This window comes from Lepisosteus platostomus, chromosome 8 (genome assembly GCF_059453375.1).
Source record: "Lepisosteus platostomus isolate fLepPlt1 chromosome 8, fLepPlt1.hap1, whole genome shotgun sequence".
Classification (NCBI taxonomy): domain Eukaryota; kingdom Metazoa; phylum Chordata; class Actinopteri; order Semionotiformes; family Lepisosteidae; genus Lepisosteus; species Lepisosteus platostomus.
This window is the reverse complement of record NC_142618.1, coordinates 13,010,199-13,082,287: the sequence shown is the minus strand read 5'-3', so window position 1 is coordinate 13,082,287 and position 72,089 is coordinate 13,010,199. Positions and strand designations below refer to the sequence as shown.

At 36.6% G+C, this 72,089-nt stretch overlaps 2 long non-coding RNA genes across 3 annotated transcripts; both read left to right on the top strand.

Annotated features, from left to right (window-relative positions):
- Window positions 1-23,247: 23,247 nt before the first annotated feature.
- LOC148655685 (uncharacterized) lies at window positions 23,248-27,958 on the top strand. The gene is made up of 2 exons (XR_015941082.1): window positions 23,248-23,764; window positions 25,148-27,958. It is a non-coding gene; the product is annotated as an uncharacterized LOC148655685 (long non-coding RNA).
- Window positions 27,959-29,532: 1,574 nt separating this feature from the next.
- On the top strand, window positions 29,533-66,812 carry LOC148655684 (uncharacterized). 2 transcript variants are annotated; one of them, XR_015941081.1, is made up of 5 exons: window positions 29,533-29,669; window positions 45,286-45,476; window positions 46,211-46,265; window positions 65,971-66,071; window positions 66,709-66,812. It is a non-coding gene; the product is annotated as an uncharacterized LOC148655684 (long non-coding RNA). The 2 variants fall into 2 exon arrangements; XR_015941080.1 differs by lacking the exon at window positions 29,533-29,669 and adding an exon at window positions 36,326-36,393.
- Window positions 66,813-72,089: the final 5,277 nt, after the last annotated feature.

Below are 72,089 nucleotides of genomic sequence, written 5' to 3'. Positions count from 1 at the left end.
CCCACTACTTCATGTCAGGCTTCCATTGGGTGTTTGAAAGAAGCCTCTGGCAGAAACAAAGTCATTAGAAAGTACCGGGTTTCTAATTTGTATTTGGCAGCTGGGTTGCAGTTTTGATTAATTTGGGCTCTTGTTGTAATTTATGGCAGAATATGTATAAGCAGCGGTCAGAGGTGTCCTGGTTTGGGGGCTGTGCGTCGAAAATCCCAGGTGGATGCTGCTGTTGCACCCTTGAAGAAGTTACCCTCCTCCAATGTCTCCAGCAAATGCCTTGTGGTGCTGTTAATGAAAATTTGTCAACTGACTGAACAAGTTAAACAAAGGATCAACTTGAAAATACAATCACAGTGTTGTAGAAGTGACTTCAGAGACGATTGTTAAACATGTAATAAATGACCATTATCTCCAGTAAACTGATTTTATCCTCATCTTTCTTGTATGCAGAATTGCCTCGGACCATAGCAAATGAATCAAGTCAGCACATTGCCAGCAGGGAAAGGCAGGCTATTCATTTTGAGACAAAAACTTTGCTTATTTCATATTAGAAAAAAGAAAGATCATTGAGACGTTGTTTCAAGAAAGCAGATCTGACGTTTTGTAAAGCTTTAAACCAAGAGAAAGCTAATAACTGAATAAATAGTTGCCATCCAAGTGCATGTTACCAGCATGACAATCATATCCTTATTCCTTAACTTCATTGTATTCTGTTCTCAGCTCTACATCTAATCAGAGCTTTCTTCTCCAGAGCACAGTGCTCGCTAGCTGTAAAAATTCATAGCCTGCGGATACTCGTTCACACTCCCTATTACTTGGTTGTCCTGTTTGGTAAGCTTTCAGCTGCCAACTTTTACCAGTAAATATTTGACAATGTTACAGCAACTACAGTTCTGTTCTTGTGTCACTTTTTCTACATATGAAATAAGAACAAAGAAAATAATGTTTTTTTTTTCGTTCATTTCATTCATTGAAAAAATTAATTAATTCCCCTAATGAGTTTATCATTTTTATACAAACTACAGCTCATTTAGCAAGGAAAAAAGTATATAACATATATGTATGTATAGTTAATGAGTTTAGGGCTGGTCCCTGGTAATGCTTCATGATGCAGAGACCAAACTGTCTTGTACACACTGTCTTGTACACACTCTGGAGAGTAAAAGTCTAAAACACCAAATATACATATAAAATATTAATCTGCTATAGAATGTTTTGAAAACGCGTTTCAACCAACAAAGTTTAAAAAAAAACACAACCATGTCAGCAACGTTAATGTTAATATTAAATACAGTATGTTGACCCTGGGCTTCAGTCAGAGCTTGGCAGCAGTTTGACATAGTGTCTATTTAATCGATCTTCAATGTAACTTGATTCCATTTTCTGAAGTTTTAATTCAGCATCTTGTATGTCTAAGATGTACCATGGATTTTATCATTTGTGACAAATGATAACATCCATGGTATTCTTAATTTATTTCTTTTGGATGGTTCTTGGAAAACTTTAACAATGGATAATTAGCCTGTTTCACAAACTTTTTAAAAACAATGGTTTAAACTCTTGTTCAATAAGACAAAACTATAATTGTACATTTATACATATTCTTTATGCGTTTTCTTTATACTGTAGAGTTGCTGTTCTAATTACTACTAATGATAGTATTAAGAGAGGAAGATAAATAAAGTTTATGTTCCTCACACTTCATAGTTTTATGCAGTCTCATAAGAAATCATCTGAAATCAGTAAAATGAAACTCAACATATGTTTCTTAGATCATATTTCCACTTATCTTCCTATGTTTAAATTTTGCTATTCTCTCTCCTATTGCTATGCATAACATGAATATACAGTATAATTAAGATGTGGAATGATTCTCTAGGCCCTTAAACACGCAGTAATTATCCCTCTGTTAAAGGAAAACATAACTTAAGACTCCAGCCTGTTCAGTAGCTCACCATTTTTGGCAAATGTTCTAGAACAGGCTGTTGCCTTATGCTTACAAGCTCACTTTTCTGTAAATATGTTGTATGAGCCATTTCATTTTGGGTTCAGATTGACACATACTGTAGTGTTGGAACAGCTGGTGTTAAAAGTTGCTAACGATTTACGGATGACGACTGATTTTGATACATACGGATGATACCGTTTTTTTTGTCCAATCTTGTCATACTGGATCTCAGTGCTGCCTTTGATACTGTCAATTGTGCCATCTTGAAGAATATTTGAGAGGGTTGCTGGTATTACTGGAACTTCTTGATGATTATTTTAATTATCTAACAGATGAGATGCAGTTCGTGCAAATTAGGTGTTTTTTCTCCTTGACAATATTGGTCACATCTGGTGTCCTGCAGGGCTTTGATCTTGGTATCATGAACATATGAACATCGGTCACACTATTTGAAGGTATGGCATCAATTTTAATTTCCCAAATAAAGCTTTGCTTAAACCCTGATGTTAATCAAGCACTCTTTACCTTGTCACATTATTTAGATCATGTCAAAATGAAAGCAATAAAATGTTTTATATTTTAACCCTGACAAAAACCAAATTTATGCTGATCAACTCACTTTATTAAATCCGCAAACTGGTTCTCTGGGATGACACTGGAACCAGCCCCAGCACTCAGTCCGCGTGTCGTCTTTTACCTGAGCCTTGCGTTTGAAGCTCATGTTCACAATGATGGGAAGGTGTCTTTTTTCATGTTTATAACTTGCAACCATTTATGTGGTTATTTGATGCATTGCTTGCTGGTTATCTAAGCATTCTTAACAAGTTGCAGCGCATTTAGAACTTGGATGTTTGGATCTTAACTAAAACTAAAATACATGAGTGTATACAGTATATTCTGTTCTCACTTTCTTGCACTGTCCCTCACCTTTAAGCTATTGTTTGGCTCCTGACTGCATCGGTAAACTGTTGCAGTAACTGCTTGGACACCTACTTATAGTTCATAGCCTTTGCACCCTAACCTTCCTTCAGTTCCTAAAATGAGGATCTAAAACCTTGAATTTTTTTTTTTTAATTGATGAGCTGTGTAAATGATGTTGACCATTCCATTTGAGAGTCTGAAGCCACACTGTGAATCTGGGAGAAGTTCTTCAGCAAAAAGTACTGAGACTAGATCTTGCCTGCAATGCATAGCAGAGATTTTCCTCTGTGATTTCCAGGGGCAGATTTGTCCCATTTCCTGAAGAGTTCACAATCATGACATCGTTAAAATCATTTGGGTTTATCTTTTAACTCCAAGTCTCTTCAATCTTATATCTACAGTTTTATTTCCTGTCCACTGTACTTAAAAATGTCAATTAGTGTTCCATCACCTCCTGTTTCTTTATTATTCCTTATTAGTATAATGGCTCTCCTGACCTCATTAAGTGTCCCAGCTCATCTCTACCGGGGACTTCTGAGATAGAATTGAATATAACATTACTGACAGTGGAGTCTTGATTGAGTAAATCTTCAACATACTCCATTCATTGGATATTGACTGATTTCCTTTCCATGATCAGGTCTTGTAATAATGGTAATATTTATCTCAAGATCTTCCAAAGTGGTATGAACAATTTTCTTATACTTCTCTTTCTTGGCTGAGACCAGAGAGCTTAAAAGGAATGTGCAGATCAGATCCTAGAAAGATCTGTTCCTTTGGAATTAATGTTGCCAGTTCTGCCACAATCCATGGGTTGTATGTGCTGAAGGTCCAATCAAATCTGGCAATATTTCAGATTTACCCTAATTTAAATATCATTTACTTTTCTGTTAACTAAAAGAAACAATAAAAACAATATAATTATTAACATTATTAGTCGGAACAATATATGCCAATAGAGAAACAAATATTCAAAAGGAAATATACCCATATTGTGTGTTTATTTTTTATTAAAGTCAGGAAATAATATAATGTATTAGTAATTAACATCAATATTTCCCTATGAACCGCAGGAAGCTTTCTGAACAGCTTTTAAATGTGCCTCCTTAAAAGCAATCATACTTGTTTGAGGTTATTTCACTGATCCTTGCAGGAGTAGCACTTGGCAACACACTGGTCTGCACACTAGTAGCAAACCTCCATGCAGTGACCCTGGGGAAGCAGCTGCCCTCTCTAGACGAAAGATGACTCTCATAAGGTTACAAACAAGAAGAGGTCCTTCATTCTATCTAGCTCGTTTGAGTGTTAGTAGCTAGTTAACCCAAGAACAGAAAAAAGGTTGGAGAAGAGAAGAGGACAGTTAACCCATCTGTCTGCTTGGTACTTCATAATTGCTCATTGATTCAAGAAACCCATCTGGCTCTTTATTGAAAGATGACAGGCCGTCAAGAACATCACCTTCAGCAACATGACTAAGTAGCTTGTTGCTCTTACCACCGTCCATCTATTCACTTGCTGACTGCTTCTTCCAATTCAACGTTGCAGGGGGAGCTGGGGCCTATCCTGGCAAAGAAAAAGGTGCAAAGGCAGGGTATACCCTGGATGGGACGCCAGTGCAGTGCAGGGCAGGGCAGGGCAGGCCAGGCAGACACAAACAAACAAACATAGACATGCACACAATCACACCAGGGCCTGTTTTCCCAGAAGCCATAGAACTCACCAGTAGGTTTTTGAACTGTGGGAGGAAACTGGAGCACCTGAAGAAAACCCACACGAGACACTGGGAGAACATTGTAGGGTCCAGAACTGAGCCCAGAGCTCCAGCACTGCTAAGCAGCAATGCTACCATTGCACAACCGTGGCCCCTGCTCTTTTAACCCTTTCTATAAATATGATAAAAGTTTCAAAACTGAGGGGGCTATTCAAATAATTATAGCAGGAAGAGGTGTCTCGCACAAGGGTATAACAGCTTAGCCCACCAAGGATTTGAACCTACAGTATTCCAAGGTTACATGTCTAAAGCTTCTATCCACTACTCCACACTGCTGCCTCCTTATGCTCTTTCTCACTTGGCATTGAGACAGGATGTATGACAGCGATTTCTGTAAGTTTGTTGGAATCATCCTGCTAGAGATTGCAAAATCACCCATTTCCAGTGAACTTCACTGAACTGAGGTTTGATGATTCAGGATCCTCAGGAGACTTGGGAATGGCGTTGGTTCGGTCGATATTATTTGTTTTTATACCAACTTAACTTTTAGATCTGTCCAGCCCTATTTAATGAATACATAAAACTTTTATATGTAAACTGAGAATTGTTACATTGTGATATCCAAGAATAGTATCGCCACAAGCACTTTTTTTGTGTTGTGCAAGTATTCTTCTGTATCGTGACATCTGGGTTTTAGCAAATGGTTGAGTCTTTTCTTTTTTATCTAATGATCTCTAGTCATCATTAAGAATGAGTTTTGGATGCTATCCTTTTTTTTAAAATCAGGATTCCAGCTTGTTCCTTTGGGAGACGTTGTGAACAGGCGATGGGTTTTGAATTACAGAGCTTGATTTGGGTGTTGAAAGTATAGCCTGGCTTGTAGGTGCTGCTTTGAATTCTGAATGAAGATATTGGCACGGTACAATATCTGGAAAACATCTTTAAACATGCTGTATGTGCAAATTAAGTCAGTTTAAACAGAATTGTTTCAGTAAAATGTGTGTCATGCACATTGTCCATTAACTCTTCTTTGCAGGAGGTTGATAAATTTTGTTTTCTTGCTTTCAGATCAGTTGTATTACTATTAGAGTGGTATCAATTACTAAACATATTAGCACAAATCCCACTCTGCTGGTAATAGAAAGTGCCAGATGTCACTTGCATGTTACAGCAAGTAAGTTCTTCCTAGAATGTAATGCAGATATGAAAGGTTGGCATTACAAAACAGAATTGTGTTCCATTGCCATATCACATGGGTGATCTAATTTCCCAAAGAATCTCAAAGCATTAAATACATAAGACGAGACCCACAATGCACTTACCACTGTAGTGCAGCACCCACCTGAGTGACATGGCAGCTCTAATGTGACAGCAGCCCCATTCTACGCAATAGATTGGGCAGAGAAGTGAGGGGGTGGGGACTTTAAGGAGACTACATTTTATGATCTCAGAGTGTAAATTATCCAGGACACTTGGGTTAATATCCCTCCTCTTAAGAACAGTATCCTGGGATCTTTAATGACCAAGTATTTTGAATCCTGGTTTAACATCTCCAAAGGACAGCGCATCTTAAATACTTGCTCTCCCCAGTGACCATACTGGGGCATTAGTTTGAAGAATCTGGCCCCAGTGCACATTCATTTTTTTCTAATGTAACCTTGTCCTGGAGCATCACAATCTTGCAAGTTTTAAAGGTAAATGTAAGTGATTTAGAAGCAGAGCTTTAAAGTGATTTAAAACCAGGCTGTGTTAGGCTGGTGTCTGTCTCTCACTCTCTCAGTGCTGTTGCCCAGGTACTGACCTGGCTCACACCTGCTGAGCTTCAGTGGGCTGCCAGTTGTGAGTTGCAGGGTGATTTAGCCGCTGGCTAGTTTAGAGCTCATATGAACCAAAATCAGAAGACAGTGTAGTTCAGCTGGAGCTGTAGGTCCTTATGTGATAGAAGAGTGGGTGTAGCAGCAGTTAAGGGAATATCTTGTTTCCCAGTGCTTTGTACTGCTGTTCAGTGTGGTATCAGCACAATGCGGATCTATGATGGTTTTGGCCTTTTCCCCTTGTCTTGGCTAAACTTATTGTTTTCTGGGAAGTGCCCCTTATCATTATTACTTCTGCATTAAGGACAACAAAGTAAATTGTGTATTGACAGATTTTTTTTTATTTAGGGTCCATACATCTTCCACTTTTGTATGCACCATGTCAAAAAGCTTGGTATGGCAGTACAGTGGTTCTAAAAAAAGTAGTAAATGTGCTTAAGTGACTCCAATGTCCACAGTCAAAGTCTTTGGGCAAACTTGAACAACCAATCATGATGAATTTGCAATGTCCAACTTCCAACAGATGTCTTTTGTAATGTGTCTGTTAATCCAAATATTTCAGGTGGTATAATGTGGATATACAAATATACTTGACTTACATGGGAAATATGATATTATAAATAGACATCTAAAGAATATTTAATTTTAGAAAAAAGAACATAAGTATAAACCAAGCTCTGTAGCCAGACAATTAATGAAGGGGTTCACCACTAATGCTAACTAATCCCGTAAGCATTTAATTAGCTTTTAAAGGGTATACTCTGTGTTTCAAGCAGTCAATCGACTGACTGACCAATGAGAAGTAGGCATTACCCATGATCTCATAATTCTCAAACAGCCAATTAACCCAAACCTCGAAGTCACCATTGATCCATCGATGTGATTGATAGATATGACATTATATAAATTCCAGCTTATGTTCAATCCCACTACACAATGAAGGTTTCATCATTGATAAAAATGGTTTTGTCTCAGATTTGTATACACACAATTATACAGCTCTTACAACGGTATATTTTACCAATAATACCTATGGAAACAGGCAGCGGTACTAAGGAATGTTGACCTCTAGCTAAAACAGTGCTACTTTGTTTATTGGTTTATTGTTGGGTGATTTTCTAAAACCTACTATTCACTATATACTTATCCACTTAATGGATATAGTATCTTCTAAACTTTTTGCAAATATAAAGAAAAGTCACCTAATAAGTTTGTTCATTTAAGATTAAATTCGAAGAACTTTATTAGTTCTCACTTATCAACAAATGACCCATAACAGCATTTTCTGGACTGAATGACTTTATTCCCATTTTGGCTCCATCCACGTTGTACCTTCCAGTTTGCTCATAGGTTAGGCCAAAATTACTCTACAGCCGAATCCTGACAATGGGGCTTCAGGAGAGTTATAGAAATGGGAAATTTTAATTTAATACACACAATATACAATTTAATACGTCTTTGCATTTATATAGTGCTTTTCATTCTGAAGGGATCCCCAAGCATGTTGCACATAGGAAGGGACCCATTTCATCCACCACTGAAGTATAGCTCATACCCGGGTGATGGGTGGCAGTAGTCTCACTACACGGCTGATCAGGGGGAGAAGTGACAAGTTTCAAAAGCTGAATTCAAAGGGGAATTAAGGCCACATTGGACCATCCCCAGAGCAGAATTTAGACAGGACACTATGGTTAACACCTCTGCACCATATGAACATGTTGCCTTTTTCAATGACAAAGAAGTCAGGACTTCAGTGCAACGTCTCACGTGAAGAAGGTAAAAGATTACAATTTAATATTTATCCTGAGTATCACATTTGTTTTCTTTTTTATTATTTGCTATTTCTGTGTTGTTTGAAAAGCTCATGCTGTCAAGCTAAATTTCTATCACTTTTTGCACTGCTTTGTAACTCACTGGATTGTTTCAAATTGCATGCAAAAGCTTAATTTTTACAGGATCTCTCTCATTTTTTGGACTTGGCATTGTTACAGTTTTCTCATGGAATAAAACACTCATGACAGATGACAGCTGCAAAAGAGACCAATAAATCACACAATCTGTGTAAGATATAAAGCAAAAACAGTTTCTCAGATTCTTTCTCATGGTTTTTAAAGACTTTTTTTAATCAGATAAATGAAATGATACAAAAGGGGAATTCAGTGAAATAAAAACATAGGAAGGCCTGGAAATGACAGGACGCCAATTGGCTGTTGTTGGGTGATGTTAGATCTTGTTGGTTCACTGCTTGACAGACAATATTAATTTAACACATTTCCCTTTCATCTACTAAAATGTTCCCATTATTATCTATGATTCACTTACTGTTCTTTTGCTGTTCAAAATATGTAAAATGTATATTATTTTAGTTCAGGTGGTTAGCTGTGTCAGCATGTGTAGGCTGCAAAGGAACAAGTAAGGTTTATTCCATGCTGAAAAGAAGAAATGAATTACAACATTTCGATAAAAGGCTCCACACCTGAAACTCTGTGTTTCTTTTCTTCTCTTTCCAGCATGGAATAAACCTTTACTTGTTCCTATATTATTTTAGCCACCATTCTGCCTCTCTCTCATAGCTATCTACAGTATTTGGTACATTTCGTGAATACTGATGACCTATGGCTATAAGATCTAAAACGTTTTCAATTTGTTTTTTATCTGTCTTTCTAATAAATCATCTAGATAATAATAGCATTTGGAGATCTGGTTAAGATTGGACAGGGAAAATCATAGTGATCAAGACAATTCTTTCAAACATCTTATCACCTAATTTTTCTTACAGGAGCCATAGAATCTCAAGACCTGTAGCAGCACTGGTTTCCAAGACCTCAGCTGTATATCTCTGCTTTTAAATTTCTCTTAGTCCAACAGTTAGGTATAATTTTATTTCACTCCATCGCTTTGTTTATTATTTAGTGGTAATTTGGCATTGTTGTCAGGATGTAATGAAGAGTTTACCATGCAGTCACTGACCAGATGTTCTTTGTAAAACAGCCCAGAAAACTATAAAAGTTCTTCCCACTCTTGAGCATTTCAAGACCTCTATTGCCAGAATTATTTACAATTCAATTCCATTTAACAATCACCAACTGAGAAGAAGACAGTAAAAAAATCATTCAGCTTTACGTCTTTTTTACGGAGTCTGGGGAATGTTCACAACCACTTTCATTAAGTAAATAATTACATTATCAGGTGGTCTCTCCTAAGCAATTCTGTTCAGAGAATTCCCCTTTAAAACCGATTTCCTCAGTTCTGTAGAAAAGAGTGCTGGGTTGAATTAAAGTTTTTTTTCTAAACAAGGGATGAAGAACTTTTTTTTGTTCGTCTTTTTTTTCTGGCCAGCTGGCTGTAGATTCCCTTGAGGAAGCAGGTGGTTTAAATTCTACTGACAGGTGTTATCTACTTCCTGTGTCAGGGACAGCCTGCCTGCCTTCCATTTCTTCCAACACTCCCTCTTAGACTGTTTTTTTAAAAGGAAACTTTATGAGCCAAACATTTATTTTCTTTTTCTGTGACAAATGAGAATAATTCACAATTAATGTGGTCTAGCTGAGGTTTTGGACCTATAATCAACACCAGGCCGAACTTTACCTTGAACTTACTGCAGAATAATTGAATTCACTTTGGCTCTGTCTTACTTGCTTGCATTTTAAGTCTCTTACTCCTGGCAGTGTAGTGGCACAGGCGGAGCAGAGGACTGCAATGTTCAGAAAGCACAGCATCAGCGCCTGCCTCTAATTTTGTTCTTCAAGAATGAAAAGGAAAGTTTGGTCAACTTGCCAAGCTGAATACAAATGGCACAACAGAAAATGAACCAAAAACAGTCAGTGCTGCAAGTTTTTTTCTAAAGAGGTTTTGAAGGGGTGAAAAAATTAAGAGCAAGAGGTTTGAGTGCAAATTGTTATTTTCTTTGTCCTCCTGAAGTCAAAAGACTTCATTCTTTCTGAGGTGAATGACACTCAGAAAGGACAAACAAGTTCATTGCTGTGTATCTGCAATAATTCTCTAAAGTGCATGCCCCCTGGTACACATCCAAAGATGACCATAGCAGCCAGTTATGACTTGCCTGCCTGCCAGGTGAGAAAGGGCTGCTATGCACATTCTTGGCTAACCCCAGGCATGCCCAGGCTAACTGGTGATGCAGTGTTAGTGTTTTCCATCACAGATTGCCTTTCCTGCAGTGCGGCAGTATAAGAAAAAAATATCCTCGAGTCAATGAATGTGTCGTCATCTTGAAAACATCACTTAGTGTAAAAGGGAGTATAATGAATTGTAAAAACAGGTGTTAAAAGGATATTAGAAGGGCCAATTGAGAGATAGAAAGAATATTACATTGGTGACTGAAATTAATATCTTTTTTCACAATTACAAGGCGAGTATATACCATGGACACAACACCAGTCTATCATTTGTATTACTCAATGTCTAAATGCATAATGCACAGTTACAAAAAAAACCTGAAAGAGGGGCCATTGCATAAAGAACTCATATCCTTACCTGAAATGATGTTTCTACAAATGCTCTACACTGCCCAGGCATACCCCTTTTGGAACAGTTAAAACAATTAAACAATTATGAGCAAAAAAATAATTTTAGCCAATCAAATTCTAAGTTGTGTCAATTGATCTGTATGTCTGTTGTATTTTTTCTTTTAGAATTAATAATTTGTTTCTTACAATGATCAAATATTAACAGTAAATGAAAGGTATTGAATTGGACACCATAGTAAGATGCAAAGGGTGTGATTTTGAAAAGGAAAGGAGAAGTGTTTGAAATACAAGGATCTTGCCCAGCTGTTTCTTGAAGGAAGCCAAGACTATTGCCTTCAACAATATGGCTGCCGAGTTGCTCCAGACTCATACAACCTTTCGCTTTCAGTTTTCACTGTTGGTTTTGACATAGTGCATTAGATTGACTTTATGAGTATTGTTGGAGACATTGAACACTTGAATCCAATACCCTCTTAATCCTGCTTGCTTAAAACTTAAAATATTCTTTTAACCTGTCAAAAGAACTGAATCATATTAACTAATAAACACAGTACATAACACAGAGTCACCTCAATCTTTTTTTTTAATTGAACACATTCTATTGAGACATGATGTACAGTGTCTAGAACATGGTTTGGATTTCATTCTAACCCAGCTTGTAAAGGCCTAAATCCTTATAGACATAGTGAGTCCAATTTAGCATCTTCTCTTAGCTTTGCAGGTGCTGGTTCTTTGAAGAGTCCCAGGGACCAGGAAGAATAGACCAGATGTCTCTGGTCTAAAAGCTTACATACACTCTAATGTGTTACTTGCCATGAAAATCGATGCTGCTGTTGAAGGAATTAGCAGCTGGTGTTGTATGAACCTTAATAAAAAATGTAAATCATCCTTTTATCCATCTTATTCCAATTCAATACAGGGTCATGGGGAAGTTGGTGTTTATCCAGGCAAGCAATGGGGGAAAAGCAGGAGACACCCTGGACAGGACGCTGGTCCATCGTAAAGCACACACTCACACCAGGGCCAAATTTCCCAGAAGCCAAATAACCTACCAGTACTGTACATCCTTGGAATGTGGGAGGAAAGCAGAACGCCCAGAGGAAACCCACATAAACACTGGGACTCTGTGGACAAACTCCACAGACATGATACCCTAGGAATTGAATTGAACCCAGGATTCCAGTACTGTGAGGCAGTAATACAAACCACTGCACCACCGTGACGATCAATGGATCAATAACAATTCACAAAAGCAACTGTGGTTAGTAAACTGGCAACTTTCTTTTGCTTTGTATGGGTTTCAGCTACAGAAAGTCCTGATTGGAATGGTGCAGTACAGTCCCAGAGCTTGCTCATTTCCCTCATATTCCTTGAGAGGAGCCTCTTTCACTTGGAACAATTTTGAAAGGGGTGAGAGGTGAACCTGAATGTTAAGCAACACTGTAATATCTTTCCTTTAAGTAATTGGTTCCAGTTAAGGGGGATTTATCAGCTTAGGTTTACTACTCTCATAAAGAAAAGTTAAAAATAGATATATAGCAGGTTTATAATATGTTGACTATTATCACTTCATTTAAAAAAAAAAAAAAACAACACAATGCCTTCCTGGTTACAGCTCTGATAAGAGGGGCCACAAGCTATCTGGTCTTTTCCCCACTTTATATTTTAAATAGGAATAAAATCTATAAATTAAGAACAGAACAAAGAATTTCCTGTCTTTTCATAGATTAGGAATCCCGCCCTTATAGACATTATCTGCTTTCAAGAAAATTTATTTCCGTTAAAGTGCACGACTGAAATAATAATAATAATGTGAAGTGTAGTTCACCACTTCTTAAAAAAACAACTTAATATGAATGCTTAGCTGGGCTGTGAATATTGGAAATGATCTTGCCAGAGTTTTAGAGAAAGGATCAAAATGGAGAAAGATACTCCAGTTATCTTCAGTTTATTGTACATTCCAAATAAATAAATAAGTAGAATCAACCATTTTAACAGCTTTCAATCTTTGTTTTCAGTGTTTGCTAAATTAGAAAACAGTCTAGGAATTCTAAAGTAGGAATAAACTATCAAGTACATGAAAAGTAACAAAAAGTAAAAGTAGCAAAATCAATTTTGTAAGTAAACAAATTTCAGGTAATTCCTACCTAAAAGATACCGAAACAACTATCCCCTTTACCAGAAAGTGACAAGAATAGGAATGCAGGTGGCGAACATTAGACAACACAACCAACATTGAATTAACCTAGCTTTATGAACGCATGGTCTCATGTTACATTCTGAATGAATAGTTTTAGCAATTCCACACATTCTTCTACATTACATTTACTACAAAGCTGACACAGCACAAAAAAACAAGATATGTTAAATGAGAAGACTTTTCTGTGGCATTATTTAATATTTCAGTATTTGATGTCAGAGTGTTTTTAGTAACAAGGGCTTCTAGATAGTAATTGTGTGTTTGTTTATTTATGTATTGTGCAGAGAAAAAACTAAACTCAAAGTCATTCATTAGTACTGAAGGCAATACATTTTTTATGCTGAAAAAACTGTGAAGAACAAACACTCTCTAGAGCATCACTAACTTGAAATAATACTACAGGCATGTAATCTGTGTGGCAAAATGTAAGCAGGTGCACTCTGTTCTTTTTGCAGACCTCAACCTGCCAAAACATGCTCTTTGATATTGTAGAGGCTGGGCCCAGGCAGCTACGAGGTGTGATTGGTGTCTTGGGGAAACAAAATACACTCTTCTACATAATGGCACCTCAAGACGGCCACTAAAAGTATTTACAAAAGCAGTGATTGCTAACACCAGCATGTTTTAACCTGCTGTAGGTGCTGTACAGATTTGTGGCTAAAAGCGTTGGAATGCAGAGCTGTGCTTTCAGGAGTAGGCAGGGCCAGCTTTCCTCAATCTATGATTTTCTTCAGAGAGATTCGCATGGACTTACAGTATACAGATAGTTCTGAAATCATTCCCACCTGAGCTACAGTACTTGTTGCATTTCTCCCATGAATTCAATACACATTTTAAATTGTTCAGGAACCTGACTGTTAAAAATAATGACATAACAAAAGTCCTTAAAATGTCATAATTTTTAAAGAGAGCTATTTAGTTTTCACTTTTTTAAAGGTTAGAAAACACTATGTACCCATCAGTAATACAGCCCCTAGGCACCTCTTTGCAATGTCTAGGTGGTTGTGCAGTGTAAAATGCTGTGTTCAGGGTCAAATCTCAATCCTCTTCTTTCTAAACTAGAATTGAAGACCAGCTAGATGGGTCAAACAGCCTTCTCTGATTTATAACCTTTCATAAGTTCTTATGTAGTGTAACAGACTGACAGTGTGGCACAGAGCAGAGGAGTAGAGTCCTTTCTCTACTCTATTTATCAACACTACCTCCAATTGAAAGGTAAAATGGCAGATGTGCTGAACATGGTAGGGGTTTATAAACTACACCCAGAGGATGCTTAGAGTACTGCACAAGGAGACTGTGACCTATGGGTGGTCAATTTACAGTAGATGTGTTTCACCCAATGCTACAGTATGTAGCAGGGGCTATACTGAACTGTATACATGCCATTTAGTATAAGTCAAGTTGGTCTAAGTATAAGTCAACTGCTAGCCAGTATAGAACATTTAAAACTGAGAACAGGAAGCACACCTTCACACGGGTAAAAAAAAGGTCGTGGGAGTTTGAAACAAGCTACTCAGAACATTTAGCTTCTCTTGAGCTAAATTGACGGAATGGCCTCTTTTTGTTTGTGACCTATTCTTATGTTCCTGAGCCTATGGTGTTGAGAAATGTTTCTGTGTGCCATTGTTGTCTACCGTGCTTAGGATTTTTAATTCATGTGTCCCGTGTCATAAATCCAGAATTCAGTCCTTACTGAATCACAAATCATTTCTGTTGAGGAAGACAGCACAAAAATAAAACATGACTCCTATGTACTTTTTAATTAGGTCATTATACTTATTTTTCGCTACTATATGGATGTTGAATTTTGTTCCCACTTGCATTTCCTAGGCTGCCACAGTGGTGCATACTGTATACCGTCTGTGCAGTTTTCCATGTCCCATTTCCTGGAGGGACATGCTTCAAGGAAGCAACATGGGTATGTTATACCATACCAGCATAATTTCAGTGAAATCTTCCCTGCACCCAGCTCAGCTGAATGTAAGAAAATTGTTATGGTGGTAACAAGCTGTTTCACCCCCTCAGAGTTCAAGGCCATGTAATTACCTGTGTTACTGTGCATGACAGCGTCAAACGTATTCTTCGAGGATCCATGCAGTGCTACGCAATAACAACTCCTTGCATACAAACGTATGCCCCAATGTAGGTGAGGACCACACTGTTAGCAGGTTTCTTTTTATGGACTCCTGTTCGGCCTGCTGAAGCAGATCTACTTGAGATCTTTCCTCTTCTCTGAGATGCCATTGATCAAAACTGGAAAAAACATGCTCCTTCCCTCTGTCCTTGTAAGTCATGCCCTTGAGACTTGGACTGGTTCCAGTTGCATTTCTTTTTAGTTTCTCCTGTGTTTCGGTATCTTGCTTATGATGTTGAGAAATGAAAGCTATGGGGTGTTCCAGATGTGGCCTCACAAGGGCACTGTACAGTTTACATAGATTTCTTCCTTATTTTGTGATCTGTATTGCCTGCTGTATAAGTCAGCATCATAATTTCCCTTTTATCCCTCCTACTTGTTTCCTCGGTGCTGACAGTGATAGTAAGCATCTGTTGGACAGTTTTGACTTCATCTTTTTCACACCTAGGGATTTTCATTAACCTAAGGACCATTTTCATTGACAAATGATGTAGAACGAGCAAATGTAGACAGTTAACGAGTTACAAGTGTTTACATTCAGAAAGTCAAAGACTATATATATATATGTGTGTTTTTATTTAGAAGTTTCTAAATATGTTAATTTTATTTATCATTTATATTATTATAATTCTTGGCAAAGGAAGCTATTGAAGTTATATCCAGCAGCTATTTATCAAGATCCTTGACTGAGGAAAAAAAAGTTAGAATGAGAATGTTGAATGTTCCAAAAGAGAAAGTAAACAAAAATGATAAGTGTATGTATCCCTATACACCAAAAATGATCTTATAACATATAATAGATACAGTATATTAGCACATAACTGTAATAATGTTAATTAACACTATTTTCTAATTTTATATCATCGTTATATTTATACAGTATGTAGCAAGCATTATTAGCACTTAATACTTTAATTACACTTAATTAGCACATGTATATACTGTAGATAGCACATGCTGTAGTACTTTAACACATAGTCAGTGTTCTATGGCTAAGACTAAACACAGGTTTCCTTCAAGAAACAGGTGTATGAGATCCTTGAACCAGTTAACTGCTCAGTACCAAATGGACTGGATAGCCCAAATGCCCTTCTCTTGTTCTGAACATTTCTTATGTTCTTATTTTCATTGTCAATATTTAGGTGGGACATATGTCTAGAAAGCATGTTTAACAAACCTGGTATTTCTTCTGTCTTCATAAGTTCCTGGCAAAAGAAACACTAGCTGGTTTAGATTGGAATGAGTGTGACATTTTGGTTCAAGTAAACGAATTGGAAACCAACTTTTGACAAACCATACAGGCAGTGACTTCAGGTGTGGATGAACTCTCAATGGCAGGTCTGGTATTGTATTACATAGTAGCTGATATTCTTTGGCTTCATATTATTTTACCTTTTGTGCCACCAGCCTTTTCAGTACTCAAGAGATTTACTTTCATGATTAATTATAACATTTCACAGTACAGGAGAGTGAAATCACAGAGTGATCACAATACAGTCTATACATTGCAGCTCTTGTTGTTTTCAAAAGAAACGTTCACTTTAGTATAATGAAAAAACCTATCTTTCTATACTGTATATGTTTTAAAGGAAGATTCAGGCATTAACAAAATAATGTCATTTTAAAACATTTTAAAGAAACAAACAACACACAAAATAGAATCTTAAAAAAATGAATTTATTTCAATGGAACCATGTTAAACCTTGTCAATGTATTGATTTGGTAATATCTCCATGAAATCAATGCTTAAAGGAAAATATATGCATGATGCATTAAGACAAAATTTTGACATTGCTATTTATAGTTCACTCTACAAACCCCAAAGCCCCTGTCAATAAAAATAAACTTTATATTGCAATTTATGATTGCTGGTTAAGTTGTTTTTAGTATTTCGCACACTAAACACACATTAAACATCCATACTGAATGCACATTTGTTTTACAAAAGATAGGTGTACACTTACACTGTAAGAAAAAAAACTGTTTCTGGAAGCAAATAATTGCCCCTCAATCTGTCTTACAATATAAACACCTAAACAGCAGAGTTCCATTTGCATGCGGAAGTGAAATCGTAGCCCATGTGCCTGACAGAGGCTCCTCTCTTCTGCTCCACTGGAGAACCTTCCTGTGACAAATGGGATGGATGTTGATGGGTGTCTAACAGTGACATGATAATTTCTGGCTCTGGACTGAGACTGGCAAAAGGGGTGAGAGTCTTACACTGCTTCACCTGCAGGCTATGTAATCTTTCTACTGATCAGCACCTCTAAGCAAATTTGTCCAGAGCATTTAGAACACTTCACAACAGCTACTGAAAGATTAGGAAATCCCTGTCACACTAGATCACAATTACGTGATTGGCTCACTAATCAGAAGCTTTAGACAACACAGTGCCAGGATAGGCTCAGGAGTGTTTTGCAGTCCAAGTAAAAAATTAACAGCTTTACATGTGTGTATCTTTAGGTGTGAGTGTTTATACTCACTAAAGTGCTTCCAACACATCTGTGTAGTAATTTGAACAGCAGTGTTTTCTTTCAACTGGAAGTGGTTTATGTAACATTTTACACTGGGTGAGCCCATTTCTTATTGTACCTTAAAGTACCTCAGTAGGCCTTTATAGGAGCTTGGTCACTCTTGAAACACACTTGAGTTTGTCAGAATTACCTGAAAGTCAGCAAAGAGCATGGCAGAATACATGTTTCAAAATGAGTTTATTATCTGAATTACAATATTTTGTTTCAGTTTTTCTGTGAAAGAGCAAACGTTGTTGAATCTAAAAAAAGGTGGGGACAGGAGACAGTGAGAAAATCCTGTCAAATCTTACATACTCTAATTGGGACTATGCAGGCCTCAACAGACTGAATAACTGATGGAAACATCTTTTTAGTGACTGTAGTATGACTAACACTACTATGTGTGTTTGTGTGACTGCCACATCATTACACATCAAATTCATCCTGGAGGTTATATTCAAATCACTTTCTTATTGTACTCAATGACCCAGGAGCAAGATACATTTGTATCTACTTCATACATGTTAACATTCTACATTAAATCAGGTCCATGATTTGGAAATGAACTCAGAGATCCAATTACTGCAATATCCTTTTTGTAGTGACCACATTTTTGTTAGTTCAGTGAAAAAAAAGCACTTTAAAATGTATGTTCTGGAAATATCTACTGAATATGTGAATCTGAATATCTCCTGGAAATATCTACTGCTACCAAAGTGAATTGCTCTTCTGGGGCTCAGGAAAGAATGCAAAACTCTCTTACTGGGAGATGGCAAAACAAATTACTTCAGTACACGTCATACAGTTGGCGCACCAGGAGATAAGCAGCTAAAAGTACACTTATATACCGTAGATGTCTTAAAGTAAGCCATAGTGTCCTTCAGAGAGTCAAAATAATGCAGTATAAGTAATAAAAGAAAATAAATCAATAAACAATGTATCTCACAACCAATACATCTGTGTGGATGTAAAAAAGACGTTTATGAATTATTTCCCCACTTTCTAACACAAAGACATACAAGTGAAATGTTGAAAAAAGACTAAGTCAAGAAGAAAACCGTTTTCCAATCTGGGGAGACCATTATATTTTGAATTGCCACAGATGGAGACACGTGGAAGGACAAGTATATTAAGTTCATCCAAGGTGCCTAACACTTGCCTCTTACATTTGGAATAACAAAAGTACACACAAAAAGCTTTAAATGTATCTGCTAAAGCATCATTGAAATAGGCATGAAATGCAAATGACAGTAATACAACAACAAAGATGGAACCTGAGGCAACAGGTAACTTACAATCATAGAAAAGAAATGCTTTTAGACTTCCAACCACCCAAAATTGTGAAGCCTCTTACATTAAATGTGTGTTCATGAAACAGATGACTTCATCGCAACGCACCCTCATAAAAATAACCACAACATCTCATCTCATATCTCATAATATCTACAGTATATACATGTACGGGCAGAAAAAGGAAAACATTGGAAGCCCTTTGTCTGTCGGCCATCACTAACTTCTGTTTGCTAAACGTGTCTCATATGGAAAGTCCCATTCAAAGGTTAATTCCTTTGCATCCTGTACAAATGTTAGTGAGGTCTGACATTGCTGGAGAAACTCTTTGAGAAGTTACTCATAATTTGGACTCTTTGCGACTACTATATGAACTGCATTCAGAGGAATATATACTTCTAGAATCAAAACTAGAGAATATTGTAGAGTGAGGAAATTAATTTAATAGTTTCACTCTCCTGCTAGCGGCCCTGTCTGTAATACTTGCAACGACATCTTACCATCGTTTCTCAGTGGATTTTTTCTGTTGTCATATTCTGCACAAATGTGAGATTGATTTTACCTGGTACACCATATTTTACACCATATCTTAACAGACATTCAGTGTGTTAACTGTGGGTTAGGCAGAAAAAAAGCTGCTGTGGTGAAAAATGCAGCATTCAGATCCTGGAGGCAAACACAAAAATCTTCAGCAGCTGTAAAACAGTCATTGTTTCAATATTATAAATTAGGCATCAATATCATAAAAATAAAATGTCACTGTTAAGGAACACTTGAACACATACAGTAAGCCTACGCATCATGTCAGAGTTAAATGCCTATGTACACTTCAAGTATAAAACAGTAGAGAAATGTTCTATATAACATTCATCTTAAAATCAGGCCACTTGTACAACACATGTGCATATGAATTTTTCTGTGTCTCTAACTGAATCTGCAACATTTACTGAATGATGTGCTCGTATTATCAAAAGGTTGACATAAATATTACATTTTACATTAGGTGTTTTAGATGTTTAGCTTTCCTATTCCTTTTGAAGAATTCCAAATGTTAGAAAATCATGTTCCTGAAGAAATGGGTAAACTACCTTGATGCTACAGTAATTCATTATTGATGCTGTCTTCTTCACACTGCTTCAACTTTTAAACAGCTGAGTGTTGGGCAAGGACAATACTATGAACTGATAGTTTCAGTAGGCACATAGATTTTACATTAATTCCCACTGCAGTCATATGTAAAATACTATAACAAGAGTGAATTCTGCATTTCGGTTTTATGTTATTTTCTACTCATCCCTTAGTTGGAAAAGTAATGCCACAGAGTCCTGGTAAGACTGAGACAGGTGGCCGGATAAGTACTGTAGTTAAGCCCAATCAAGGAACCCGACACTTGTTTTTAACAGTATATTCCCCAATAACAGAAGTACAGAAAGAAGCACATTTTTATCTTTCAAGCATATGTGTGTTCATTTCTTATTGTTTTCTACTGTCTCAAAGGGCAACAACTCACCTTATCTTACACAAGCAAAATCTCATCCTACTTTTTGCTTTGCCTCAAAAATTCATTGAAGGCTATGTTCAGATTTGAGTCTGATAAGGACTTCGCACTTCAGAGAGTTTTCTGTTTTCTTAAGCATTTTGTATTATATTCTACAGTACACTGTGATATGAAATCAAATGAAATCACAGTTGTTTCATCAACTGTGATCGATATATAACTGTTTAGTACTGCCTTATGTGTGCAAATCATGTCCATTTCATGATTTCTGAACTGCTAACTGTTAGATGTTAAGGAGTACAACATAAATGAGGAAAAGCAGATGTAAACCTGTCAAATTAAACACTTGACAGGAGTTGCCAAATGGTAAACTGATATGTATGTTTCCATTATTTGATGTCTAATGTCTAATATAATGATGACCACAAATTCTGTTTTGAGTTTTGCTTTTCATCAACAGTGTTTCCCTTTTCTGTAAATACAAACGAGAGACGTGTATAAATGGTTTGACTCCACAGTGACGATATTATGCACAGAAAGGGAAAAATACCTTTTGAAATGAATGCTGATAATGCTGCATGGACAATATTTTTACTAAGTACTTTCACACATCACAAAAATGGGGGTTACTGCAGAGGGAAAGCCAAGAAAAACGCAAAATACCTTATCTGCTGTTGTTTATTGTGTTCCATTTGTTCAAACTTCCTCTGTTTGTACAAGTCCCTTCCAGCTGTCATCCTCCTAAAGTCTTCTGATCAGGTACCCCTCCTGTAAGCATGAGTGACATTTTTCCCTGGAGGTTGTTTTATTTATTGAAACCAGGGAGGTGAAGCGTGCTGCTGATCTGTGGTGAAGTGGGGAAAGCTGTGATCCTGGTATTTACTCTGCATAGTATTCATTTTAAGAAAAATTCCATCCTCAAGGACTGAATCATTAGAAAACCATGCATTTTACAAAAACTGACTGGTGATTTTCTTTTTGGTCTGGGCTTTTTTACGTCTGGCATTTTTTTAAATCACCCAGAAAAAAGAATGATCTTTAGTAAAATGGTGATCACAAATGCCCCTCAAAATGTTTGATGCTTCAAATTGTCCCACAACTGCAATATTTAGCTAATTGTAAATTTCTTTTCTACTTTTTTCATGTGGAAGGACAGGAAGGACATTTTACCCATCGGCATTGGATTAACTGCTCCACACAAGGCATGTCGATTCAGGATAAAACATCATTCAGATATGTTTAAAAGCAAAGTATAGCATTTAAAATTCACTTTAAATATGAACTAAGAATGTAAACCATGACATAGAAAATCAAAAACACACTTTATAATATTTTAGGAATGAAAGCCACAGACTTGAATGATACAGGAGACACAGGGGTGATCTTAAATTGATTAATGTTTTCTTACCCAGAGTGGCATAAGCCAATTGAACTAATCATTCAATCAATTAGAGAATTACAACCCTGGATGATCAGTTCAGCATGGACCCAGTGGGGAAGGAGTTGTTAGTATCTCAGTGAGATTGCTATAAAAACAGGACAAGGGATGAACACAATTGGCTTTCTGCACAGCCTCTGCCTGGGCAATCAGTAACACTGAAGGAATGGATAATCCTTTATGCACAAGTACATACATTGATAGAGTAATTGATGTTACCTAGTGTAAGTCTAGTGTATGAAATCAACACATATTACATATCGTACATTCACCCACTAATATGAAAAATACACTCACTGTTTTTGGATCCAACAAAGGGCACCATTACTGAATATAGGCGAAACACAAACATTCTTGTTTGCCTGACTATCAATGTGAGGTCATGTAATAGAGCAGACAGAGGTTTGTGAATTTTTATCAGTGAAACATTGTCTCTTAAAATATATTACAACAAATTTAGTGACACAAAGGCAATGTTTAGTTATTTTATTATTTATACAGAATTAGAATGTTTGTGTTTTATGCATCCACTTTGCGTCTGGGCAGAGGCAACACTGACAGTGACCTGTTTCTGGACTGAACAGTAAACGGCTACATCTGTTCTTTTTCTTTTTCCTGTTTACAACCGTTTTTGTGCAATATATGCCAGGGACCTGTGCAATATACAGTATTTATATTTTTATTGTGCAATACAACTTTTTGTGTTCTGTTCTGGTTTGTTCTTTGTGTGAGTAACTCTTCTTAGTGCACTTCTTACTGTACTGATTGTATTGTATGTATTGTATTATTATTATTATTATTATTATTATTATTATTATTATTATTATTATTATTATTATTATTATTATTATTATTATTATTATTATATCATTCATTCCATTGTTGCTGTGTTGTCTGTGTTAAGCTGCTGTTCCACTGCAATTTCCCTCACAGGATCAATAAAGTATCTATCTTTTAGTGACAAATAATAGGAAAGGCTGTTATAGCGGGAGATTATGCAATGATTTGGCAGCAGTGATTTAACACTTATGTCTTGTGCAGAGGGTGCTTCAATATTACAATGCCTACATGACTGTTGTAGTATAAATTAGTTAATTTATTATTCAATTACAAAAACATCATTAAAAATAAAATTAACATGAAACATTTATTATTTCCTAAATGTGCTGGATTGCCGCCTCCAAAAAGACATACGTACAAATATCATATTTGAATGGCTTTTCCCAGCATTGTGTTTATGTCAGAACTATAAAACAAGCAAGCTTAAGGGTCATGCATTGACTGTACCTGCTTCTTTTTTGAGTTGAGATGTTTAGCTCTCAAGGTTTCGAAACACAGGCCAAAACACGTTTTTTGGAACGCCGTGGTGCTGAAGATTTTGAAACTGATAGAAGTGACGCAAAGGGAAAAAAAAGTGAAAAACCAAGATACAGGACATAGGTACAGTAACTTCTGACTTTACTATTGCATTCATCTAACAGCATGTAATGAAAACCTATTATTAAATTAAGAAACATAAAGAGGTACTCTATATTTAAAACTGAAAATGAAATGTCCTACAGAAAATTAATTACTGCAAATTGATAAGCGGTTCTGAGTTATACACTCTAATTTTTAAACTAGTATATAGGGGACTGGGAGATCACAACATGCCAGTGGAGGTGCAGGGGTTAGTATCACTGCCTCGAAGAGCAGGGGCGCTGCCTTCAATTCTGGACCTGGGGTGCTATCTGCATCGATTTTGTATTTTCTCCCTGTGTTTGTGTAGGTTTCCTCTGGATGCTCTGGTTTCTTCCCACAGTTCAGACACATACTGGTAGGTTAACTGGCTTCTGGAAAGTTACAAAGGAACAAGTAAAGATTTATTCCATGCTGAAAAGAGAAGAAAAGAAACACAATGTTTTGGTTGTAGAGCCTTCTTCTTCACACCCGAAGAAAGCTCAACAGCTGAAACATTGTGTTTCTTTTCTTCTCTTTTCAGCATGGAATAAATCTTTACTTGTTCCTTTGCAGCCTACGCATGCTGATGCAGATACCTATTTGAACTGTTTCTGGAGAGCTAGCCTTGTAGCTTGCCTTGATAGTCTATAGCTTTCCTCTGACCTGGAATTGGATAAAGCAGTGAGGAGATGGATGGATGAAATACATTCATTCCTGAATGCTCAGAGCGATGCATATGATGAGAAGGAAATTGAGGATGAATATTAAATTATTGGTTTCATTTTTGGCGAGATAGACAGTACAAAAGTGGTGGTTTGTGAAACTATATATAAAACGTAACCTGCCAGCTAAAGAATTGAAGAAATAGGATACACTGTAGAATATATAAAATGGGCTAAACAAGAAATCATAATTGGTGTATTCTATATGTTACCAAATGCAGAAATGAATGTATACAGCTCACTCTATGATGCAATTAGAAATGTGATTGGCAAAGATGATAGACAAATGAATGAGAGCTAACATACTATAGAATGTTTTCTTTCAAAACATTGGCTTTTTAAAATGATTAAATAAGATCAACGGGATTAATTCCTAGTCACATGGTATGGTCATTTAAGGTATTAAATGGAACTTATTAACTGAAGTTTTAGTCAGGATAACAACGTTAAATCAATCAGACATAGCTAGACCCAATCACCATCATTGCTAAATTAGCTATTTACACAGTATATTGAACATAAACACTTCCCTTCACAGTTGTCTAATGTATCCCTTCTCCACCCGGTCTCCACCTTGTGCCTTGGTTCACTCCTCTCTGAAAGGGGGGTCAAGCCTCCTTGTCCTTTGGCCAGGAGGCTACCCATTATCCAAGTGAGGGCAAACCTATCTCGCCATGTTTTCAAAACATTCACAAAGCATTTAGTTCTTGGAGGCTGTTGTCCCTTGTGAAATCTTTTTAATATAGATAGGGTCATCAAGGGGACTATTTCTCACACAGTACTGAAACAAGAACTCACTGAATTTTAAAGGGGAATTCATCTTGGACTGAGAATAGAAAATGCTTAATCAAACAAGGAGCTACAGGTATCTGGAAAAGCCTTCACTACCAAATGGCGGAGGACAAAACTCTTGCTTCCCCCTTGAAGAGTCTGGGCAAAGATTTACCTTCTAAATGTTCACGAGAACAAGATAGGCTGAAAATTTTCTGCAAATTTCAGTTCTGCTTGTAGACACTAAAACCTTTCTCTCTGTCTAGGTGTCCAGAAATCTTTACCACTCTCACAGAGCTGCTTCACACCAAGGAAATCCAAGATACAAAGATTGTATGCTTTTCTATATGTTCAGTAATCATGTGATTTGTGTTTGATGTACATATGTTCATGTATTTCATATTATGTTTCACTTATTGAATTGGACATATTCAGTGTCTTACATTTTTACTAGACCAATCTACTTTTCATTACAATGTTATTTGTGTAAGATAAATTTTTATAATTCTAGATATACGTGTTGTGCATTTCAGCAGTGCTATAAAGTGCAACTTGCCTTGAATACCAGCATCAGCTAAATCAAGATATATTCCTATATACTGTTTATAAAACAATTTATTTCAGTTTCAGAAGAACAGTATCTGACTATAATAAATTCTTCTGTGATAACCTAAATACTGTATTTCTAGTAGTTCAAACTATTTTTGGTACCTAGTAGACTCTGATGGTTAATTTGTTAACTTAGTTAACTTTAATTTGATTGAAAAAGATCCCCATCATCATTTGTCACATTTATGTCTCTATTAATGATTTTTCAATACATTCCATGTTATTCCAAATTATTTGTAAATGGCACTTACATCCCATATCCTAAAAGCTTACCAAATTGTCAGATGACTGTTCTTACTGGTATGATCTCAAACTGTTCAAAGAATCAGAGTGTGTCACTTTTTTCCATCTGCATTCTTTTCTTTTAACCTTTTCATTCTTTTCTGTCTCGCTGACTCCTCTACAGATCATTATTGTCTGTGTGTGATTACTGGAATTACTCCTCAACACGATCAGACATGCTTGTTTACATAGCTTTGAGGTTTATGACAGTACATCAGTATGTACAGGTGCCATGGAGCTGGGAGTACAGCAGAAGCACTTTTTAGTACCGACCTGCAGACTCCTAAACCATATTTAGGTTCAGTTTCTTGCAATGGCAAATACTATATATATACTGTATATACAGTATAATATGAGTGACTATTTCTTGCAATGTACATTTAAAGGTCCTCTTTGGTAGTGTGCAAAGTACAGTATTTATTTTACCTCTGTTATTTTTAAAATGAACAACAAATACATTACAATCTACTAGAGAAATTGTAAAGAATGTATAGGGCCACCAGAAAGAAAATGCTTCAGAAATAATAATAACTTTTGGTTTGTTCATAAACAAAAAAGGTAAAGACATACAGATGGGGATTTCAACTTGGCAAATTAGCCTTCAAATAAAAAACATTCTCTGTGATGGTAGAACTTAAGAATACACAAAGTTTTGTCTAACAATGAGATTAAGAGCTTTAATGTTACTAAAACGCTTGAGTAGGTATTTAAAAACTTGACATTTGTAGACCTGAAACTCCACAGGAAGTCCAAGCACAGTTATAAACCAATGGAAATGTGTTTATCTCCATTCCAGATACATCCGTATCGTAATGTCTGTTACTCAGTCTCAAATCGCTGGGAAAAAATCCCTTTGCTTTATGACGTTTTGCTGTCAATTTTGTTTTGTCATTGTTCTCCTTTCACTTTTTATTATTGGCATTCATCCATGAACACTCCTTTATCTCACATCAGAAAATTCCCAGGGGAAAACAATGAATTGCATCATCTGTAACAGGTGCATTTTAAATTTTAAAACCAGAATTAATTGCCTGGGAAAATAATTTAATTATTGTATATGTATGGTTTATTTATTCATATACAGCTCGAAAATTATTCTTCTTCACACCCAAAGAAGGTTCCACAGCCGAAAAGTTGTGTTTCTTTTCTTCTCCATTTCATTGCAACTAGAAAACCAGTTTAGCTTTTAGCAATACCCACTAGTCCAATACGATTTCCTAACCTGCCCAGCGCAAATCCTACAAAACAACAGGGAAATGCTTAAGAAAAGCAGAAAACTCAGAAATAATGTACCAAAGGTACAGTAGAAACAAATGCTATGAATGTTGACCTGTTGCAGCAGAATATTTAAATATTTGCATGATTGAATTCATTGCAACAGCTACAGTAAGCTTAAAATGTATAATAAATAAAATGTATTCGAGAATGTTTCACGCATAGGAAGCCATTTTAAAATTCTGTGAGCTATTTAAAACAATGCCACTCTGCATTCAATGGGAATAGATACAGATTTGTAATGTTTCATAGTCCCATTGAAGGCATGAAAAGTATCAGTGCTGAACCACTGTAATAATGCCTTGCAAATTTTGTAAGAGTACTCAACCTATATTAATCTATTGTACTGTATATAACTGGAATATCACTAGGAGTAACGACACTGGGGAATGCAATGTATTGAGATGTGTATTGAGTATTTTAGTCACGGTAAATGTCTCTTATACTGTACATTGATTGGCTGTGGGCCAACCTCCTGGCCATAAAATGAGGAGGCTGGGACTAGGACCCCCTTGCCGAGTGAGGAGTGACCAAGGAGCAGCTGCAGAGGTTAAGATACAAAAGACAAATGTGAGGGAGAGAAGGGGCTTACATATAGCATATACTGTATAATTCTTTAACTTGAGGAAATGACATCCAGAGTGATTACAATTTAGGACAGCTGAAGCAGATTGAACTTGGCTGCTGTCATGCCTAAGGAACTTGTAAAATCCATTTCTTGTAATTAAGTGCATTTTTCACCTGATGCAATAAAATTCCTATTGAGAATCACAGATCGTCAGTGGTCAAGAGCAGTGGGGCTGTTCTTATTAAGTATCATCCTTATGGCAATAATATTGACCAAACATGTAGTTAAATGAATGCTTAGCATATTTCTAGAGCTTTTCAATAAAATTTTCTAGATGCTGAAACTTTGTTTGTGAACAGTGTTTTTTAAGTCACTATGTACATTTGTAGGTACTCCCTAAGTACCACGTCTGGGGGGATATCCTGCAAGGCATGAATTAAGCTGGTAAATCAGTGATACGCTCATAAGGCCTTGTTTTTACACTGGAAAGTGTATGAAACTTGATGATGTCTGAAAAACAGAGTCACAATCCCAGTCAAAACATCACTGAGGCAGGCCTGCTTATTAAGATATTCTTTAAAGCCCCGGGATACACCACACCACACCTTCACACTGTCTCCACACCACTGAGCAGCTCAAAGTTCAATGGTGAGGTAAGGTCTCTCTGGCACTGACTATCTGATGGTTTTGCTCAGACAGGATTGTAACGGCTGTGTTGTGACAGAGTAAGAGAACATTCTACATATCAATAGCCCAGCACTCAACATATCCGACTATCTGATGGTTTGTCTGTTTGTCTCTTTTTTCCAATGCTAATAATAGTACATTGTGATTATCATCAAATTCATAAAACTAAAATGAGAAAATGGTTTATGACCTCACACACAAAGAATGTCCAAGGAATCTCATACACTTGTCTTTATGTGCCCATGCTGGTACTTTATCCTCTACAATACACTTTCAGGGTCCCTGACCTTCTATTAGAAACCAAAATCACCTCACCTTTGTGCATACATGTCTGACTAATATGTTGTAATAAACTTAATCACAGTGTCTGAATCCACATGAAAAGTCGCCTTGATTCAGAAGTTCAGAGGCAAAGTTAGTTTTTTCATCTGCTGATTCATTTAATTTAGTGCTGTGGGAAAACTATAAGTTGTAGTTATAAGACTGAAATGAATAATATACTGTATGTTTGCAACCACTGGAAAGATCATAATAGGGGAATAAAATTCTTGCTATTATGGGATCAAAAATATTAAGATTAATTTGTATTTAACAGGTACAGAAAAAAAAGATGTACCATCAGTTTATACACTATATAGAGGTGCAGGATGCCTTTACATACATGGAAGATACAGAAATGTTCGAAGAACAAAAAACAAACAAACTTTTTTTTATTTCTACCTGCACAGCAACAGGATTCTTGTTTTTGTGTAACAGATCTGCTGGCACAGCTTGACAAGGCTTGTGTAGGTATAGTCTTGCCGAAGCACAATGAAGTGCAGCTCAAGTATTTTTAAAATGAGTGGTTGCTGTACCTCAGGACGTGTTCTAACAGTTCAACAGGTTGGGTCCTTCTCAGAAGCATTCGGCGTTCCGCCTGCTCTCTGCACCTGCCACAGGCAAGTGCCTCTGTCATTCAGAGAAATACCGTGCTGCTAGGGCAGGCCCTAGCCTGCGCTGTATCCTCAATTACTTAAAACTACCGAATCCTCTTATTCATTTTCTTTTTTTTTACTTCTCTTGAATATCCCATTGTCAACAAGTTAAGAAATAAAAGGGCTGTTTGATGTACTCTTGGCAGTCCCTAATGTAATGATTTGCAGAAGCTGATTTTCCAAGCAATAATATGGCACTAGGAACAGCAACCACCCCTATCTTTTCCATTTTCTGCCAAGTGGGATGCTGGGAATTAAACTGGAGTATTCTCAAAAACTGGGCTTGCAATTGCTCCAGAAGCAGCAAATGCTTCAAAATAATGTTTTATTTTCCAGTGTAGATTTTAAATCTCTTCTCTTGTTCTTAAGTGTAGACTTCAACTTCTATAAAAGGTGAGTTGCCAATCTAAGTCATACTTATATTTTTTTTGATAAACTTAGTTCATTTGCAATTTGACAGCTCTGTATTTAAGTCTATTTCATCTCAAATAATTGATTTGAACAAGAAGCTGAGTCAGTGTGTGTTGGCTGCCAAGGAACTAAAAAAGGTGAATTCCACACTGAAAAGGAGAAAAAACACAACTTTCCAGCAGTTATCTGGCAAAATGTTATGTTTTTTCTTTCTACTTTTAATCTCGGATGTAACCTTTACTTATTCCTTTAAAATAATAGATCTTGCATATTGAGGAATATGACAAGAAGAAAAACACATGATTAACATTACTTGTTGAAGAAATTTGTAATTTAGTAGGTGTAACTACATGTTATAATGAATGTTTTAATCAATCTTTTTCTAATTTCCAGATTCTACAATTTTAACAATATATCACAATATTTGCAGTTTTTATTTCTTACCCACATTACCTGAAAAATGAAAACCATGTGTGTAAATAAACATCAAAGTGTTTCTCATAAGTAGCCTCTTCAAACATGATGATTACCAGTTTATATTGACAGTTTATGATTTAGCTATCCGCATGCCACTCCCTGCATTTAGCTATATTATGTCCAATCTTCAAGGTATTTTCCCAATCTTGAATTTTGTCTAAGTGTTCAGTGTTCTTCAAAAGTGTTTACTAATCATTCTAGTTTGGTATCATCTGCAAACTTGACAAGTGTACTAACTATACCAGAATCTACATTATTGGTATAAATCAGAAAGAGCAGTGATCCAAATACAGATCCTTGTGGTTCCCCATTAATTACATCACCCTAATGTGAGCATTAATCCCTTACTTCACTTTGTTTTCTGTTCATTAAATAATTCTTGATCTAGGTAAATGCATTATCTTGATTGTTCACCACCTGCTATTTTAAACCATTTTTATGAGGAACTTCAGCAAATCTTAAATATACCACATCATGTGCTATGTCTGTATCTGTTATTTCTGTCGGTTGTTCAAAAGACACTAGTTTGTTAAATAAGCAACATCTATCCTATGTTAACTATTTGCTAATTGAAATAATATGACTAAAGTATCATGCTCAAGAGTACAACAACAGAATCTGAACCTACAATAGTAGTTATCAGTCCAGTGCCCTAATCACCACTCCACACTGCTGCTGCATGCTTTAAAGATTAAAGACTTTTGAGAAATGCTTGTCTTTTTATGCTCAATATATGTTATGCATTGTAATTTTTATTAGTGTGCAACCCATAGAAAAATCAGGTACATTTGGAGCAGAGTTTATTTTCATTCTCTTATACTAATGTTATTTTGCCAAAGCACACATTCTGTTTAAAATCCTGCTACTTTATGTAAAGCCCTTGGTTGAAAGGGAAAACTCTGGTATTAAAACTGTGGTGCTTAAGTGCCCCTGCAATTCTGCGATAGAGAGGATTACAATAAGATAATTGTAATTTCACAATATTTGAAAATATGCTAGAACATGTACAGAGAAAAATGGAAGATTTACTGAATAAGAAACACCAGAGGTAAATAGATAAAACCAGAACTGGGAGCCCTAAGCACACCAGAGAAAATAATAAGGTATCTTAAATATAAAAAAGTAGAGACAGAGACAAGAATGCAGGGTTACTATGATCCTTACCTTTTAAATAGTTGTAATTATAAAGCACATACTAAATGATTACCCTAAACAAAGCTGGAGATTACTTCTTGGGCAATAAATACCTACATACAGTCAATGTTATGTGAATGTCATGTCCTTCTATGAAGAATCTGGCTTGCTAAAGGAGGCTTAAGAAACAGGGTTGTCCATGATTTCAAGTTTTTATACAAAAATAGATTTAAAAAAAAATCTGAGTGAAACAAACAGAAACGTTCCATCAGGTGTCAAACTTTGGATTCAAAAATGATGTCTAAAGGCTGCTATCCCTTTAATAGTGAGATGGAGGTTTCTGCATGTTCTGATGGACTTGAGACTTGAACTATGGATGTATTTCAGGCATACAGTACATCCATAGTTTCTTTCAGGAAGGCTTCACACTAACCATTTCATTCTTCTTAGAGCCTCTTAGAATAGAAGCAATTCATGGAAGTGAGTCAGGTTAAGGGCTATGTTATACTGTACAAGATTGTAGAAGGATTCCCTAGTCAAAACATTGCTAAGATTGTACTTAGACTGGGATGTATTACAAGATGAGGTGTACTGATAATGTAATGACATTTAGTAATCTAAAACGTGAATAGCCTAAGCATCATTCTCTTTTTTAATACCCTATGGAAAATTCAACTCAGCTGCTTAAAAATAAAGCTACTTTTTAATATCTCTCCCCCTGTGATCATTTTAAAACTGCAAGAGTTTTGTACGTACTGTATATAGTATAATTCATAATATATGTTTGCCATTCCTCTGAAGAGACGGTGCCTGTTAGAAACTGTAATACATGAACCTCTATCTGTTCTCAGGTGAAAGCTGACCTCTCATTAAGAATGACTCAAAAAGGGATGAGAGGTTAACCCAAATGAGTGCTAAAGGAAACGCTTTCTTTCATTTTCCTTGCATATTCCGCTCAAATAATTTGCATGCAGTCTTTTTCTGCGACAAAGCCTCAGCCAGCACTGGTTTTAAGAATGCCAGCTCAGAAATGCCGACACCCAGAAGCTGACAAAACAGCAGGCAGCTACACCTGCGGCCACAGAACAAGTGTATCAGTGTCTTGGTGCTCTGCCTCGGCTCGCTGGGCTTTGTTGCTTGGAATGTGGTGATGAGACAATCAGGTGCAGCAGGCGCGTGGCAACTTGCTGGAGGGAGATAACCTGCCTCTCCGGAGACAGGGAGTGGGAGATGACTCATGCATTTATCTTCGCAATCGGCTTCTAACCAATTTTTTTGTTGTTAATATAGTGATTAGCACTGTATAATGTGAGGCATTGTCCTTTTCTTCCCATCCTCTCTTGCCCTCTTTTTCTTTTTTTTTTGGGGTGGAAATGCTATTAAAACCTATCCAAGCGTGACTCAGACCACCATCTTTGTAAGGGTGCAGCGTTTGCTTTTTATGTAGCCCGGGGCTCAGAAAATTCCACCTCCACAAGAGAGGTTAAAGGCAACATCCTAGGTTGACAGGCCAAGTCGCAGAAAGATAGTTTACAATTACTCTTGCGACTGTCTTTTCTGAAAGGAAAGAATGAAAACTTGATCTGTTTTCATATATATCCTTAGGCAATAATCTTGAAAATGAGCTTTAGAGTAAACACCTATGCTATTTTCTTGTCATTAGCATGATTATTATTACCCATGGTAATACAGGACGATTTCACCACTGCGAAGTTATCTTGGTATGTTTGCACTCCGACTAAAGCCTTGCATTAACTTTTCTAATGTTTGTTGTAGTTTTGATGTAATGTAACTCTAACTATGCTTTACAACATGAGAATACCATGGTACACTGTATTTAACATTGCATAGAAACATTTAACATAGTATGGACCAGTCAGTGTAGTGGACATGGGTAAGGTACAAATATAGTGAGAAATTCACCACAATAAATGTCTATGAGTGTACCACCTACTTAATACAATTCAGCTTGTTACAGGTGTTCTTATAGTATTTTGTTTAAATTTAAGACTTTGGAACACATGAACACAAGCACGGTGAAACAGAGGAATATGGGATTGGGTCACCTTACTGTTATAGCTGGTAATAGGAACCTCCTATACTTCCAAAATATTAATAATCATAAAGTGGATCTTTCTGCCTTTCGATGTCTACTGCATGTACTTCATCTCCTGTTCCGACCCTTCCTTCCTTTTCTAGCACCATCTTGCTAAAACACATTTATGTCATTTTCTAAGGTAACACCCACTCAAACATGCATATTAAAAGAATTAGCTCAATATGTGGTCTGGAAGTGCAAGTCTGTGCTGGCAAATCACATATTTAGAGGGAAAAGATGATATCTTGAACATGTAAATATTCACTAGAAATTACAGGGCTGTTGAGCAAATACTGAATCTCTCATGAATTCTGATTCTGATGATTCTCACATCTTTGTATATCCTTCATTTAATTTAGGAAAAAGAAATGCAATCTAAAATTTTTATAATTGTATAATGATGAAAAGGACCATCAGAGGATATTACTGTAACACCTAATTATAATTTGTGCTGAGTACATTAAAATAATAAAATAATAATAAAATAAGTCCAAATATTCTAGATCTGTATCCTTATTTATGCTTTGTTATTTCCATATAAGGTGAGCCACTACTAAACTTATGATACTATATTTGTGTGGGTATTTCTAACCCATTCAGCTAATGACTTACAATGTTCTATTTTTATTTTTAATTACAGTTCATGATACGGTATTTAAAGTATCGCAATGCACATGCGCTGTTTTATGTAGATCGGTTTTGTCTCTGGGGCAGATCAAGCCACTATCCACATAAGAAATGTCATTGAATAGCTTCATGAAGCCTCTGGAAGTATATAGAAGATTTTAGAAATCTCCTTGATTGCAGTTGAATGTTACAAACCCTGCAGATAGGACCCCAGGTCTGGAATTGGACCCAGGGCCTTTACTGCTATAAGACAGCAATGTTAAACACTGATCAACTGTGCCACCCTAAAGGGGTACGATAAATAGTAGATTTTATCTGTATAATAGGTTTGATCTGTATGTCAATCTTTGATATTTTACCAAGTGTACTTAAGAAAACAAGGATGTTATTAATAGGCCATTAACTATACACTTCCAGAGGTCACTCAATATTGGGGTAATGTCCACAACAACATAAGAGCAGTTACAAACAAAAGCAGTCTGATAAAATTCAAGACTGGGCAAACACATGGCAGATGGAGTTTAACGAAGACAAGTGCAAGGTTTTACATGCAGGTAGCAAAAACATAAACTTTAAATACTTTATAAAGTTGGAAACACCAAGCTTAAAGAAGCTAATTACTGTATGAAAAAAATCCTAGGTCTTCATGGAGACACACCATGTTCATGTTTTAAACTCAGTGGGAAAACAATAAAAAGGTAAATGGAATGTTGATATATAGTCAAATTATAAAGCTTAAATTAAACAATGTTACATTGAAATAGAACAATGTACTAGTGAGATATTTAGATATTTTGTACAATTTTAGTTTATATGCTATGAAAAGTTCTCTGGAATCCATCTAGAGAAGAACACACAAACACACTCTTGGGTTCACTGACAAGAACTAATCTATTTAGAGAAAACTACTAAGGGACCTGATGCACGTACAGTATACTGTATGAAATCCTGAAAGGCCATGACAACCCAGAGGAGTTCTGTAGAATGAATAGTGAAACATGAACCAGAGGACACAAGTGCAACTATGTCCTGTTCCTTGCTAGTTTCAGAAATGGGATCAGTTCAGTTTTCAGTTCTTTCAGTTCTGTTCTATGATGTGGTGACCAAAATCCTCTGAACAATCAATTATATAACACATCTTAAATCCTGCAACAAAGCACGTACTGTAAGTGATGCTACAAACATGTGGCAAAAGGTAATGCAGTCAAACCAGCCAAAATCTGAAATGTGTGGTCTAAATGCAAAGTATTACATCTGGCACAAAAATAACACAGTGCATCAATCAGTCAGCACCATCCCAACTGTCAAGCATATCGGTGGCAGCATCATGTCATAGTTCTGCTTTTCATCAGTGGGGACGGGGAAGCTTGTCAAGACTTATGTGAACATAGATGGAAGAAACGATGGCCAAATCTTAGAGGAAACCTTGTTTCAGACCTGAAACTGGGGCACAAATTCCCCTTTCGGCAGAACAATGATCCAAAGGCCAAACTACACTGGAGTGGTTTAAGAAAAAAGAAAGCGAATGTCCTTCAATGGCCCACTTAAAGTCCACAGACAGTACATTAAGTATCTGTGGAGGGATGCTGAAACTGCTGTTTATGGGTGATCCCCAACAAACCTGAGAGAACTTGAGAAAATCTGCCAGGATGAATGTATGTTGTTACATTGCACCAGGTTGGTGTGCAAAGTTGGTAGACTTACCCAAACAATTCTTATGACCACAATTGCTGCCAAAGTTGCTTTCACCAAATATTGAGTTCTCAGGACTGGATAGTCATGAAATCAACATATTTCATTTTTTGCTGACATTTACTATCACTTTCCATTTTATGATCAGAAGTCTTCAGTTTCTGCATTCAAGTTTATACTAAAATATTAAGTTTAAAAAATGCCTCCATCATGTTGTAATTTCTCAAAATGGGACACCACAGGTAGGTTCTGAATACTTTTGAAAGCCACTGTGTATGCCAGCATGATATTGTTTGTTCAGATACCTTATTCACATAGCAGAAGAAAACCCCATGTTCTTGTTGTTTTGAGCTACTTACAAAAAATGAGTGATTTCATCAGATGTTCTTAATTAAAATAGCTCAATTACCTTTAACAGATTTTAGGTTTTTCCTAAAAAATGAAATTCACTGTGGGGAAAAAAAGTAGTAGAAAGACTAAGAAAAAGAATAATTACTGACTTGTTTCATGTGCATGGCAAAGTTTAAAAGGTAAATAGAATTTAATCACCATGGTAACACCAGCTTTCTTTATTGTGTAAGCAGTCACAATCTTGAGAAATAGTTGAAGAGTTATATAAAACAACAAAATAATAGTCTGCAGAATGATTTGTTTGAATTTACTCCAGGTGAAAAAAGGGTAAGATGATACAGTTCATTTGTTATTAATTGGTGTTTACCTTGAATGCTACCTAAAACATTTGTCTTCAGTAATTTTCATAGCAACCAAATTGTCTAATCATTCTTGCTTGTCTTACTACAACATGCTGAAAGGAAATATTCAGAATTCTCTCATCAAAATGATGGGTCTGCCTCATACTGTATGTATCTTTAATTGTTTTGTTTATGCAGCGATGTAACTTTTTTAAAATGGAATAAGTATAATTTTCTCACCCTCATTACATTAAGTTACTGTGACACTTTCTGGCACCACTCCTCTGAGTCACAGATTAAATCTTCGGATTTCAGACCTCTTGTGTGACAGCTATTCCACACCTGTCCTAGCTTGATGTGACAGTACTCTACTGTCCATGCCTAAGAATTCAGGCTGATATTGGACGTGATTTGTATTTTCTGGCCATGCTTTAGAATAATAGGCAGGCCCAGTTTTTAGGCCAACAAGTTGTTTATATATACACAAATGGGCTGACTGATTGTGTCATCAGTATTGGTGCTACAAAATGTAGATTTTGTAGAAATGAAATTAAAATTGTAGCTATAGTGTAGCAGGGCTCAGAGGACACCACCTTGTTTTAATTTAGGACAGAAATTTACTTCTGTGACAGACCTGTTCTTTTTGCAATTTCATTGCTATTCTCTCTGGCTTCTCTGTGCCTATGCCTGGTTCTGTGGCACTGTGCTATTTGCAAAAGGTGAAATAATTCGTCTGGAACCTCGATGAATCTGGAATTTGTCTGGAATCAGGATGAAATTCACCCAATGCAGGAGATTGGGTCTTCCTGTGTGGTGAAGTTCTTCATTGTCTGGATGAAGCTCCAACAATGCAACTTTCTGTCAGAATCACTTAAGAAACATAGCTCTCATTAGCAAACGTAATCATAGAGTTCCACAGAATATTAGTACTTACAAAACAATGATTATGCATTTCATATTTAAAAAAAAAAAACTACTGCATTTTAGAAACAATGCCTGGTTAGATGGTAAGATGCAACTCATAAAACCCAGATCTGAGATAGATTTGACAAAGATAAACTGAAGTCATATAGTGAGTAGTGTAAAATGAGATGAGAATATATTTTTCTCTATTGCTCAAAATAGGAATTGTAGTTAGGAGCTGTAGCATCAAAAAGTTTTGGAGATAAGACAGAAGCAGCTATGAACTGAGTATTCATGCAATGTTGATGATATAAATTCCGTATTGCAGCATCTTAGTGGTGAAACTACTTCTTTTTATTGACACTTCTAAATTTGTTATAATGGTTATGTCAATGGAAAGTGTGGAGAAGGAGTATGTGCAGTTGTATTGCCAACTTTACTTTATCACCTCAAAACAGTTCTGTTTGCAGTGATAATTTGCTTGTCTTCATTTGTACTGATTCATGGTACAAATACTGCAAAGAGTTTAATGGCACCTCTATTATTTACATTAATTGTATCCCCCTGTTTTATATGTGTACAATTTTTAAAAGAGAATGCTAAAGCAAAACACCTTTATATGAATCTGTATATACACAATTTAACGTTTCATGTAGGTTCACTGTTTAACACAGCTGGGTGACAATTATAAAACAGTATAAGAATAGCCTGTACTGTAAAGGGTATTCCAGTATAGATTATTATCTATGTGTGATTTAAAGAGGCAAAAAAAGAGTCTTTGCTGCTATATCAAACCTAAAAAATGAAACCAGGTTCTAAAATAACATTTTCTAAAAAAATAAAAAACAGAAGGCAAAACAGGATACTTTAAGAAAACAAGCCCACAGTCATATAGCTAATTAATCAAAATAGATATTTACAAAGAAAACAACCCCTCTACTTCATATTTCCACATCTTCTGGATTAACATTGGAAGAATTCTTTAAAAGACATACAAAGAAGTATTATACAGGTACATGGTGTGTCACATGTATTAGGTTTTTTTTTGTTATGTCTTACACCTGACTGCAATGCAAATTTCCCACCTGGGATAATAAAGGAATTAAGAAAGTGGTACTGGAGTAAGCTACACTCTTTTAAACCTTATGTGACTATTACATATCTGTAATAATTAAAGGCAATTAATCTCTGGTGAGCATTGCAACCTGCCACATTTTGTTGTATAATTTTGACCTAAATATTCCTTCTTGAAATCTGAACTTCTGTAGACAGGGATTATTTCCATAATAGAATAGATAGAATATATGACTGAATTTTTTTTAAACAGAAATTTGAACATCTGAAAAGAGCTGATTTTAAAGTTATTTACTGCAGTTTGGTTTATACTACTAAAGCTTTATAATAATATGAACTCACGTTCTAAAGTAAAAGTTCTAGTGATACCCTTTTGTAGTTTTTAGCTGAAAGCTGCTTTTTACAGTTTTACAATGTATTTTTACTTTCTGCCCTTCAGAACTGGACCAGTTCGACTCATCATATATAGCCATATACAGTCAGCTATACCAAAAAAATAATGCAGAAAGCAATATAATCATTGACTATCATGACCATCACTTGCCAAATTAATCAGAGCTCCTTCCATCAGGCGGTTGATTTAGATTTCCCAGATTGAAGCACAATAGAACTAAATTATCCTTTATTCCCATGGCTACTAACCTACTTTATTTGGACAGCTTCACAGTTTTCGTTATTTTATGTATCTCGCACACTGATGACACAACGTCTTTGTTTCTTCTAAATGATAAAAATCACTTTAGATGCCAACTTTTTTTTTCTCATGTTATACAGGTACATGGATGTTTCTTATTTGTAAACAGGTTCATGGTGTGTCACATGTATTAGGTTTTTTTTTGTTATGTCTTACACCTGACTGCAATGCAAATTTCCCACCTGGGATAATAAAGGAATTAAGAAAGTGGTACTGGAGTAAGCTACACTCTTTTAAACCTTATGTGACTATCACATATCTGTAATAATTAAAGGCAATGAATCTCTGGTGAGCATTGCAACCTGCCACATTTTGTTCCCCATGCCCTAGATACCGTCACAAAACAGGACACAGAACTGATTCCTATGATTCCTGGACATAAAATACATCAGAAAATTACGATCATAGTCTATGTTTTGTCTGGTTCATAGATTTTTTTTAATTGCTTCTATTTCTATAGTGCTTAGTCCAAAAGAATTGCAAAACCTCGCAATATAGAAAGGAAACCAATTCTTCCGCTCCTGAAGTTGCAGTACACACATGGTTGACGTACGGTAGCCATCATGCGCCAGGAGCCTCAGCACACAGCAGATCAGGTGTCTAAGTGAGAAATTGCTTCACCAATTGAATTAAGGAGGAAATTTAATCAGGCCAGATTGTGCAAGCCCAAGGTGGATTTTAGCCAGGAGACTGAGGTTCTCACCCCCGTCCTTAAAAACAGTTTATTAGATCACAATATGAAACGGCTGTTTTACTTGAAGATTTATTGCTGTTCCAGATTAATCCAAATGCCGTTTTCATATACCGATATTTCAAATACTATACATCATGATGTCGGGCAGGTGGGATTAGTACTTCATTGCAGTACATCTGTGGATTACTTAGTTTTGGACTCAACCCAAACCAGGCTTAACATACCTTCTGTACTGAGGCTCGCATGAGACACAGGCAAAAGAAAACCAGGTGTGGAGGGTTAGTCCTCTGAGTAAACCTAATCAATTCCTGGACTTCTTTGTTGAAATCTTCATACCTTTATTTTATCATGTGCATTTTGTCATGCAATATTGTGTATCTGGTTTTGCTGGCATACTATGAGGAAGTGGTGGTTTTCAAAAGTAAATTTAGAAATAATTAAAGGCACAAAGCTTTGATAGAGTGCCTAGCTTGAGTACAAAAGCCATCATAATAATATATAGCACTATTAAAAGGTGTAAAGCTCCTTATGTAAGTTTTTGTATTTCCCATTGTAATAGTACAAAAACCTAGTCTGATTTCTAATATAAATATGAGGAAGACTAGTGTAATGGATACATTTCAAAACAAAGTATTGTGTATTTTGGGTTGGTTGACTAGCCATAGACTATAATGTAGTGGGCATCTAAGTTGTATTGTTGTATTATCATACTGAGTAAAATAAAGAACGTGATGGGCTTTTTTACTCCAGATCTGTCTACACAGATTCTTGATCCTCCGTATTGGATCAAGCAGTAAAAATACAACACAGATGAACTAGTTAAATCCATCCATTTTCTAACCTCTGTTTTCAATACAGGGTCATGGGGGAGCTGGAGCCTATCCCAGCAAGCAATGGGCACAAGGCAGGATATAACCTAGATGGAAAGTCAGTCCATCACAAGACACACACAGATACAGTCACATCAGGGCTGATTTTCCCAGAAGCCAATTAACCTACCAGCATGTACTGTATTTGGACTGAGGTAGAAAACTGGAGCACCCTGAGGAAACCCTCACAAATGCAGATTAAACATACAAATTCTAAGCAGATAGCATTCTAGGATTTAAACCCAGGGCCCCAGTGCTGCAAGGCAGCAATACTAACCACTGTGCAACTGTATCACCCACCTGGTAAACTGTCTTCTAAATTTACAGTTACAGTTGTAGTTACAAAACAGTGTCACTATCAGAAAAAAGTGAGCTCATGGATTGCTAATTGCTGTCAATTAATTACAGCTTGAACGTAATGGCAATTTTACATTCGACTACCGTGTTTTAGCCTGCTCACAATATCTGCTGAATTAGCATTTTGTCAAATTGGTGTTTGAGCACTTTCCTTAACTTTAATTTCACATGAAATGTATTTCTGTTTAGACAACTAAGTACAATAAAGATAATGAGGGGAACTTTAATATGAAGCGTTAAATATACGTGAAAAAAGCAGATGATCTGTGGAGGTGAAGGTTGATGGAATGAGTTTTAAACAATTGATTTTAACACTTTACTTTTAAGAATGCTGATCTCACACCTGATGGGATAAAGATTGACACCGATCTCCAACTTTTTCTAGAGATACTGTAATTTTCTGCTCATAATTATTTTTGACTGTTATTAATATTTGTCTGACGATAGACAAAGACAACTCTTTGCAATACACAGAAAGCAGCCCAAAGAGGAATCAAATGTAAGATCACAGAACTGTGAGGCAACAACCCCAACAATTAAACTGCATTAACATTCGCCTAAATTTAATTCTGACTGCACTATAGTGGTGATAGTAATAGGTATACATAATGTCTATGCTCATCATAGAAACATGATGTTCATGTTTTGGGCAAGTCAATAATCATAAATTATGTTTTGGTGTGCATTTCAGTGTATTTTTGTGTAGAAAGTATGTACTGTAAAGAACAGGCAAAGCAGCCCAAAGTCTAAAAATATTTAAAAAATGTATTTTACCAAGTGAATAATTCCTATGTTAGGTTAATGGGAGCTAGTTTGATTTTTAAGTGAAACAACAAAAATTAATGGCACATGGGTAAATATTTCAATTAACGAACTTTCTTGCAATCTGACCCTCACATTTGCCGTTTAGATTTGTTTCAAGTCACTAGAAGCACAAACATGCCACTGCAATCCTTCACTGGTGCCAAGGAGTGTCATTAGTGTAGCACACTAGATACTGTATAAAGGACAGGCCAAAACAACTTTTCTAAACTCCCCCAATTTGGGTGCCTGTTCTAAAAAAAATGTCTCTGTAGCTGAGCTCTTGTTATTTTGTATGTCACTTTCATTGTTTAAAGATACCTATTTTTTAGTAGTTGAAATCCAGCTATTAATCTACTGTACTGCTGCTCTTAATGTTGAGTATGTTTGCACCAGGGCCTGGGTTTAGAAGTTCTTTATTTTGCTCGACTTGGATTAAACCTCGCTCTAGCTTGGTAAGTCCTTTAGAAATAATAAAAGTATATTGCATAGTTCCCCACTATTTCTGTTGAAATTACAGTAGGCCATACACAAGATTGATTCATTATTGCATTACTGTTACTATTTCCAACTGGGCCTTGGCTGCAGACAGAATACAGACTTACCATAGGGAAAAGGTCAAGGTACATAATGGTACTGTTTTTAATTTGTTAGCTTGATTAAAACATTTCTCCGGGAATATATTTATTTTGGCTGTGATTAAACTTTAAATGGCAATGCACTTAAAAACCAGAGTGAATATGACATTATATACTATACTGTTGTGATGGGAAAGCCTACCATAAGCACTGTTTGTTCTAACCCAGGAACGTCCACAATTCCTCTTTTTGAAAGAAGCAAGACTTGTTTCTCAACACTGCACGACTAAGTCAACAATCTTTTCAAACAATTGCCATATAAGAAATGCACATCCAGTTTTCACAGCCTACTGTGGTTTGAATTCCAGATGGGGTGACTCCATGAACAAGCCCTTTCTAATTAGTGTTAAGCATTACATTTGATCAGAAACTACAAATCTTTCATATTGGCTCTGACACGTTTGCCAGTGTTTCATTTGTTTCATATGTACCAGTCACAATTCTCTACTTCTGCTATCAATGAAGTAATAATAATTGCTTACACTTACATAGCGCATTTCTGGACACTCCACTCAAAGCACTTTACAGGTAATGGGGACTCTCATCCTCCACCACCAGTGCGTGGCCCCACCTGGATGATGTGACAGCAGCCTTAGTGTGCCAGAATGCTCCCCACAAAACAGCTATTAGTGGGGAGGAGAACAGAGTAATGAAGCCAATTAATAGATGGGCATTATTAGGAGGCCATGATTGGTAAGTCACTATACTGGGGAATTGGGACCCACATAGACCACAGGGTGAGCACCCCCAGTTCTTGCATGTGAATTCAGAAAAAAATATATATTCAAATCAAAGTAGGTTATGTTCAAACAGTACAATTTGGCAGGTCACATGTAAAGGTACTCATTTAAATGTGGCCTATTGTCCAGACACTGCTGGTGTGAGTATAAGCTTCTGTACACAATTAGTCAACCACTGGAATGTTTCGGTGTGTTGTTTTAACTAGGGTTACTTTTATTTCTCTACATGAAGTGCTAGAACAACCACTGTGCTTTTTCTGGTGCCTGTGCACTTGTATGTATTATTTTCAGTGAGAGCTACATCAGCATTCCTTCAAATGATGCTAAGTTGAAACTGTGGGAGATGAAGTGTGAAAAATAATGGATGAATGTAACAATGTACATTTTGAACATGTGTCTTGTGAATAGTCCTCATCTCGTTTGTGCTGGTATAAGGGATGCAAAATTTATAACTGAGTAGATTAATGAATGGACCTTACAGATTTGTGGGTGGATTTAGGTGGATGTAGCTTTAGAAAATAGAAGAAAAATTACAAAGGTTAAGATAGCCTAAAGTCCAGTTTAATTGGGCTGGATCCTTTAGGTGTTGTAAGATAAGGAAGACAGCACCACTAGGACTAAAATATGTGTCAAATAGGGACATATATAAATTACTGAGCCTCATGAGCCTTTCACAAAGAAGACTTTGAGAATACTTAATGAAGGTGCTCAAAATTCTAAGAAAACATAGACAGAGTTTACTTACAGCACTTTAAATTCAGCATGGGAACTAAGGCCAGGGATTATGCAAGGAAATTAAAGTGCAACTATATTCATGTCTAAGAATTTCATTTCTTCACACAAATGGTTGTGGGTGCATGAACCAGACTGCCAAATCATATTGTGGCTGCTGGGACACTGGGGGCATTCAAGAAGAAACTTACTAGGGTTCTTCTGTCAGTTTGGAACTATTTGCATTTCTCTTCATAGCTGCTTTAATATTAAAAGTCCTAGAAACATGTTTTTCAAATTAAAGGCTTCTATCTTTGCACAGGTTTCACAGGTTTCATAGGTATTGACTTTAAACACAGAATTTCAATGCAGAAACTTGTCAGGAAGCTTATACTATATTATGCTTTGCCTGAAAACAGTGGGCAGCAAGGGGTGCAACTGCATCCAGGCTCAGCATTGATGCTGGACCAGTTGCCTATTAAGAAGGGCAGATCCCTAGATCCTTACTCCCAGGATGAAAAGTTTCCCTGAAGATCATTCTGCTGCCTCTTCCCTATTGTTTTCCGTAGGTAGTGTAACGTTTAGAAAAAAATACAATAATGACTACGGGCAGATGATGAATCTGCACATCTCTTTCTTCCAAACACAGAAAATTCTGTTTGCTGTAACCTACATACTAGGAGATCTATGACTTTGAAGTTACTGTTGTAACAGTAACAGTGAAATGTTGATTACAAAGAAGGCTGGGTTTGCTGATATCCCAGTACTGAAATATACAGGATGTTCAAGGGTGAAATAGGACACCAGCACCATAACATAACATTCTTTGTAGCCAAATGCAATTAAGCAGCACAACTGGATGGCAAAGAATCTAGTACTCACTAGACTTTTATTGGTAGTCGTTCTTCTGAAAATATAGACCAATGTGTTTTACATGTTATACCAATTCTTAGCCTATGACAAGTAATCCATTAATTTCTGCTTGAACATTTTAGTTATTGGACTGTGTTTTTTAAGTCATTGATTTGATCCAGCTCACTGTTACTATGAAAATGAACTTTATCCTCTGCTGAGGAAGACAGTGTTATGGTTGCAATGCTTTTGCCCATGGTAGGGTTCCAAATATCCTGGAAGGGCAGCAAGGGCCTTTTGCCAATGTGGTAAATAGGTTTAGCTTCATTAACAATATGTTGTGCTTTCCTCAAGATACAAAATCTATTCTGCAAATATACTATCCATTGCTAGGATGACACATCCTCTCCCGGTCAGTACCTCTCCTACAGTACCTTATGAGGTAACCATTTCTTCCTGCCCTGGGATGGAAATACCATTTTATAACCTTGCCAGGGTTGGAGGTCAGGCAGCGAGTTCAATGTGTCTTTGTTTTTCATCTTTAGAGACACTGCAACAAAAAGCCAGAAGAGAAAAAGAAACACAGGCATTTGAGAAATTCTGTTTTGGGTGACAGAAATGCTGTGAACTGTAAAAAGCTCTGGGCTGCCCTGCCACTTAAGAGGAAGAGGCAACAGCATGAGAGATGCAGACCACTCAGATCAGAGAGCATCTCCATCTGGTCGCCATAAGAAAGGTAATCCACGATGGTGAACTAATCCTTGTTCATTGTTTGTCAATCTCAACTTGAGTTCTGCAGGAATGACCCAGATCTCATGCATCACACTGATTTCCTGTGGGGAAATGCTGACCACCTGGTGGCTTGGTGACAGTCGGAGATTTTCTTCACAGTAAGGACACTGACCTTACACCCCCACGGGACGTGCTTTCAGGCCCAGATTCGATTAGTGAAATACTAATCTTTGATTTTCACAATTTCATGTTTTTAAAATGTTTTTTTTTTTAAGTTTGTGAAAGTATATCCCAAAGAGACCTCAGTACAAACCTTGTAGAAAAAAAAAACGTAAGACATTTCTTAACAATCTGCAATGCAATGTTGAGACAGTTAAACAATCCTCTCTTTCTGCAACAAATCACCTAAGTATGAGGAGGCCTTTTACTCACTCAGAATTGGAAAATGGTACTGTTTTAGATTTTAAGAGCCAAAAGTTTTAAATGAGCAGTTTTGAGAAATCTGTGAAAACCAAATTGAATCTAACCTCAAAAAGATCATTATAAACTTGCTGTCCAATTGTTGCCCGTGTAAACATGAGCTGCATCCAATTGTTTTTTCATTAATACAGTTTAACATATTTTAAAGTCAAAGATTTTTATTCTTCATCCTGAAGAAAATCTATGATGGTGTTAAATAAGGAGGAAATGCAGACAGGATGGTTTTAAGTTTCACTCTTGTTTTTTTTTCTTGTGCAGGTTCATACTTTACAAAACCTCAGCTGTGTATAAAGCCATTTTTGCAGCGGCATTGGTATGTATACTGTATATGCAATATATATTCTACTACAGCTAGAATTAAACAGTTAAGCATGCTGAATGTGAAATTTAAAGAACTGAGATGCATTCATGTACATATTTGCTATGAAAAAAAACTTGTGAACGGGCTGCGTAACATTTAATGAATTTATTTAATGTGAGGTTCTAGTGTAGTAATGCTCTGAAAGTCTGTATTTTTCTTTGTACCTATGATTATTCACCAGGCATGCCTGAATCAGTACAGCGAAGCTTTGCATTTTTTTTGTCCTTTTCTTTTAGGATTTGTGCTTGTGCTTTTTGCATGTTCAGTCAATTTTTGTACTGTGTGGGGTGATGTGGTGAAATAAATTCTGCTTGGGCAGATGTGGTGGCAGATCGTAGGTGGTTTTCCCTGCACCTTAGGGAAGGCTCTGTGTGTACGAGCCCAGTCAAACATTTTGAATACCTACAAAAACAGTCAAATAAAGTAACTCCAGATAGAGATTTTAACCTCGTACATAACTTGAAACACAGACGGCCTGACATGGTTAAAGATGGAGACTCTGATGAAATAAACATATTGATTCGCTAGATATATTCATAGCCTTTACAATACCCAAAGCAAATGCATGTCACAGCAGCACAAAATATTTTGTAACAGTGCCAATGTCTTTCAAAAATTGATATAAAGAAACACATTCACATATGCATTCTAAATAATACTTTTTTATGTAGAAGCGTGACTACATTTGATAACGTAATATTGTGGTATTTTCTAATCATGTTTTGTCATTAATACTTTGATACATTTCTGATTTTCCTGAAAACATAGACATTGTTAAAATGGCACTGTAGAAGGTATACTCCAAATGACTACTTTGTCATGAAATGCTTAAAAAAAAGAGAAAGTTTCATTTCTTAGCATTTCAGTATACCAAAAACTACGTATGTAGTCTTTAAAATTTGTTTTACATTGCGTACTACATTAAACAGTAGGTCATTCCACAGTGTTTCCTTTTATCCCACCATGCAATTTCATATTTTTAAAAACCTGACATAATAACCAATAAGTAACTTGGAGAGGTTTGATTTATGAGTTATTAATGCCTGTTAACAAGATATGTTACCTTGAGACATATTTCTTGAATTCTAGTTAACGCTACTCATTCAAATGGGAATATTACTTACCACTGAAACTTTTCAGTGTGTGTGTGTGTGGGGGGGGGGTGCACCTCTCAAATGTTCATTTTTCCAGCATGTGTGTGTTTTTGTTGTCTAAGTTTTCCTTGGTGGCAGTGAACAAAGTGTTCTACTGTGGAGTAGGTTCTCTGCTTGCAGACACAGTGTCTGTACAGGGAGTTCCTGTCCCTGGCCCAAAACCCACAGACCCACAGCAATGAAGGACAAGGTCAGCCATTGCGCCTGCAACATTTTCTCCTTCAGAGCAGGGAGCTGCTCTGTGCTCCAGAGGGATTCGAGAAGATAGGGAGACACTTGCAGGAACATATCATTTTGTGATACAGAGAATTTGCAAACATTGGAAAAGAAAACATATGTATATAGAGAGAGCATTGCTATCATAATTACATGTCTGTGTGGATTGCTTGGTACATATTTCACATGCATTATATTATACTGTAATAACAAGCTCAGCATATCTTCATGAGAAATTTAAAAGAACGAAAAAGTGAACATAGTATTCTCATAAGTGAGCAAGAAATATGGAGTTTAATGTACCTGTTTCTTTAGCCTTAGTTTGATCTTAAAATACACACTTACATAAGATTTGCACTCTTTTGCTTAGTGTCTTGGCCTAAAACTCAAACACTGCTTTCTGTGATAAGACAACTGCAGCAGGCAGAGCAGGAAGGCCATGAGCACTTGATAATGACAGATACACCCACAAATGAAAGCACCAGGGAAACAAATCAGATTAAAACACTGCTTTGAAGATGCTCCTCAATAGCCCTTTATTTGAAGTCAGAAAACTACTGCTCTCAGCCATATTTTCATTAAAACAAACTGGAATCAAGCTAGCTAAATGATTTCAAAGGATAAAGCTAGAAATAAGTATAGGACTTATTAATATCCAAATCATAAGCCATCAGACAACACAAACATTAAGATAATTAAATAATGAAAAATAATTAAACAAAAAATGTTTGACTGTATTTTCTTTCCTTCACTTTTTGTGGCAATTTCTATTGAATTCTAACAAACATTTAGATGCGGGGGCTGGAGTGATTTGCTGTGGCAGCGTGTGAGTCACAAAAGAAAGATAGTCGAGGTCAATTTCACAATGCAAAGTACAAAGGAAGCAAAACACAACTTTTCAGAAGTGAAGTCTTCTTCAGGTGTGTGGAGAAAAGAAGGAGAGAAACTAGACCTGCTGCCTTGCCTGTTCTCCTGCTCTCCTCCTCCTTTTCACCCCCCCCGACATAGTTGAAATATTCTGGGCAAAATTGATCATCAACTATTTGAAATGTAAGAGAGAAACACCCAGCCAACCAGTAGTAAAAACCTCTTATTCGAGTTTTGAGCACAGTTTTGAGAGCATGATGCTCACTCATTGCAGGTGTCATTTCCCAATAGCACAGCAGTGTGGCTGAGCACAGCTCAGTTTGGGTGGAGTACTGCTGGACAGGGAATCATTTGTTTGGTATGCAGCAGTAATTCATGTTTCTGACTTGAAAGTAGGCTGTTTCTTTCAGAGCCGTGCCTGTCTTAAAGCTCCACTAACAATGCATGGAGCATTGTGGATTTGTGAGTGTTTATGGTTCTGCTGGGTTAGAAAAGTGGCACAATAGCAGGTCCTGTTGGAACAGTAAATTTCAGGTACTAAGATGCAGCATGCTTGCTGATTTTTACACAAGACAAGCAAAGGCCTTAGAGTTACACATGAATAAAAAACAGTATTGGCTTCTGGTGAAAAGCAATCTGGATAATTTAAAGTAATCAGAAAATTACATCACACAAATGCCTGACTGTCCCTTTCTGAGTAAAAATCGTGTCCATTCCCACATTTATTACAAAACTTCAATATCAAGCTAGGCCTTTCACTCCATCGCAAATAAAACCGAATATTTGGGGGTTCTTCATGAGGTAGCCATCTCCTTAGTCTTAGTCTCCTTAGTCCGACTCTTTCTTTACTAATTAAAGGAGGAGATTAAAAGATAGGGCTTTGGATTTACGTGTGGGTGTTAATCACAGATTGCTTTGGCACTGTAATCTATTGCAGATGTAGGACTTTTATGTGATATTCCAGTCCATTTCAGACACACTAAATTATTTCTCAGATTAAACTCTAGTAATGCAGACATTTTACTTCCTAGTCTGGAGGAGTTTCTGAATTCAGCTCCTTCTTCCTCTTAGTAGAAACTATCTGGCTCCTGCAGTACGTGCTTCAGATTTACGATCCTCTGAGCTTACTTTCTAAGACATGGTTTTGACTCTTGGAAAAAAAAGACACAATTTAAGGATAATGTCAGCTGAGACATTAGCTTGTGTAGGCATCATTTATGGATTTTGTTATTCTAATTCTTTGTTAACTTTAAATTAGCATAAAATATTGTCAGAAGAAGTTTGGTTTAAAATGTAGTTTATACATGTCTTATTATCAATGCACGTGCATCACCATTCCCTTTGCTCTCAGAAGATATCAGGAGATTGCTGTTGAATAATAAAGACTTTCTGTAAGTGCAGGAGATTACAATCAGGAAAAGGCAAGTGACCCACAAGAAAAAGAGAGATTTATTTATTTTTCTTTTATATAACATTACACAGACTCCAAGAATCCTTTTCAAGCAATGTTATACACTGTATATGCTTTATTTACAGAGTTCAGTCATGGCACAAAATTGTCTGTTTTCAGAACTTGTTTTTTGTACTAAGGAAACATGAGTGGATATAAGAGGACTGAACTGGCACTGGGATTATGGAAACAATTGGGTTGTAGGTTTCTTTTAAGAAAAGAGAAGAGCCAAAATCTTCCTCATAGATACATGTGCCAGTAATGTGTTCATATAAACCATTTATTGACAGATTCTGTGAAACTGATTCAAAGAATACTGAATATAACAATACAGTTGAATTATTTATTAGTGGCTAAACAACTACAATATTTTGTGCTTCACATGCCAAAATCTACTTGAAGTTAATGAGTTGGACTTTTTAGCTCTTTTTTTAAAAAAAAATGTAGAAAACTATTATGTGTAAAAAGTTTGTTTTAAATGTAATGTGCTATTTTCACTTATTTTAAATATATAGAGTCTATTTATTTTGATGGGACAAATAGCAGACATGCAAGTTGCTGACACAAGAAAGGGCATTCATTTTTAAAAATATATAACCCCCAAAAGAGTATGAACTCTCCATTTAAGGTGATGCACAGGTGCTCCAAAAATGCAAAGTAATAGAAACGTTGAAAATGTCTGTGACTTTCGACCTGCTTGTTATATATCAGTCACAGGCATGATGGAAATTTTCAGATTAATATTTTTCTTGGCCTGAGAAAAATAGGGTTTGTAAAAGGCACAGGTGCTCCATCCCATTAAACATCCCTGTGGTCTGGTTCTAAAAAGACACTGCCAAGTGAGGTCCCTGGCACAATTTCACCTGCTGAGTTAATTGCTAGTAGCTTACATTCCTGAATCATGTAGCGCTCACTTTTCCTTAGTTTAGCTCTAAAATTGCTCTTGGAAACATCTATGGGAACATTAACATTTATTGGTGCTTCAGTTGTAGACAGCATAAATTGAAAAATAGAGACACATTTACAGTAACAGTACTTCTGGTTGCATTTAAGCACTTATTGTACTATTTCACATTAACAGAAATATTTGATATTTTCACAGTCAGTCACTGCTATTCTTGTGCAGCAGTTGGTCTTGGAATGTTGTACACTTTGTGACAGTAATAATAACATGATTTACAAGTTCACATCTACAGAAAAGAGTTGCAATTAATCACAGACAAAACCAATAGTTACCTAATCGATTGTCATTAATGAAGAGTTTATTTTGGGCCAACTAGACACGATGAGTACTTTTGCATGCAGCCAAAGTAAAGGCTCAAAAATCAGGGCATTAATTTATGAGACATAATACAAAGAGAAGTGAACATTTTTGCAGAGCAAGGTCCATGCTGAATAGCAGAATTTAAAAGATACAACAGGTCCTCCCCACTGAGAGAAAAAGAAAATGGCTTTGAACAGCAGGAAGATGACTTGTTCTGGTCAAAAACTTGACAGAATCGGCAAAGGAATTTAGGGAGAGAACAGTTATGATTATGGAAAATATCTTTAATGGCATTACAGATTACAAAAAATGCATTTGTATTTTTTAAATCTTTTTTTAATTTCCCTTTGGTTCCACAGTGACAGGGGTTGACATACTGGCACTGTTTTAGATTTTCTTCAGTTGGGAGTGAGATATATTTATGAAAAGGCACTTTGTCATTTAAAGAACAATGGGACAGATATCCAGTAAAATCTCAGTTTCACAGAAAAGGGAAAGGGGTGGGGGTGGGGTTATTTCAAAATGTCAGTTTAACCACGTGTCCATTGCCCCCAAAACACTATTACATGAAAAAAATACCTATGTAAAAAATATAAAACTACACGCTTTCTGGATCTTTTGATTTAACTTAACAATTACAATCAACACAGTCAATGAAATATGTTCCCTGTACCTTTTTATCATAAATAAACAAGCTCTTTATTTAATGTGTCATAAATATACTCTAGAACTTTGGGAAAGCATACAAAGTACAAACAACACCCCTAGAGGACACCATTGATATTCCTGAAAATTAAAAATGTGTAGTATTTGTGTTTACCTTGTTTTATCTTTTGTGCATTTTCTCCATTATTGTGGGGAAAACCTGGTATTTCTGATTTTATAGACAACATTGTAGCTGATTTTGTCCTTTAAATCTGGTCCGTTAAAGTGAAGTTATTTCTGTTATGATTTTGTGAATTTGCTCGTGATTGGGAAAAAAATGGTGAACATACCATGACAACTAACAGCTGACAATGAAAAAATGCCAAATGGAACAGAACAAATAATTTTCAAACTTGATCATAGCCAGTCAATAGATTTTGAGAACGTCTGTATCAGGCCAGACCTCTGTCGGTAGGTGCTTGTCGGTCAAAATCTTGAGTACGTGAGACCTTTATTTTTCCTAGGGCTGGGATTCCCATATCCGTGAACTCAGTCTACACCACATCCCAGTGAGTAAGAGCTGTTCCAGACAGCACACATGCCTCTCCCAAACTGATTTCTGTACCTCAGCACCTTATCATACAGACGCTGCAGCTCCCTGCTAATTACCTCATGCAAGAGGCTGTCATGACGCACACCGAGGGATGCCTGCAAATAAACAAGATCCAGATTCTCCCAGGCAAACATCAAAGCCAAAACAAACTGATAGCTCCACATGACTGGAGTGTTTCTTCTGTCTGGGAGTGGGTGGTGGCTGGAAGATGAGGGAGGCCGAAGGGAGAAGCGCAAATGGCTCTTTAACAGGATAGCACCTGCTGCTTTACAGGCAGGGCCAGCCATTTGGCTGAGCTGGTCAGCAGAGATAGTAGAGTTCAGGGATTAGCCTGAGGTTCCAGCAGCAGCAGGGGGGTGGGGGCTTAAACAACAAAGGGAAGCCTTTGCCCTCAAGTGTCCTGTTTTTTGTCAAAGAAGTGTCACATTCCCTGTTGCTTCATCAGGTATGAATGCACTAACCAGATGATACCATACGGTTGGTCGTGCTCTTACATGGCCCGTACCTGTTTTACAATATGACATCAGATGTCGATTTGACGTAAAAACGTGCCCTCTAGGATGTTTTTTATTTTTAAGAAAAAGCCTTTAACTTGTTTAAGCAATCTGCAATGAAGACTGAGTCAGACAGTGCCTGATTTTGTGATCCCTCATAATATAAGCATAAGACAATAGCTCAACAAGATGAGACTCTTCAGTTGATTTTACTAATCAAAATGTATTCCCATTTCTCTTGGCAGTATCCTGTGTATTTCTTTTAGTGTTCTTTCTTTCTTTTTCATGTGGCTTTGGTTTCTTGGAATTCCAGGAAAATAAATATACAATATAAATTAAAAGGTAACGAATGTAAATACAATTCATTGTATATATATATCAAGTCTTCTGTTCATGTAGTTAGATTTCATTTATTGCTCTGAGACAAAGTGGCGTAATTTGTCCTTCTGTACAAGTACATATGGTTTATACACTGGATCCTTTAACGAATGTGTTTTTTGATATAAGCTTTATGATCTATAAGTGTATTGTTGTCTGCTTTGCAGGTAAGTGAGAAGGTGGTTCGGCAATGCGTTGTATCAACATGGAGGGCCACAACAATGCATTTATCCCTGAAGCAAAATAAACCAATTGCAAACCTAAAGATTAAAGGTTTTAACTCACTTATAGTTGAACCAGAATAATTAAAATGAAAGAACGTTGAAGGCTTCTGAGGCCCATGTGTAAATGAGCATGTTTTTTTAAAATATTGCCTACTTTAATTGAAAAACTATTCCATTTCTGTTTCATACACCTAAGACACAACTATTGCATTGCTAATAGAGTCCATAGTATCAGAGTCATCCTGTGCAGATGCACCTTTGTCAGGTTTCTTAAATCAACTTATGTCAATTAAATTGTTATATAAAAATGTATGATTTAATATGACACATCCTTTATCTATTATATACCATTATTTAGAAAAACAGATATATATGTAATAAAAATGCACATTTATTTTTCGTTAAATGAAGGAGAAAATACAGTAAAGTAGTCATTAATTATATCTCCATTATGAGTTTCATCTAATCATATCCTCTTTAACATAAATGAGTATAAAAGTAGTCTAATGCACTCGTGAGGCAAACCGGGCAGGCTTATGTCCACAAAAAGACTTCCTGCTACCCTCCTTTTTACTGGCAAGCCATGACATTGCAGTATCTTATTATAACTGGGGAACTCATACATATTACTTACACACAGAGCAGATAGAAATTTGTGAAGTGGTATGAAGAAAAAAGTTTTCTTGCACTTGGCAAGGGTGAAATGTCTTTGAACTCAGATAACTATTACCTGCTTCTGTTTCTGACAGATTTCTCTCTTGCCCTGATGGAGGCACTTAAAGACAACAAGGAACAAGTAAAGGTTTATTCCATGCTGAAAAGAGTAGAAGAGAAACACAATGTTTTGGCTGTGGAGCCTTCTTCGGGTGTCAAAAAACAATGAAAACCTTAGCTCCAAAATGTAATCATGGAGGACACCCTTCCCTTATAAGGACAAAAAAACAAGGAGGAAATGCTACTTAAAGGTATTAGCTATAAAGTTATTTTATATTGCTTAGAAAGAAGGTATTTAACAGAATATACAGTGAGATATTCACTCTTCTTCCTGTAAACTGTGTTTGACATGCTGTAGTGGTTCAATCGAAGAATTCAGAAGTGTCTTTTCAAAGTATCTAGAAAGTAAAAGTGAGATAAAGCAGGTGTATAAGACTTTTTGTTTTACCCTGCCATCCTTTCATCCTTGCAGTGGGTAAAACAGAAGGGTCTTGTATAGTATGCAAAAATTTCCTTTATATCTCTAGTGCCAACTAGTCTGAGGACTTTTTTGTCCTCAACTTACCATCTGAAAGGGCTGGAAACCAGAACTGAATTCCTCTGTCTTCTTCAATTTTTCTAGCAAGCGACATAAAAGAGATAACCACTGATACCAAGTAAAGTCCTGAAAGGTTGCCAATTTGACAAAACCATCTGTATAGCTCCAGCACCCTTCTTCAGCATGCCACTATCTCTTAATTATTTCAGAATGGTGCTCATACTGAGAGCCATCAGACCCTTGGCTGGTCCCACATCAATCAGTGTCTTACCTCAATGACTTGCGATGTTTAAAGGGCTCTGTTGGTTTTAGCACATGATATAGCCTATCTGGTATTTCCTCTGATGGTCACAATTAAACAGTTGAAGCCTGAGAGCAATAAAGAGAAGAAGCTGTCCAGCCCACTCTGGATCTCATCAAAGGATGCTGTATATGTTTTGACAAACGTACCAGAGATCAGTAATTCTTTTTGTGTTAAAGATTGAAGTGAATGATAAAAACCAAAAAAATATTTTTTGGGGGGGGGTGGGTTGCACCAACTGAATGAATTGTCCTAGACCCACATTCATTAAATTAAATCCATAGACAAAGACAATGTCTCTTTTGAAGACACGTTTCACATGTTCACAGGCAGATCAACATTCTTTCCTCCAAAACGTAACATACATCCATGTACAGGTAGCAAGTGTTAAACAAATTGAAGTCACAGTACAGTGTTGTCAAATTACAGGTATTTATGTAATTGCCTTGAAGTGTGCTCAACAAACATAAAACGATTTTAAGGATAAGATGGGTTCATTATTTTAAACAAAATAAGATAGCAGACAGGCTCCTGAATGTCTCAAACATTAAAGGTGCTCACTGGAGCCACTGATCCAAGCATAGTCCAGAAATTGTTGGGTTTGCTTAGGCCTGGTCTGTCTCATTGGCTGGCTGTGACTGGATATCTTCAAACAAGGGCACACAAATGTCTGAATACTGCTGGGATCGGTTGTTCCCAAGAGTATTCTACAGAGCGTGCTGGGATTTCCACCCACCAGTGATCTGGGACTTGCCAGTTGTGAGCCTGTGGTGTTGTCATCTTGCGGAAGCATTTTGGAACTCACAAAATTGAAAAATGGCCAGCAGCTTGACATTAAGCGCCTGAGAACTGTACATGTTGTCCACTTCCTCTCACACTCATCCAGGGATTGGACTGGTGAGAGGAGCTGATTAACCGTTGGAAACTCCCAACAAGGAGGTGAGGACTACAAGAACAGCAAAATAATTACTGAATGCAAATCTGAAAGAAAAAAAAACGATCCTGACAAAATAACATCAGTTCATGTGTTGTTTACACATGAAAGGCTGAAGGTTACATCCCTGCTTTGGCTCAGCTTGGTCTCACTTGGGCGCTCCAGGGGAGGAGGAGGGGGAGCTATATGATTAATGGGAATGAGCCACTAGACCTCTTCTGCTGTAGCAGAGATGTGGATTTCAGCAGAAGTGAATTAAAGTGTAGAATTTGCTCTAGCCTGGGGGGCTAGATTGGTCAGTTAAAAAACATTTATCAAAAAAAAATAACTGCAGTAATTATTTAAACAAATACACTTAGATAACATGTAACTGTTGGCTCAAGGTTTAATTAAACTATGGTCACTTTATACCTCTAAATTTAAAGCGGTAAATGCAAACACTTTCATTACCAGTATATCACTAAGAATAAAAAACATGTTATTGTTTACTTAATACTAATAGATTATTTGTATGTGAGCTTTTCTTTTTTGTTAAAGAATTTCTGATCAAATTACTAGGGGGGATTAAGAACACTCCATTTCAGAAAATGGAAAAGTACAGAATGCATGGTAACCTTAGCTTATTAATTAAACCATAATTTATTTCTGATCTTCTTGTTCTGCAGTGTGCTGGCATAATTATTATTTGTGTCACCTCTGCTGCCAGTGTTGTGCATAGTATGTCTTAGCCATAGACCTTATTTTTCTCAAGGAATTATTGTGATTCTCTTCATGGCAGGGCTGGCTGTGACCCAGTATCAGATATATACAATTGATCTATACAGTATAATTGATCTATATATTGATCTCTCTACTGTATATTCTGCATAAGGCCAAGTATATATGTAATACATAGATTTAATGGCAAAAAAAGAAACTTTAAAGTTATTCATTATACAGATAGAACTTTATTATATTGAGTAAAATGTCAGTTAAATTTCTAAAGGAAGAACTGGGAGCACCATCTGTACAAATTGCATGCCTATCTTGTCCTGGTTTTGCCATAAAAAGTCAATGCTAAATGCACTGCCTGCAGCAAAATATTAATGAGTGATAGATGGGAGACTAACTGCTGAACAGAGTAATATTTTCCGAGACTGTGCATGAATCTTAAATGTCAGTATGTCACAGGCCAGAATATCTGTGCTACTCTTCCATTTGTGCCACATTCTCTGTTAGTTTCCTCCAAGGCAGGTGTTAAGTGAGAGGAGCTGCCACTAATAAGGACCCCATGTGGGGAAGAAGAATTGAATCCACATACTGAGAGATTCCTGCCTCTGAATGATAATAGATCTTTATTGAGGAAAAGGGGAAAATACCTAATGCCCTCTTTATATAACACCTCTCATCCTCCCTTTGCTTCTAACCTGCAGAAATTGTAGGTGAACCAGTGGAATACCGATTGTATTATCAATGTTAAGATATGCCAACAGCCATGTCGCCCTGCAACTCTCAACAGGCAGCCCACTGAAGCTTAGCAGGGTTGAGCCTGGTCTGTACCTGGATGGGAGACCTCCTGGGAAAGCTAAGGTTGCTGCTGGAAGTGGTGTTAGTGGGACCAGCAGGGGGTGCCCACTCTGCGGTCTGTGTGGGTCCTAATGCCCCGATATATAGTGGTGGGGACACTATATTGTAGTGGGCGCCGTCTTTCGGATGAGACGTTAAGCCAAGGTCCTGACTCTCAGTGGTCATTAAAGATCCCCGGCTTTTTCTCGATAAGAGTAGGGAGTTATCCCAGTGTCTGGGCCAAATGTCCCCCCTTGGCCTCTATTGTGGCCTCCAAATTGTCCCCATGTATGATTGGCTTGCACTTGCCGTGTGATGGCCTGGCGCCCCGCCTTGCGCTCGCTGCTTGGCAGGTTCCTGGCTTCCTGTGACACTGTATGGTATAAAGCAGTTTGACAAATGACACGGCATGGATGTTAAGATATAAACTCAATTATGAAAAAAACAGGGTCATAAACTGACTGAAAGGACAACATTAAGATCACAGGGCACTTGTGTTGGAAATAATGTTTCTTTCTTCGTGAGAAAGATTGCTGAGAAGCTCAACTGTCTGGAAGAGCATTGCATGCCTGGGGCATGGTGAGGATGCCTCCCTCCAGGAGGGTTCCCTTGGAGATAACCGGATTATGTCTCACTAGGAAGAGACACAGGACAAGTGAGGACACTGACGTCTCATCAAGAGTGTACTCCACATTGTGCCCATTGCTTGCTGGGGTAGGCTCTGGCTTCCCTTCAGCCCTGTATTGAATAAAGCTGTTAGAATATGGATGGATGGGTACATTAATATAATCTATTTGTCTATAGAAAGCGTAAAAGGCATCCGAATGTATTTTCAGATATTGAACAAGATCTGCTGGACTTGTAATTCAATCTCTTCTGAGTTTGTGTTTATTTTAGGTGACGACAAAATGTTTCAATCAGGTTAAAAAAGTTGTGAAAATATTTTCAATTATATCGTTGAGTCATCTAATTTTCACTAGTTAATCACGTTTATTAACAGCAAATGCTGGACATTTTTTTTTTTGTAAATAAAGCCTGTATATTCTTTTGACGTGAAGGTTATAAATTCTCATTTCTATACAAATATGTCAAAGTGTTCAAAAAAAAGCTGGTCAAATAAATTTACAATGTTGTCTTCTGCTCCAGACAACATGTTGACATGCGGTTGACTGTAGGATTCCAGGTTACCCTTCTTGATTACTTCTGCAGTCTGTCAACCTAAATCTAATTTGGAGGAATTTTAAGCAAAAGTATTTGACCAAATGTTATGTCACAGAATTAACTGATGAGCGGAAAAGACTGGAAGTACTGTTATCAGAGAACCTGTGGACATTCTAATCCGAAGGCATTTGCTAGTAATGTAGACTGATGCAAGATTGGCAAAATATTACGTGTTGTTTTCACTATCAGTAGGTGCATACCTAAAAATGACTGCATTATTATTCATCCAACACATAACATTTGAGTAAAGGATGTAGTGGAATCAATCAAAAAATCGAAGGAGAAATTATATTTTACCAAAACCCGTTAATGTTAAGATCACTGAACACATTTCAGCGAGGGGTGAACAAAGCACCTGCTTATCATCACACCTTCATAAACAGAATGCGTCTTTCACAACACACTTTCCTGAGCCAGAGAGCGTACTAGAAGGAAACAACAAGCACACCAAGGGAAAACACTTGTGTGGGTAGAAGATCCAATGGAGAGGGAAGAAATCCGCGAGACAATCCTATAATTGTAGGGATGGGTGGGAAAAATAGAAAATCTGGGACACAAACAAGATGTTACACATATACAGCTAATGCGGGAGAGTAGGATGATCTGTTAATCATAGTATAGAAGGCCTCTCTGTTTCCTCTTAGACCATGTGAGTCACACATTACCATTCAAAATACATTTTGAAATGTCTTTTGGTACTTTGGTAATTAGGAGTCCCCTAATCAAATCCAAATCCTACTTCTCTATGTTTACAATCTCGAGGTATTTTCATTTTAAATGGCAATTTGTAATACTCACAGCTAGAGTGGGAAACCTACCTGCTCTGGATAATATTAAGTAGTTTTGTGTCAAAAACTAAAATCAGAAATTGTTAGGATTTTCACTATTTAGAGAAATAATGTGTTTATATATATCTACTTTACACAGAAAGTATAATGTATACATTGTTATGTCTGTATCATGACAGAAACTGTAATTTCCTAAAGTTTTTATTGACTATCCAATTATAAACCTAAAGGTCCTATTAGGTTCTTTGTTAACATCTTTGATTCTAAGCCAACTTTGATTCTTTTGGCAAGGGCTGTCGAATGTGGTTCATTAATAACATTTGTTAAAGAGGTCACAGCTGTCGAAACTTATAAATTAAATAAAAAAGGAAACAAAGCAAAAGAAATGATACCCAGAGTGGTAAAATGCAATGTTCCATTGGGAGTTCGTGACTGATTATGACGAGTTACATTGCACACATTTGAGTGTTCATACTTGGCAAAATTTCTACAAATAATTTGTATTCCAGAACAATCATTTAATACCTTCCAACCAATTACAGACTTGTTTCACATAATTTGGGTATACACTGACTACATTAAATATATCTAGGACCCCAATATCATAAGATACTACAATGAATATTCAAATTACAAGAACAATAGAAGAGTGCAGTAGATGGAATTCATTTTGTTTTTTAAAAAGCTACCTAAAACTCAACAGTCTTGAGCTACTTTATTTCAAAGTCCAAAACACAACTGCTTTGTAAAAAACGAAGCTGAGATAATTGTATGTGTTTGAGAGTTATTAACATATTATATTTGAAATAATGTAGAAAATTGCTTTTTACATTACAACACGTCAGATCATTTCAGTTGTGTGTTTTAAAAGGTTGCGGACGCCTTTTAAAGGAAGTAAAGTTTAGCCACAATAGTCCCCTTTTCACATCATAAACCTTTGCTCAGGTACAACTGTGCTCGACTTATTCTTCACTTTCAATCTTAGCAATTCCTTTTCCCAAAGAGTTTTCTCCTCATCTGTAATGTTAATACATTTCCTTGTAAACAGGCTCTTTGGATGACCAGTGTATTGGAAGTAATAAAAATATTTCGCAATGTTCTGCCCTGTTTACCAAAAGCAGCCCTCCCTGGCAAGCACTTGAAGCAAAGCAAGTGTTTTGTATGAAGATTTAAAAAGTGCACTATTCTGAGTAACACACACTTGCAGAAACAGAAAAAATGGAACACAGCTGTGGGTATCTATTGTCACATTAAGGAAAGTACTTCTAAAGTAAATTGTAGTAATAGAGAATTCTTAAGTGTATGCATACAGTATTTCTGCATGTGGCCAGAAATACACAACTCTCCTGGGTGGTGTTATATCATTAATCAAAGCCAGCTGTAATTTGGCTTTTTATTCTCTGCCTGGAAAACAGGATAATAGCAATTACAATTAAACTTCCTTTATAAAAATACTGGCATTTAAATTGATTTCTTTCATCCTTTTTTGGTTCTTTCAAGTAAAAAGCTTTACCTATCTGCTTATGCAAGGATTTATGGATTTGCATTTTTTAAATACTCCTTTTCAGTCCACTTAAAAGAGGTATGGATTGTTGCTTTCTATTTTCTTAATTGTAAATAATATTTTAGAAGGCTCTTGAGCACATATGGCATTATTCCTAGACTAGACCTTCACCTCCAGAATATAGTAAATTGTGTCAAGAAGCACTTGTGATACTGTGCAGCTTTAATAACAGTGACAGAATGGCAAACAAAAAAGACTTTGTACCTCAAGGATTGAGAACTCAGATAGCCTTTGCAAATCTTTGAAGTCCTTTGTTAGACTGTACTGTACTATTTGTACATTTCACACCATGTAAAGCTTCATTAATATTAACAATAATATTCTGTATGTGGCCTTTAGGTTTCTGTAAAATGTCCCAGTTTGGAAAACTAAACAGCAGGTTATTTTGTGATAGAGGTCACACAAATTAAGTAATTAAATTGTGATTGTATTGCGTTGGCTATATAAGAGCTAAAATGCTTAAAATGAATCTTTTTCAGATAATTCATATACAGTACAAATATGAATTGCACTCGTATTTCTCCTGTTTTAAAATCAGGTTACTTGCATAATCTTTTATTTTACATAATGTGGCCTACAAATGAGGAACTGAAAGGACTTTCTGTAGATCCAGGATAGAGTAAACATTCTTAAAGTTCAAGCTATTGAAAATATTTGAAGTGAAACAGGCACAGACAATGGTTTGCTACTGTCCTCACTGATAGATGCTCACCATTGAGTGACAGTTTCACTGTAACCATTTATTTCTTCAAATACTGAGGAAAGCAGAGATGATGATACTTTTATTTACATAACAAGCTCAAGCCACATAATCATAAGTTAGCAAACAAAAACTGTTGCAGAGGTGCAGTTCAAGGGTGGCTTAAGTACATTATTTGAAAACCTTGAAACTGATTTTTGACCTGTTGTGTGCATTAATTTGTTTTTATTTGTATAGCTAAATGGTTTTCGGGGAGATTTTGTGTTCTGTTTGGTTGGCAAAGTAAGACTCAGGACAGAACATTTTGAGCCCAGAATAACAGTTGAGCCCTATGTACAGTATATCATTATTTCTGATCCCTGATGTACACCAAAAAATTATGTATGGGCTGAGGGTTAGTCTCTTTCAACAGAAGCCAGAAGACATATCCGGTGATGATATGCGTTTAGCGTGTTGAAAATGATTACATTTATTTTACAATTAGACATAAAAGAAGCATCTGCACTGCTGCACTGCTTGATAATGTAAATTATTTATTCTGCTTATTAATAAATACAGCTAATTTGAGACACTATAAACAACACAAAGAATTCTGCTGTATAGAATATAAATCCCTAACAGGTGTCCTGGTGCCTGAGAGGGTGAAGTGTTTTTGTTTGGTCAAAAAACTGTTTTTCTAAATCTGTGTAACTTCCTACAGTGCCATGAGAGTGTTTCAATATAATTCCACCAGTTCGTATGAAAATAACTTTGACAGTGTAAATGCATTTGATTTTTCATGGAGATCATGGTGAAACAAAGTAGTTTTCTTTTGCAAAGAAAAAGCTTTTTCATGTGGTGACTGTTTATCTTTTAGCTTCATTTACATAGGGTATCAGCAGCTGCCTTGAATCCATGTGATCCTGCAGAGCTCTATTCTAGTTCATCCGGAGGTCTCTGCTCTGTTGGGGCTTGTCAGCTGAGTACCTCTGCACAGTGCATGGGCTTGTAATTGGAATAGGGCCTGGGGCTTCTCTCTCAGAGTGCTTTTTGTTTGCCCGCCATAATACCCAATCAGGTTGCTGGATGCAGATAATCAAAATACCACAAATGGCTAACTAAGAAAATGCCAGACAGGTAGAAATTCATGCCTGGGCAAAGAGCTTTTTAATTGTTAAAAGCCATTCTTGAACACCTTTTATTGTCTCCAGGGTAGCGAAAGAAAAGGAAGTGACGTGTTACGAGTCTTTTAGAAGAAGCATCTATGAAATAAAGGGTCTATATTCAAAATGCTGACACTTGAATGAATTACAGGAAGTCGGTATTATGAATTTCATGCTTGTAGTTTTGCATGTCAGCAAGACAGTGGAAGGTAACTTAACAATGCATGATTAGTACAAGGACTGAATCAAACAAGCAGCCTTGAAGAAATTGCATGTACTCGAGAGGAAGGTTTTGGGGGCTATAGTACTGCTCAGTCTTTTCTATACAAATCATTTTATGAAATGCAGAAAAAGTACCTCTAATACCTCACCATCTAAAACAGGGCTTCCCACCTCTAGTGCTTGGGATCCAGATTCCAGCATATTCTCTATGTTTCCTTGACTGTTACAAACAGTTCTGCACGTGTCTGAATTTATCTCTTCTTTATAGCTTTCCTGTTGCAGAAAATTTAAAAACACGTGGAAACCCTGCTGTACTCAGGACTGTGAGGTCTGGTTAACAATTGCCTGTGAAAACTCTAAAAATAACGCAATGTTAAAACAGTGTATTTGTTTCAGATCGGATAGTAATAGTACACTAAAGCTGGACATGACAACATTCGTTGTGATCCAGAGCAGGGTGGGCAACCCTAAACCAAGATTCTGGCATGAATCTTACAGAGCTAGGGTTGCCACCTGTCAGTTTGTCAGCTGGACAGTCTGGATTTTGACCTAGATGTCCAGCTAGGACTCAAGAGTGTAATTCTGGGAATTGTGAAGGTGAGAAAGGGGACCGTTCTCCTCAGAGAAACATCATGACCTGGTGAACAACAAGGGGCGTATCAATTGTCCAAACCAAGACAAGCAGAATAGCCACCTTTCTATCTAATCTCATCATATCTCAGAAGCTAAGTAAGGTAGGACTTATAGGGATAGGAGACCTCCAAAGAAACCAGGTTGCTGCTACTGGTAGGTGTCAGTCTTCCGTTATGATCACAGTTTCAAACAGATGCCCTGGTTTGATAAGTACAAACACAGTACTGTAGGAAGTGCTGTCCTTAAGATGTGCTATTAAGGTCCTAAATTGCTATATTGTAAGCTATATTGAGGTCCTGCCTACATGGTAAGCAAAGATCCCATGTATTTTTCCAAAGGAGCAGGAGTTAAGCCCTGTTTTCTTAGAAAACAAATTCTACTCTGAGCTTGTACAACCTGACCTTCCTAAAGATTCCTCTTAATTCAGTTAAATTCCCACTTTTCCACTTGATGACAGATGTAGCAGCGACCGTGTGACACAGAGATGAGTGCTGCACATCAGTGCTGGATGAAGTAGGTCTCCGCCTATACAGTATGTTAAGTGCTTAGAGATCTTCTGGAACAAAAAGCTCGATATAAAAGCAAGGAATTTATGTGAGATGTCCAGGGCGAAGCTCCCCTCCCCACTACCACTCGATGTGTGGGGGCAAATATGTCTGCCAGATTCATTATAATTCAAAATGCATTTGTGCTGTTAAAACGTCTAAAGCGTTAGTGACAGGCAGCAATTTGGGTGTAGAAGACAGCACTGGCATAGAGTCTTGTCTCGACACTTTTTATGTTTACCAATGATTTTACATCTGAAAAGAAACTTCAGATGTGTTTTAAAATTATCTTCTAGAAATTTAATTGTCACCTATGTGATGCAAATGGATTACCTGGTTTTATTTGACTTTTCAGTTTTAATTAAACTGACCATATTTCTGACTGTATTTGCACAATGAAAATGCTGTTTTGCATCAATCACCCATTGGGTATATGCCTTTTACAAAGTAAGCAGATCTGATTGTTAATTGGTTGTGTAGTATTGTTCCTTGGGAATAATAAAATACTGTGATACTGTGTAATTTAATAAAATCAGTGTTTGGTTTTTGAGTCGAGTTAAAATTTGAAAAAAATAGATGAGTGGTTTGAATAGTTGACATTCAGTTAAATTCAATTCAACTTTATTTGTGATTATACTTACAGTACACAGGTGCATAGTATAATGAAAATTGTTTCTCCTTAGTCTCTCAGGTGGAGTATACACAGAACAGCAGACAAGACAATAGACAGTAAATACAATAACAATGTAAACAATGAGTATGGTACCAGTATGACAGAACCCATATCTGTTAAAAACTGTGCAAAAATACACAAACAGAGCAAACAGTGCAAAATAATACAGCATGATCATATAGTACAACTCAATTAAGTACAGTTTTATGTAAGAGTTCGGCTTTCTGACATTCAATTGTCAGAGGTATGATGTATGTAGTGGCGTAGGAGTACAGTTGTTGTGTGGTACAGGGAGAAGTGAGAAGAGATCATAGTTTGGTGGGTGGGAGTATGGGGGTCACCAGCTTGATGGCTCTGGGGAAGAAGCTAGTTGTCAGCTGTCTTGTTGTGTGCGACTGAATCTTCCAGAACCTTCTACCAGATGGTAGGGGGACGAACACGTTGTGACTGGGGTGAGTGGGGTCAGTCATAATTTTGGTGGCTTTTTTCAGACACCCAAAAGTACTGAAAGAAAATTATTTTCCTCACTTGAGTAATGGAGATAACCTGATTACTATTGGCTTGGTCATGATTGAAATCATCTACGATTGGCTCTGTGAGGAACAGGCTGTATCCTGGTAGGCAGAAGGATATCAATTTGGCCCAGGATCATCACATCTGTCTGATCCATCTGCAGAATAATTTTCAGACTGCAGTGACTACAGTTTTCTAAGAAACAATTCTAGGAAAAACTGTCTCTCCAACTGCGTGAGAATGATTTGCATGCTCAAAGGTCATTCAGGGGTAATGCTAACATCTGACTAATGATAATATTTCTATCTTCTCTGGGCAGGAGGACATCCATAGTGGTGGCAGAGAGAGTGGTTTTATCAGTAATGAATGCTGTTTTGCCATTGACAGACCTGATGGAAGACAATGTGTGGAGATATCACGGTAAGCATTACACCAACTATGGTGATGTTCAAGCCAACTGGTTGTGTGCTTTAAATGTTATGATGTGAAGAGAGATCTCAATTGATTCCCATTAGAATAAATCTGGTACAGAATGTGGAGAACCGTATTATTCAATAATACACCGACAATCTCCTTTTTCCAATATTTTTTTCCATTCCTGCAATAAATCCTGAGTTGTTGGATTTTCCAGAAGGGTAATAGAAGACCACACTGTGCTGGTATTACAATCGCATGCTTTCAGAACACAATTTTAGAGTCTTGCCATGGATAGCTTTTTATCCTGATCTGTGTTGAATAGAATACCCATAGAACGAAGTCACAAATGCCATCAACATGAGAGATTGGTGACCAGCCAGCATTCAGCAGCTGGCTGCAGCTGCACAAGAAGAGCGTCAGAGCAGCCCACAGCTGTCCAGTCAGTTCCAGGGACTGGAAAGGCTTATCCATCAATGCTGCTAGGATTGTTTAATGGTCAAGGGGGTCATACCATACTTACTCTGTGCCATGTTTCATACTGACAGGCTATCAAGATTCTTTGTGTTTAATTTTGTTCTCAATGTTTCTGATGTTGTTGATATCTATCCTTCCCATTTCTAACTGCTCTGTGCAAAGCTAGGTCGCGGAGGAGCCGGAGTCTCTCCTGGCAAGCAACAGGTGCAAGGCATGATTCACCCTGGATGAGATGCCAGTACACCTCAGGGAACATGTTGATCGCAGCTCTGGTCAAAATACACAAGTCCTGCATTTCATTTGTGCATCAATATATGTAGAAATAAATGTCTGCTTAATGATGATTCCAGAAGCTATTTTTCAATAATGGCAATTACAATGAAAAAATAAACAGGGTTTTGTTAAGGAGGGGTGGCACATTGCTGCCTTAGAGTGATGGGGCCCTGGGTTCAATTCAGAATTATTCAATTAGCTTGAGGTGCTAATTGTATGGAGTGTAATTGGCTTCTGGGAAAATTGACCCTGGTGTGAGCCCTGTGATGGACCCTGTGATGGTGTCCCATTGCTCCTGTTGCTCGTCGGGATAGGCTCAGGTTCCCTCATGCTCATGTATTTGATGAAGGGGTTAGGAAATGGATGGATGATATTATTAAGGAAGAACATGTAATGTATTAAGGAGAAAAAAGGAAAGGTGAACAGAGCAGAGACAAACAATAAAGGTGGAAATGTTCACATATCTGGGCCTGGATCAGTTGGTGCTGGACATGTACCTGGTAGTTTCTGGTTTCTAAACCCAGGCATGGTAGTGCTGTAATATTGTTGAGCAAGATACTTCACTCAAATCACTCTAGTAAAATTCAGCACAAACAAATACAAATGTAACTTGGAAAAAACATCTGCTAAATGTATGAATTACCTAACATCACATTTATTTGTATAGTAAATTAAGATAACTATCTCTAGAATTGTGGAGGACCTAATTCCACCTGTATTGTATTTACAATTCTGTGTGATAAACTATCTATAAAAATATGTCTCGAGTTTTAATTTGGCTTATTTAAAACTATTTAAAATCAGATATTAGAAATGTGACCGAACATACGGACAGGCTTCGATCTAGTCCTAGACTTGACTTGCACATTCACTCATGGGCAAACATCTTGCATGTGTTGATAATGACTTCTGTCAAAGATTAATAAATTTTTAGCTGGTATATATCTTACACCATCAGTAAAAAGTAGATATATTGTATAGAAACAGGTCATGCAGAGTGTTTTGTGTCTGGTTATAGAGCGTATAAATAAAATGATATTTCCTCTTTGATCATCAGAAAACAGTGACAACGCTGTTCTTGATCACATTCAAATTATTTAAAAAGACACCTAAGAATTCTCAGCACCATTTCCTCAGTGAAATTTTTTATACTGAATTCTGAGTATTTGAAACTGTGCTTTACATATTGGCAGATCCAAATCTAAACTAAAAAATCACGATGCTTGTTTAATGCACATACACGTCTTCATTCAAGAGTATTTTGAGGACAGTTTGAAGTTTTGAAACCAGCAGACACTGGGATCATCAGAACCAGGACTGGGAAGCACCTGCCTTTAATCTCTCCAGACTCTTGCTGCCCTGTGATAGGCGGAGCAAGACCTCCTGAGATTTAAAAAATACCATAATTACTATTTTTTTCCTGAAATGTGTTAGATTAAAGCACTTAAATTTACAAAATATATATAATTGATAAAGTAAAGAGTAATAAATTATTTCAACATTCAAACAGAGGCATTATTAGTACCATAATCTCATTTAATATAGTGCTGTATTTTGCTCAGTTGTTCTGTATTTTCATCTAGAACACTTTCTGTGCTGTGATACATAGAACACGTAATTTAAACAGTTTATCAGAATGAACTTAAACTAACCCAAATACTACACTTTCTGATTACAAATGTTTTGAGGTCATGACCCCCTTTGACTTTAAGTTGCATAAGAGTTTTCTGGGGGTGGGGAGAAAATTAATGGTGTGAAGACTTTTTATGAGGAATGTTCCTTAAAGGGACTGAATATTATTGTGAGAAACTATAAACACAGTTTCATTTTCAGCCCTAAACTGAAGAGATCTTTCCTAACTCCTGCCATCAAAAGTAAACTAGAGCATCTACATTAAACAAAGAATATAAATATTCACCAGCTGTTCACTTGCTTTTTAAATGATGTTGTTTAACATGTGTTTTGAAGGGTTGCACTTGTGACTAAAGAACGGTTTTGTCTAAAAAAAGAGAAAAGAAATATGCTGTACAACAACATATGATGCCATTCTGATGCCATTAAAACTAATTGGTTTAGTGCCATGTGATCTTATTCAGCTTGCAAAGGTCACATGGCAGATCAGGCTGTCTTGGTTAAAAGAAGACCATGTTTGCACGATATACTTAGTGTGACCATTTCTTCAAGCCAGAAAACATTACCATAATGAAGATTACTTTGATAATTCTAGATTTAATTTGACATCTCACTGTCAAGGAATATAACAGGAGTAGATTCAAAGAACATGGGCCTGTACCTGACAAAAAAGGCACAGTGGTTAACATATAATGAGAAAATTGTTTACTCATTGTGTTCAATCCTAATTAGTAGTTAGGAAAGAAAAAAATACTGAACTGAATAAATGAAGGGTGTGGGAAAAAAGCTATATGGTTTATAGTAGTTTTCTTTGAAAGAATTACATGTTTCAACACTTTATCAGGTAATGAGAATTACCTCCATGTGGTTTTATTCTTCCCTCTGTATCGCTGTTTTCCGTGTGAACGAAGAAAAATAAAATTTGGGCTTAATTACAAAAATAGCAAGAAGCTGCACCAGACTAACTTAGCCAGTCTCCCATGACAAAAATAAACGAGAATTTCTAAATTACATTTAATGGAATGCAAGACTGCATTGATAAAAAAAATCTTACTGAAATGATGCAAGTCCTGGCAAAAGGTTAATTTAAAAGAAGGTATGAGATTTACCCATTTCATTTCTTGGCTGGGCACTTCAATGTGACAGAAGGAGGGCCAGTCAGGTTTTGTTTGGATAAAGCAATGTGGGATAGAATTATATCCTGAAGAATCAGATTAAGGATTACTCTATGACCTTATTGTTGACATTATTGTCAGGAAAGGCTTAGAGATATCCTAAAATTTCTGCAATGTATCAACATTATCTCTGCAAATAAAACAATAATCTGTTGGTTTTTTTTGCTTTTTGTTTATTCCCGTTATAAACTGTGGAGATCCAGGGTAGATTTTCGATAGCACAACCTCTAATTTATTTTTTCTCCTCACAATGTTAGGAATATGTTTGAAATTATTTATTTTTTATCTTATTATTAGTTCATTTAAATACTGCTAAAATCTTTTCTTGTTACTATGCTACATTCTCTGCTGATATGGCAGTTTGTATGCTATAAATATCATGTGGGATTTCCAAGGAACCATAGTGGTCACTACATATTAACTGCTGTGCAATGTAATCACTGTCTGTATTTACATGGGCCTTGACATCATTGTTTACTTCTTGATTGATTTCATGACAACCAATGACTTTGTAGCTATTAATTTATACTTAAAATACATAATCTGCATCATATACCTACTATTTTGTTACTATAATTATTTCCCATTTCCAATTAAGTTCTTATTAGAGCTACTATAGTTAAAGAATCTTCAGATAAACTCTATGAATGGACAGATCTGAGTTATACTATAACACACACAACATTGATTAAGACAATGCTTGTAATTAGTACAAGAGACAATGTGCTGAAGTGCAATACCTCAGTTTGTACTGAAAGCCATAACTGGGCTACTTTCCTTTTATTGCACTGTAATTATCAAAGACTAATGATCAGATCACTTAATTGGCCATATATGATTTCTTGCATTAGGAATTAGTCTTTTGACATACCCCAGCTTGCTCTCCATGAGACACACAGACAGGTGGAGAAGCTTGAGGTCAGAGCACAGGGTCAGCCATTTATATAGCACCCCTGGAGCAGTTGGGGTTAAGGGCCTTGCTCAGGGGCCCAACAGAGTAGGATTCCTCTGCCAGCCGCGGGATTTGAACTGGCAACCTTCCAGCCATAGGCGCAGATCCTTAGCGACAGTGCCACCGCTCCACCAATTAATGCCAAATGAATGTGTAATGAATTATCTTAATATAATTTTATTCAGAAATAATTTCCCTTGTATTGTATAGTTAAAATGTTATCAACTACTGTATATGATTATAATGGTTATTACAGGATAATACTGATTTATTCTGGAACTCCATCATAAGCCATATTAATGACTTTAGCGTGTGTGAAATGAGAAAATTTGTCAGTTTTCTGTACTTAATAAACCACAGTGAGCAAGTCACTGGTTTGGTCTCAGAGTGAATCAGAGTGAATCATATTTGTGTTTTGGCTGTTGCCATGCCATGGAAAATATTAACAATTTACCAATCTGTTCATTGTGTGGGATAGAAGAGAATACATGATGTGGGAAACAACAAAATATGTTGTGGAGATGCCAAATGAACCAGTATAGTGAGGGGGACACTATACTGTAAACAGGCACCATCCTTTGGATGTAAAACTGAGGTCCTGACTCTCTGTGGTCATTAAAAATCCCAGGGTGTTTCTAGAAAAGAGTAGGGGTGTTACCCTGGCGTCCTGGCCAAATCTCCCATTGGCCTTTACCAGTCATGGCCTCCTAATAATCCCTGTCTGTGAACTGGCTTCATTAATCTGTTCTCCTCCCCACTGATAGCTGATGTGTGGTGAGCGTTCTGGCGCACAATGGCTGCTGTCGCATCATCCAGGTGGGGCTGCACATGGGTGGTGATGGAGGAGAGTCCCCATTACCTGTAAAGCGCTTTGAGTGGAGTGTCCAGAAAAGCGCTATATAAGTGTAAGCAATTATTAATTATTATTATAATCTTGAAAAATTGGCTTTCAAACAGTTTCTTATGTCATATTTAAATATTATGGGCTAGTTTCTGTTATTTTGGTTATAACCTTCAGTAACAAAAATCTAAATCGAAGTATATGTTCCTATAGTTTTTTTGTCCTTACTGTTGTATAAATGTCCAATGCAGTATAATAAAATAAAAACTACTTTCTTGTAAAACTTCTAGTACTCAAGTCATTTTTATAATACACAAAAACTGAAGTATATAAAAAAATACCTTTTATGACATTAAACAAAGATTACAGTATCAATGTTTCATTTAACATCCATCATAATATACAGTATATATGCTTTATTAAATTGAAATTGCTGCTTGTGTTACTTATTAAGGTTCCATTTGAATATAAAAAAAAGACATGATCTTATGTTGTTTGGAAGATATATAATGTAACAAAAATAAGTACAACAGTTACCATTTATACAGTATGTGCATGTGTATTTGTAATATAAAATATTACCATTTATACAGTATGTGCATGTGTATTTGTAATACTTATAAAATATTTGATACTTTAAACAATGCATAAAATGCATAAAAATAATGAATCTG